This window comes from Ammodytes marinus (assembly GCF_949987685.1).
Source record: "Ammodytes marinus genome assembly, chromosome: 19".
Taxonomy (NCBI): Eukaryota; Metazoa; Chordata; class Actinopteri; order Uranoscopiformes; family Ammodytidae; genus Ammodytes; species Ammodytes marinus.
Window position 1 is genome coordinate 5,531,668 of NC_137223.1, and position 61,831 is coordinate 5,593,498.

The 61,831-nt window shown below is 40.6% G+C and overlaps 1 protein-coding gene across 1 annotated transcript; it reads right to left on the bottom strand.

Annotated features, from left to right (window-relative positions):
• Window positions 1-32,154: 32,154 nt before the first annotated feature.
• Window positions 32,155-59,814, bottom strand: LOC307265900 (gamma-aminobutyric acid receptor subunit rho-2-like; the record flags this gene model as incomplete). The annotated part of the gene is made up of 9 exons (XM_080047734.1): window positions 32,155-32,508; window positions 33,133-33,341; window positions 35,701-35,853; window positions 39,643-39,783; window positions 41,205-41,287; window positions 41,915-42,138; window positions 45,446-45,513; window positions 55,696-55,802; window positions 59,690-59,814. 9 exons carry the CDS (start codon window positions 59,812-59,814, stop codon window positions 32,155-32,157), a joined length of 1,464 nt encoding a protein of 487 aa, XP_079903860.1.
• Window positions 59,815-61,831: the final 2,017 nt, after the last annotated feature.

The following is a 61,831-nucleotide window of genomic DNA, read 5'->3' on the forward strand; positions in this document are numbered from 1 at the left end:
GTAGAAATCCTAATTACAATTCTGAACCTGAAAATGGCATAAAATGTGACCTTCTTTAACATGGCTCATTTCCAACAATTATTATGTTCCAACTCAGAATCAATAATGATAGCTACACCTACGTTTGACTAGTAAGAGTTTCATATTGTGCAAAAGGTTGATGTAAATGTCCACGTTCTCCAACTAGGTCTTGGCCGCTTTGCATCATTTAGATAGGTTTTTTTATTTAAATTGTTGTTGATGCTGCTGTTCAGAAGCACGAGATCATTATGTAACCGTGCAACGATGGCCCCCTTACCGAAGCTACACGCGTCCCCTTTAACCTAAAGAGAAAGCACCAGAGGAGAAGGGATCCCTCAACTAGGACCACACACAGGAAATAGACCAAACCTTAACCATAACAACACATAATCAAACTCATTGTCCAACTGCCCCTCTACTGTATTTAGCAGAGGCTGTAACAAAAACAATTAGTGAACTCTAAGATTAATGGACAGATGCTAGCACTATTTTTTTTTTGCATTTTCAAGCTTAATTAGATAGTACAGAGTTGAAATGGGGAGACAGAGAGAGGGGGATGACGGGTCAGATTTGAAACAGCGAGCACTGCAACGAAGGCCGGAGCCAATATGGTACACGCTCTATCCACTACGCCACCGAAGCGCCCCAGATGCTAGCACTATAAAAGCAGCAGGAGCCGTCAAAAGGCTTAGCCCTTGTAATCATTCCTTTCCACTGGGTTTTTACAAAGCCATACGTACATAGTGGTAACCTGAGATGAACACAGGACGCCAGAGAGACAGTGCAGGACAGTGTTTTCAGCTCAACACTCAACTGTGCAGAGGAAGAGACATGTCCCATCTGATCCCCAGGGTCTAAGCTGTGCTGACAGTCCCTCTAATAACTGTGTGCTCGCTTCATTACCGCAGACACAGCCCAGAATGAAATAACATGGTACACATGTGACATCAACAACAGTGAGTCACAGCACTGCAGGCATACGTAAATGGAGAAATCCAGAGAGAAAGGGATCATCTCCAAGTCATTAGCCCTTCATCTCACCTCAACAGTAAAAACATGGCTTTGCAAATACTGTTCTTCGGCCAAGCCATTCCCACTGGACACACTTTGAATATTGAAACAGGAGAGAATCACAGCTCTGTCACCAAATATAAATTAATTATTATAAGCTGGCTTGCGTTGTGCATAAGCCCCTCAAAACACAAGCAAAATGGAATACAGTAAAATGCAGAAATGAGAAGATATTTTTTTTAAGATAAGATAAGACATAGGCTATTGGCCTCCAGCACTGGTAGGTTGGTTAATTTGACAATAATGAAGATAAATACCATACAGGACAGCAATTCATTGTAGAGGAAGACTACATTGGTCTGTGTGTAATGAGTGAGGAGAACGTAGGCTATTTCTGAAAAACTCACAAATAAACAAATTCCGGTGCGTGTAAGAATTACACTTAAAAAGTCACATATCATGCTAATTGTCAGGTTAAAAATTGTAATTTGGGTATCTACTAGGGATGGGCATAATTAATCGTTGATCGATCATTGATCGTTAAGAACATTGTCGATCATGTGAAATTGTTATGATTATATAGCCGTTGTGTTATAGCCATAGACTGTGTGGGCAGCAATTAAACATCCTACCAGTAGGGGGAGATACTTAACTAGTAGTAGGAGACAACAGAACAGTCTCAGGCAGCAGCCTGGGAGCTGCCATAGATGTCAAAACATAAACATGAAGAAGTCAAGGCAAAGTTTGGCATCGGACAGCTGAAGAACCGAAAATAACTAAGTTCATTAAACATTATGAAGCCTTGTATTAGCGCAACAAACCGAATTATGTACCACTTCTACATTGAAGCCTACATCCGACCCTGTTTAACGTGTCACGTTAGCGCCGCTAGCATTAGCGGCTAACTTTAGCGTCTATGCTTTCCTACTTCGCCTTCATCAGGGAACTAATTAGCACATTTTGTTTATTAGATGAAGTAACGTTAGGTCCTTTACCACTCAGAGAAACGTGCCGTGCCCTTATGCAGTCTTTGGCAGCATCTTAGGAGGCGCATATGTGTTTAACCCATTGATGACTGGTTCAAATACACATGAGGTGGGTTTTGTTGATTTTTTAAGACCACGTGTCCACCCAAAAGTTGTGTGGTTTGCCGAAAATCACATCAATCAAAAAAATAAGAAATAAATTAAAAATAAATAATAATAAAAATACGCCAGCAGTGTCTACTATAGGCTACTGAAGAAAATCACACAACACATTTCATCTATTTATTAACAATATTTATGAATGTAGGCTATATTTTGCTGCTCCAACTCAAATTCAGCCCAGCCAGGCGATAGTTAAGTTTCAGTTTCGTTTTCATCTCCGTGGTATACAGCCATTTGGACCAGGTGATCGGCTCCCGACAGTGGGAGTCAGTCTGCGTTCCAGTTGTACTGGGAAGTCGGATTTATGGTGCCAGTGATAACTGAACTAAATGATAAAATAAAGCTATCTCCTCCTTCCTATATCTGTCTATATTTATCCCTCCACTGCACACTCAGTCACTACTATCCATGCTAAAAGGAAGCAAGGAAGCGCAAAGGGAGCATGTTTAAATAAAACCTGTGAACCTTAACTTTTAAATGTATTTTATTTCATGTTTCTATGTGCTACATGGCTTAGATATTAAGGTTTTGGTAGACTTGACAATTCGTACAATTTTTTCAGAAAACCCTCAGGCATTAAGGACATGCATCCTATATTGCCATAGTCATCAATGGGTTAAAGTAGGGCTGTCAAAATTAACACGTTAACACAGGGTGATTAATTTCTGGAATTAACGCGCTCATTTTTTTAACGCAATTAACGCATGTTCATTGTCTTTTCAATCACACATAAACAATATCACCCGCACTGCCTATTTCCACCTCCGCAATATCAACCGTCTCTGGCCCTCCCTCACCCCTCACTCCACTGCCATCCTGGTCCACAGTCTAGTCACCTCAAGACTAGACTACTGCAACTCCCTCCTCTTCGGTCTCCCCCAAAAAACCCTCCACAAACTATAACTGGTCCAAAACTCTGCAGCAAGAATAATCACCAGAACACCCTCCTCTCACCACATTTTTTTTTTAACCTTTATTTATACAGGTAAATCCCATTGAAGACTCTTTTACAAGGCCGACCTGTTTTCCTTACCCACGTTACCATTCACACACACATTCATACACCGATAGCAGGCTAACTATCGACACATCACCCCTGTCCTACAGCAGCTTCACTGGCTCCCGATCAAAATACGCATCCACTACAAGATTCTGCTCCTCACCTTTAAGGCCCTCCACAACCTCGATCGTTCTGTACATATCTGAACTCCTACACACCAACACACCCACCTGAACTCTCAGGTCTTCATCCTCCATTCATCTCACTGTGCCTCCCCCCGCCTGGTTACCATGGGGTCCAGAGCCTTCAGTAGATCTGCCCCTCACCTCTGGAATACCCTCCCACCTGACATCCGTAATTCTGACACCTTTTCCACTTTCAAGGCCCAACTTAAAACACATCTTTTTAAACTGTCATACTCCATTTAACTGTTGTCTTTCACCCATTTTCATCCCACCTGTGTAATTTGTGTAAATTGTTTTGTTCTTTTATTATTGCTGTTTCTGTTCTTTTTAACTCTGGCCTGTAAGGTGACCTTGGGTGCTATAAATAAAATGAATTATTATTATGTGTAGAATGATCCGCCCCGTGCATCCCACCCGCTCTGCAATACAATCACTCTACCGTTGTGGCTGACCCAGGATCAGTAGCTGCGCGCAGCCAAACATAGCAGCAAGTTAGCCCATGCCATGTTTTAAACTGCTAACGGCCACGTCTGTGTCACGGGCATAGATAGTATAAAATCAACTGCCGCGGGTGGCAGTTGATGTTGAAGCAACAGGAGGAGAAACATTGTCCGCTCTGTTCAGAGCCCGTGAGGACACAAACGTCTGCAGTTTTCAGAGGTGTGTGTGATTAGACATCAACATAACGTCGGCTTCCTGGCACAAATGAACCGTCCCCTAGGACGTGGTTGCGCGTAAACACACACATTGTAATCAAGTTGTATTCAAGAATGCACAACCTATAGATTCACCAATTAAATGCCATTATATAGCCTATATTTGCCCAAAGACATAGTAAAGAGACAGACCAATTGAATTATGGTGTGGTAGGTATATATTTTAGTTTGATTTAAATTTATTTTCAGTATTAAAACCATCATTTGGATTTTCAATTAATAAAAATACTCATTTTAAATGTACATATCCACCTTCTGTCATGTATCTTTCCGTTCATACAACTATATACAGAGAAAATTCAAATTTTTCGGGCATATTTCGAATGGTAAAATTAATCGTGATTAATCTACAGAATCCTGTGATTAATATGATTAAAAATTGTAATTGTTTAACAGCCCTAGTTTAAAGGTATCGTAGCATTGGCTCATTGTTGGCTCATAGCCTCGGGCTTTGACCAGCGCCACATTTTATTATTATTTTATTTTTAAAAGTTGCCTTGTCTTAATAGATTGTTGTTTGCCTAGAAGATCTTGGAATAAAGATGTAATTGGGTAAAAACCTCTTGTATACAGTGTATGGTAAAAACGCTGTATTTTGAACGTTCTGTTGGCATTTTTTAATATGTAAAAAGATTAAATCGATAATTGATCGTTAATTTTCCAGATTAAAGCGACTCTTACCTTTGGTGCATTTTTACACTTTTTTTGGATTAGGTTAAAATGTTATTAATAAGGTAATTACACTCTAAAATATAAGACAGACCCACCAGGAGTAAAAACAAACAATGATTTCAATCTCATAATATTATGAAAAATATATATAAAATTCAACCAATCAAATCGTTTGGACCGAACGATTTGATTGGCCGACAGACCTGTCTGTTTGCGGTCTGCTTCTGTATTGCGCATTCTCAACTAGAGGGTTTGTTTTGATTCCACGGCAGACAGTAGCGAGTAGCGACCATTGTAGAAAAGGCCCCAACGTTCATAAGTTACAGTGTTGTTAGTTCTTACAGTGTGTTAAGATGTGTTTTGTTCAGTGTGGATAGCAGTCAGTTAGGGCCGTGACGTCAGTCGGACAGAGAGCCTGTTTAGTTTCCGTTCTCTTCTCCCTCGGTCAGATGTGTGAGCGTTGCCGCAGTAAGCGATCATTCCACATGGAAACGTGTTTATCTGAGTTTAAATGTGAATCACCCGTGTGTGAGTATGTACATGCAGTCCCGATCGCTGTTATAATATAGTTTGCATGCGATTCGCGGGTCGCAACAGCTGTTGTAACGTCTCCTCACGAGCGGAGTTTAAACCTTTGTTCTTTTCCCGCGATCTATATGCGACTGTGCCTGTGAAAGAAGGAAAATAAAGAGCGGATAAAACCCTACTCCTCCTCTCCTAGTCTCATGCTTATAGTCTGACGCCTTTGGCCATAAGTGGTATTCTGGCCGACACCTCTGAAGTGAAACCAGTGATACAAGCATGGAACGAGGGTGTGGGGGCATTGGAGGGAGGCGGGATGGTATGATAGTGCTGTAATTCTCAATTGCAGCATGGGTGTGAGTCCCTTTAATCGATCAATGAAATTTCTTGAAATATTCATCCCTAGTATCTACTATAAACTGTTTTCATGATTTAGAGGCCTAAAAAAACCTTTTTATATTTCTCACAGTGCCGTTGCTCAATCCTCTTTTGAGCCTCTGTCTGTTTTAAGCCCCGCCTTTATAAAGCCCAGTCTGCTCTGATTGGCCCTGAATCTAACTGACAGTTTGAACTGATAGTTCAATTCAGGGGGATCTAAGGTTTGGCTAGTCACAGATGGAGAGGTAGCGCTAAATTGGGTTAGTAATGAGGGGGTGTAGGAGAAATTTGACTAGGGTTTTTGATCACAGGTTTTCAGAAAGGTCTCAGACCAGGGACCCATTTTAATATTGAAAAAACAAGAAAAAGTGTCTTTTGGTGAGGTGACCTTTAAAATTGAAATGTTCCTGTGTGTTAGTCCAGCTATGCAATGGAGAAAACGTGTTGATGGACACTTTGCTGGTGTCCAGACTGGTTGGGCCAATAGTGGTTACTGATGGTACCATGAGGGAGCTTTCTATGGGGAACTTCATACTCAATGGCCGGATGGATTTTTACAGAACAAATGGTGTGTGGGGTGTATAGCGATTCAATGGAGAATGACAAGAAATTGAAGAGTTCCACACACAAGAGACTTTTGGTGAAAAGTTTGACAAATATCCTTCAAACATTCCTTAAATCAGACCACACAAAGTGGAATTTTAAAGAATGCATGGAACACCACACTCTCGGAGGTCAATTCTATTGGGCTGAAAAGGTTTCTAATTCACTATGGTAACATTTGAATGACTCCCTGCTGCCAGCTGAAAACTGAATAAGATTAAGCTAAGGGGGGAATTCTTTCCTGGGCTGCATTCCAGTTGATTCTCCAGAAGATCCTGATCGGCCACACACACACACACACACACACACACACACACACACACACACACACACACACACACACACACACACACACACACACACACACACACACACACACACACACACACACACACACACACACACACACACACACACACACACACACACACACACACACACACACACACACACACACACACACACACACACACACACACACACACACACACAGCAGGCCTGGCAGACGCAGCTAGGCAACAGGGCTTTTGTGCAAACTTTTGGAACTCAGGACCCAGTTCAAGAAATGCCAAGCCCTTGCTTTTCACATGGCCCAGGCCCTGGAGAATACTCGTTGCTCCTGAGAACTAGACACTTTGTCATGCACACACACCGTTCATATCTGTGCTGCATCCTACTACCTGGAAAAATGGGCCAATCAATTGTTCTGATAAATCTAACCACCAATAGTAATGTGAAATTATAAAGAGGAAAATATAGTAGCAGCATATGGCTATGCACTTTAGCCATATTATAAACTATCTGTACGTTCCATCTTATAACAGACTGAAAGGGACTGGGGCACTGCTCCAGAAGTCCTCAGGTGACTCAAATGTTGATTTAATTAAAGTAGAGCAGGGGCTTTGCTTTCGTCTTGTTCTAGCAGTCAGTACTGGACAGTATTCTAGAACACATGGGGCTGGAAATGATGTAAAGTCAGTACTTTGGCTGACTCACTTAACTACAAGTCTTAGGGCACTTTCACTAGGCCATCCATTCTGTGCCCAAGTATGTGGCACAAAGTCTGAGAATTTATTCACAAGCCATTTGGGAAGTCAATGGCTGTATCTTTCTCCAAATAAAAAGGGATCTTACTGAAAATATATTGTTTAAATGTGTTATTTTTAGTGTAATGGATGGAAACACAAATTCGCAATATGAATATCATTTTTCTGAATTTCTGAGAATTTGGTTAAAATTTAAATTGCAGGCGGAGGAAAACTTGGACTTTTGTAGTCATGTTTCCTCCCCTGTGTATAGTTGAATTCAAGCTTGAGTTGACACAGGAACCCTGACTGAAGGCCTGGAGGGAACCCATAGGTGTTAGAACAGAGGAAAGGATGGCCTATCCATACCCAGGTCCCTCATGTCTTTTTATCAGCCCTCCCTAGAGGCAGGACTTTGGGTCAGTTTAGGGTCAACAGCTGGGTTGCTCAAGGTCTGACCTGATTGGAATGCATCCAGCCGCTTGCGCCTGTGTGTCTTTTCCAATCACTCATTATTTACTATTTCTACTGCTCACATCTTACCAACACTGTGTTACCGTATACTAGGTAATCAAGTAAATGACAAATAAACGGCTTGAAACTTCAAACTTAACTGTAGCCGACAGAAGATAACATACCCTTTAAAAAGTGACAGCCCCACCCATCAATTTGAAATACAGAAAATATATCAGGGCCATATTAATGCCACATGTGTGCATACGTTAAAACAATGGTTAACATTGGATTGAGTGGAGCAGGGAAGCATGCAACAGAACCTTGTCATGTTTGGGTTGGAGCAGCTTTTCTGGTGGCGGACATGTTTGATCTTGCTGCTGGAGGTGTGAGTGGTGGGCTTCATTCAGAGAAACAGCTGGGATGGGATGGGAGGGGCCCACTTGATAACCAAACTGATAGAACTTTGCTGGCCCCACTGTCTTATGAACAGCATGCAGCTAGACATTTCTACCTAGAAAAATATGTTTCTTGCTTATTTGAAATAGACGAGTAGGTGGTTGATAAATTACAGGTGTCACATCGTCACATTCTGCCAAATTGCGGTTATGTAACAATGATTCAATATATCATTTAACTCAGTGGTTCCCAAACTTTTTCTGAAGAGACCCCCTTTTGTAGATAAGGAGGCCCCTCCTCCCCACCGAGATTAGACCAGTGTGTGTGTGTGTGTGTGTGTGTGTGTGTGTGTGTGTGTGTGTGTGTGTGTGTGTGTGTGTGTGTGTGTGTATTTGACCATGTTGCTAACTCCTGGAATACTACCTACTGCAACTTTAAAACCCCTGCTTGTTCCACAGTGTAACAGTTGCCTGTTAACATCTTTCCACATTGTGTAATATGAGGACTGACAGCAGCAAACAGACACTGTGGTTAGATGAAGTTTGCCAGATAAATCAAATTAACCACAGCACGATGACTATCCCAAATGACAGCGTTCAAAACACTGTTTAGCTGATGAGTAATGCTGAGTCAATCACACACTTTATTCAAGTGCTGTCTGCATCCACAGCAGTTTTTAAAAGTATGTCAGGAATGGAAGAGCTGGTGCGCCCTTGTCAACATATCCTAAAACAGCTAATTCACAACCCCATTAAGGCCAGCAAAGGTTTCATACAAGTTTAAGTGGGTTTGAGAATTATAGACCTGACAAACAAGGAAGTGGTGTGTGACCCATTCACTGACCCCAGGAAATACCTTGAAAAGAGTTCACCCACGTCATTTAACCTCCATGTCAGGGAAGGAATGTTGTCTTGGATTTTCCCTGGTTTTCATTTTGTTCGTCCATCCAGATCATTTGGCATATTGGCGTGTCAGTGTCATGGTTTTGGAGTACGGACTATAAATGATTAGCTGGAGGGAGGATGTCTACTCTACCACCCACTCTGACAGGTAACCAATAAGAAATGAACGGCCCTGTTGTGTATTGACAATAGTATGTGGTTTTTGGGGACAAATATTCTACTTTCCAGCGTGTGGTGGAGGAGCTGCTGAATGGAGCAATTAATCATGGAGCTGAAAAATGATGCTCAAATGATGACTTTTACACATGGTTAACCCCCTCCAGAAACAAGGCTGAACTTCTCACATTACTTCTTCTCCACTGATCATGACAGATGAGGAGCTGTTCACACTTCAAACAGTTCGTTAACACTTGCCTTTGAGGATGTGCTTAAATCAACCAGAAACAAACAGTCTACAAGGGGTCACAACATTGACTGCAGTGTATATCTGTGATACCTTTGTGAAATGAAGCAAGGCATGAGTGCACTGACATTAACTGCAGCGCTCTGAGCTACACTGCCTTGCCGTACATTCCCTATTATGTAGGTCATCTTTTTCTCTTTGTTTGTGTGAGCACTCACAGCCTGTAACGATGCAGTGCCACAGTGCTCTGCAGGAGCTTTTAACACACTATGTTTTCCTACAACAAACCCTTTCATTTCTACCAAAGGAAACAGGAATTGGTTAGATGTCACTCTAGCTCTAGGAGTATGTGCATACTCTAGCCCACTGAGGCACTGGAGTGTGCACCGTGTCAATGTGAGGACGTGTTTCTGGCAAGTAGGGTTGCAAGGGGGTGGAACATTTTCGGTAAATTTCAGGCAACTTTCCAGGGGAAGTTAAGCTCGGGAATGTTGGGAATATTCAAAATTGGGAGTTATGGGAATTAACTAGAAATGGGGGTTATCTAAATGATCTGTATCATATCCAAACATAAATCTAAACTTATAAACATTATGTTTTGTCATAGGCAGACATCCACGCACAATCATACAATTTAAACACAGAACATTTAAACTGATTTATTTGTAATTGGAACTTTATCAAGTTTTAATTCTTTTATAGAACAAGCAATCATTTCACTGAACAAAAAGATGAAGTTGAGTTAAATATTACTCATCCGTCTGACTTTATGTTAATATAAGTGTTAGATCACTCTTTTGATACAGTGATCACTTATATAGTGTGCGCGTTCCATAAAGCCGATCTCTCAGTCACCCGCTCTGCATGTAATAAAACTTTTCGGGGATCCCACTACTGATAACCAATCAGAAGAGAGAATGCTACAAACTGGCACCCGTCTCACTGACGGTGCACGTGCAGAGCGACAGATGGATGAATGTACATGCACCTACAATGGCGGAGCACGTAAAAATCCTTCCCAATGTCTGTTTTGATGGGTTTTTTCAAGTTTTATCACACTTATGGATCTGAGATGATGCTAGATAACTCGCTGCTTGAAAACCGCAGTGAATTAATGTTGTGACATTGGGACGAGGGAGGGGACTGCCTACTGCAGTCACTGACAGGAAGTTAGCTAAACTGACCATTCCGCTTTCTGAACCTTTAAATTCACCTGCAAACAGTTATCACACACAATCACAGAGCAGGGTTTTCACACCTTTATGAAATAAGATGATCATAAGACCAGAGGCTTGATGAAATGAAAGCTGCTCATGTGGAGCTCATCAACTAACTAAACTGTTGATGAGAGGAAATGTGTCCATGTGCGGGTGACAGATTACCTTCACTAAACAATATGTTTAACTGAAGAGTGTAAAGGTCTGATCTGGTCTGGCCATAGGAGTTCTGTTTGTCCTTCTCTCTTTCAGTATGATTCATGACTGATTCTAGGGGCACACTTTCACAAGGCAATCGTACCGTGCCCAAGCTGGATTGATGGCCAGTGTTGTGCCTGAATACCTTCAATGAACGATCGTTCATGAACTCGTTTGGGGCGAACGTGAACTGAACGGACTGTTTTCTGCCTGATGAAAGTTATTGCGAACGCGTTCATTCTGGCGTTTGTGAACGGCGCTCTTAAGGCCAGGACACACCAGTCCGACTACCCGAAAATGGTGACTGCCGATTCAGGGAGCTCCAGTCTTCCCGTCGCGGCCGAAAAAGTGCAAAGAACACACTTATCGGTTGACTGGTTTACCATGGACATCCCTTATATACTGTATAAATGTATATCATACATTGTATGTTTTTTTTTGTGTTATCCCAGTTAAGTTTATTTTAAATTTTTTATCATTTAATATTACTTTTAATAGTTCCGGGACGTTGGAGCAATAACCTGGTGTTTTGACACTTCAGTCTGCACTGTGAATTTGAAGTAATGTTCAGTTTTTGAATAAAGATGCGGCATTTACAAATGTTTCTTTTTTTTATCCGATTCATCGATTAATCGAAAAAATTATCGACCGATTATCGATTATTAAAATAATCGTTAGTTGCAGCCCTACTGTGGTTCTATATGGTATGTGGCAATTATTCAGAAAAATAATAGCCTGCAGCAACATATTGAAAAAAAAGAACTATGAACTAGTTCATTTTTGAACTGTGAACTTAGTTCAGAATGTTGAATTATGAACTATGAACTGAACTAGTTCATTTTAAAGGGTGTGAACTGAACTTTGAACTAGTTCACGTAGAAAAAGAACATTCCCAACACTGTTGATGGCTCAAGTGTAGCTCGTTTGACCAGTGTGAGTGCTCCTTAAGCACGGTACACTTCCTTGGACCCGGCACGGCTGGAATTGATATGAGACTGTTCCCCGCAACCCAATATGTCCATGAAGGGTTAGGGTGTGTGTCCTGCCTAGCCCAGATCTTTAGGAGCAGTGTGAGTGCAGGCCGGGCCTGGCCAGCTGGGGGGAGGGAGTGGGACAATAATGCTTAAACACAGCACGGATCAACAAGGCCAAGTGTGAGTGTGACCTTAAATGCTTCACATAGGGCCCTGTTTGAGAAAATCCACACCTTGGAAATAAGTCATATTCTGTGTTGTTGTGTTTCAAACAAAGCTACTGAATGAGACTGCATTAGGACCAACAGCACAGTAACACAGATAGAAGCTGCAGCTGTTCATAGACTGTATGCAGCTCTGCTCCCAGCATGGGGCTCCTACTCACACTGTAGTGAGGGATCAGTGACCACACTGTGTATCAAACAGCGCTCCGCCCCCAGATTCCACTCAAAACTCAGCCATCTGTCTTTCCTGCTCCGGTCAGGGACCCAGAGCTAAACCAGATTAAAACAATACTTTGACCCACTCCGTAATCCCAAAATCTGTGTCAGTGCTAGCTATCTCACTGTGCTGACCCAAGCATTTATGGACAGGTGGACAAAGGGTGTCATTAATACCCCAGATAATGCAGGACATGTACGGACTGCTATATGATATGACATTGTACATATATTATATTTATGAACAAACATGTGTGCATTTTGTGCAGAGACACTAGAGGCTGACACACAGTTGGCTAATCCTGAGGCCACTGTGAGAAATAAACCACTGTTCATCCATGTGACAGCTGAGCCAGATGTGCTAGCCATCCGAATAAGAAGCAGAGAGGACAGCCTAAACATCATCTAAAAACAACTTGTTATGGCTTTCAGTATATCTCTGCTATAAGTCAGCTAAGTAGTTCAGAAATGGCTATACAAGTAAGAGACTGTGTGTTCCCTTCTCTTATCAATCATGTGAGGTGTAAATGGCCTTGTAAAACATCTGGTGTTTAGGCTCTCCTCATACACTATGACAACTTCTTATCAAAGGAACAATAGCAGCAAGAAGACAGACACAGCCCAGGTCAACAAGTCACTACAGCGAACATGACCCTGTCACTCATGGCTGTAGTTTGGTGTGATCAGAAGCTAGCTCTGCATCCACAGTGCTTGTCCCCCATAACCCAGACTGGATCAGTGGCACTGTAAGCAAGTTACTGACACACCATAAAGATCACTTCTACAAGACTTTTCAAATGGTAACAGAGGCCCTTGGTTAAAAAAGCATGCTTTGCAGTAGTGACGTGAATGTTTAGAAAAATTGCTTAACGGTTACACGAAAAACTAAAAATCATTGCTTTATACATGTCCACATTGCAGGTTGAAAAGGTGTTTTGATTAAGTTTTGACTTTTGAAGGTTTTATTATACTTGCTCATGAGCGTAGTTCCTGTCAAATCGGGTAGCATAAACCTTCAGGTTATCTTTCACTACATTGCTGCCGTGGCGCCCTGTGTGTGTGTGTGTGCCTGCATATTTGTCTGTGGTTTTCCGGTGTGTCTGCAGTTCTGATACACACACACTGATAGGGACAGACTAGCAGACTAGCTTACCGTATTTTCCGCACTATAAAGCGCACCGGATTATAAGGCGCACCTTCAATGAATGGCCTATTCTAGAACTGTTTTCATATATAGGGCGCACCGAATTATAAGGCGCATAGAATAGAAGATACTGCAGTCAAACGTTTGACTGGGGTTGCATAGGGAGCTGTGCTAAAGGGCATTTCAACAAAACAGCCCGAGGGGATAGCAGCCGATCTGCCCCGCTAGCTCGGATGCTAACCCCCGTGAGCCTGTCAAGCGCTGCCTGCCTGGGTAATGCCGGCTCGACTGCTCTGTCAGCGGGGATATATGATCCTCTGCCCATGGTGCAAACACCGACAGGTCACCTACAGGTCTGTTACCGATGGGTTTCAGTGTGAACTGCGAAATGAACTTTAATTATCACACAAGCGAGAAATAGTGTGATGGAAGCGCAGCGGGGCCAGGAACTAGGAAGCGCTTAGTGTTTCTGCTTCAAAATAAAAGTCTACTGACTACGGTAGCCGTGATGCTGCAAGCGCTGCGGCTTTGTAGTTTACCAGTCGTACTGAAACATTTTATTATTATTAAATAGTTTTTATTGGTTTTTCATACTGAAACATTTTGACAGAACGCCTTGAGCGCTGTGCACAACCAGTGTGGATCAACCAATTAACCAATTGATCCATATATAAGGCGCTCCGGATTAAAAAGTGCTGGTTTTTAAGTGCGCCTTATAGTGCGGAAAATACGGTAATAGTTTGAAGAGAAATTAATGAATGTGTGTCGCCAAAACTTGTAATTTTAATTATTATTTTTTAAAACTTTTTAAATAATAAAAATTACAGTTTTAGTTAATTTATTTTTCCTAAACAGTTGTGATTTACTAACCAGTTACACGTGTACATGTGCACAGCCCTACTTTGCAGTGCAACATGAGTAAAGGAGGCAGCTGAACAACAAACAAGAAGACCCTCCCAAATAACTTGAAATATCTTGGCCTGTGTCTGGGAGCCATAATCACCTCCTGGGCCTGCTTCTTTGTCCAGGAGCACTGGGCAGAAACGGCCCCTTGTGCTCTACACAGAGACATCTCCGCCTCTTTACTGATGCCTTACAATGGCTTCACCACCCGCGAGCTAGCATACGCATCAGCACAACACCACCACAACATCGTGCTCAATGACTGTTTATCTGACATGGTGAAAGTATCATTTTGGATTTATTACAATTTTAGAACTGGATTCGGAAATCTTATAGACAGACAGGAATGATTTCCGAAATGATAACAGTTGTTGTATTTGAAAAGACTTTGAATGAAGCCTGTTGTCTCTGGCCAATCAGTGGCCGGCAGTCTGCCGATGTCACCTTTTAGCATCAGCTCAGCTCGCATGAAACCTAGAGCGAGGCGATACCAAAAAAACAGCCGCTACCAGGTACCATTATTTTGCGGTGGAAACGCCAAAAATATGAGTTAAGTTGAGTCGAGTTGAGTTGATACCACGCAGTATATGCATTCCAGTTTAAAAGGTACCACATTTTCTTCTGGGGGGCCATACCCTCGGACCCCCCTAGAAAGTCCGGGGTCCCCACACAGTTTCACAAAATTCTGTGGGAAACACTGATTGTCCCATGTGGCTTTTGGTTGGAGATGTTGCTTTGTTCCCACATCCAAACAATGAACTTGATGACTTCAGCAAAGCAAGTAATAATTCCCACCCATCAAAGGAAAATTACACTCTTTATGGCATTATTGTTGTCTTGCATTGTTTTATCAGCCAAACGGGACTAAGGAGATGTGTTGCATGTTAACACACTTTAGATTAACACCAGTTAAAGGTACAATATGTAAAGATTTTGCATGTGAAAATACACACAGACACGGCTGAGCTAGAGCCTCCTGTGGTGCACACAGCTGGCTGACTTTCACTAATGCTACAGTGCTAACTCGGCTAACTGGTACTGTATCTTGCAGCGTTAATCCCTTTATAGTAAGTCTATGCGTTAACCGTGAGCATCGCGTATAGTCACAGAAGGCAACTTGATAGTTTTTCATTTGCATTTTGCAATGGATGAAGAAGACACAATCTCCCATGATCCGGTGCAACATTATGAGGTCATCAAACTCCGTCTTTTGTTATTGTTTTCATCATGAGCCCTTTAGCGGTGGGAAATTACATATTGTACGTTTAACCAGTGTGCTGCTGCAAATGCCAAAAAGTGAACTACACAACTAAATATTTTGCGTGATTAAGGTGTATGCCTCAATAATGCGATTAAGGCTGGACATACTCCATATGTCTTAATGTGATTATTATATGGCTATCTCTAAATATGAGCCTATTGCCATTAAGGTGAGTAGAAAAACAAGTTTGTTTACATGGTGGTGATGTCTTAGTGGAAATTTGATCTTAACCGGGTGAATATCAGTGTATTGATGTGCATGGTACAATGCTCACTGTTATCATACTGGAAATAGCCTTGGAAATAATAACAGACAATATGCTGTTTCCCATATGCAGAAAAAAAAAGCGTGTATGGCACGCACCTGCCAATGTAAACACACACATGGCTATATGGACAAGGAGGAGGAGGGGGCACTGCCCACATTGCCTCAACTCCAGCTGGAGAGAGCTGAGTGTCAGCTGTGGGGCCGAGCATCCATCAAGTAACCCCCGGCCCCACACACACACACACACACACACAGCCCACTACTCCTCTCTGAACACATACACACACACACACACACACACACCCCCCACCACTCCCCTCTGAACACACACACACACACACACACATTCAAAGTACAGAGCTCTATCCCGCTGCACCAGCCTTTTGTGTCTTTTCACATTTGGTCCTGAAAGAAAAAGTGAAGCGACCGTACACCAATATTTTTCTCCCCCATCTTTAATCCTCTGCACTGACAGAATTTAATGGCGGCAGATGCAGCGTGTATAAGGAAGAAAGGGGCCTGTCTCCATGGCCCTAGACCTCATTGTTTCAGGCTCCCAATAAAGGGTTAAGTGGGACTCAGAGCCCCTGCTAGGCAAAGGGACTAAAGAAAGCTCCTTTTCTTCTGCCACATACAGAGCTGTTTAGGAGCAGTGCCTCACTAAGAAGTAGTGCTGTGACAAACAGTGTGCTAATCTCTATTCCACTGCCACCTGACCAACCAACGCTGCAGGGCTTTACACTTGTAATGTGTACATCTGATTCCAACCTGATATAATCTCTTTAAAACCCAGCTTATGGGTTAGTTATATTGTTATGCACACCTACACACTGGCCACTTTACTGGACTTTAAAATGCACTTTGAGTCACACTCTACCTATTGATGTTGGATGTAGATGCGTTTGTTTTTTTATGCATGTTTTTCTGTGAATTGGTTGTACGTGTTTGAGCTGCTGGAAACAGGAATAACCCTATGGAAATAAATAAAGTATCTATTCTATTCTATTCTAGTGGTCAAAAAGCGCTGTTAAATTTGAGAGATTTTTTTGTTGATGGGAAATAGCAGATCTCATGGGGGCGCCCTTAGCTCAGTTGGTAGGGCGTCCCTCCCATGGGCCTCGGCCAGCAGCGGACCCGGGTTCGATTCTGCATGTCACTCCCCTCTCTGCCCCATTTCAACTCTGTCTCTACACTGTCAATAAAGAATAAAAAAATACCAAAAAAAAAATATCTTAAAAAAAAATTGCAGATCTCAGCATCCGTACACGCACAACAAAGGTTCACAATAGGAAGAGGAGGCTTCATCTGACGGACAGATCTAATAATCACCTCTCATACAGTGTCTGGTTTCTGGAGCATGTACATGCCGCCCCCCCCTCCCTCCCCCACACACACACTCACACACCCAGGCCCATTAAGGCTCATTATGTGCCCATTATACACCTGGTGACCTGTGACCTCCTCAGCACTGTGCTAATCAGCTCCCCTGGGACAGGGCAGAAGGCCAGGCGGGTGAGGCTCCACACAAGAGCACATGTCACAAAACCTCCAGAAAAAATGTCAATGTTGAAGAACTATGAGATAAGCACATAATGGATATTAGCCAGGTTTTGAATGGTTTTAATAAAGCTTGGTAACATGGTCTCAGTCCATGGTGGGTCATTTATTTATCAAGCCTTTTTGCTTACATGAAAATCACACTTTTGTAAATTGAGAAGCCTAGGGTATATGAACCTCACGCTAAGTGGAACGACTAGGAATCAGGAGAGAGGATGAATCATTAGTGTAACTTGATCCAATGCTGTCAATTCAATAGCTCTTTGACACTACGACCATATAGTTGTGATGTTGCTGTTGTACATTTTCGTTCTTTCTCTCTTTTTTTTTTTAATATTCAGTACAAAACTAGGCATAAAAAAGCCCCGTAGAAGAAGCACTGCTATTTGCAGCAAAGTTATGGCGTGCCTGTATTTCATTGTGCTTTTAGATTTTAGAAGAACTGGACATTTTTAATGTTATTTAAGTGAAGATTATGCAAAGAACCACAATGAGGTTGTATGAGAACTTCTAAAAACAGGCAAAGATCGAATGACAGTTTGCACAATAAACAAGTGGACTTAACGTTAATTGGCCAGTGATGTACTATTAGGCCTACTCTAGGGGACAAATTAGTGTAACTATATTATAATTCAACTAAACCAGTATGCCTACACCATGCACTGAGTTACTGGCTACAGTTTGATTCGTGCAATTAGTTCATGCCATACCCTTCTTTTAAGTGGAGCTCTCTTCCTTTGAGGGGAAGAACAGCTGGTAACTGTCTTCTGTGTCTGGGGGTGAGACTACATTCTATCGTAGAATTACATTTGTTTATGATTTTGTTTTAGAGATGTGATGTAGAGCTTTGAATCATATCTAGTTGTTGTTTTATCAATAAATGGATTCAACATACAAAGAGCCAAACACAGAGCTTTATATGATGTAACTGGGTCAATCTCCACCAGTGAAGGGAGTCGCCCCGAAATGAAAAGTCCTCCAGGCTCCCTGTAATGTGCTAAGGTATTCTCATTATAACACATTACCCATTGAGCCATTCCCTTCCTAATAAGCTCATATCTAGAACTGTTTAATACCCTCCATTTCAACCCTGTAGGTTTACATATTTAGGTTAAGCCTTAAGCAGTAGAGAATAATTCACTTTAAGCCTGCTAATGGCTATTTAAGCAAAGGCCCGGCCATGTGTCCTCATTAATATTTGAATTGCTTAAATTATTCTTATTTCAGAAGTTTTTTTTTTTCTACATTTAGGCTACATCGTCTGAGTCCAGACCTTAAACTTTTAAATAGTGATGTGATTCAGTATGCTGCAGCATCAGCAGAATAACTGCCCACAGGGAGGAAACTGTGGGGAGACTGATATTAAAGGAATATGTTGGTGAGGTCATACTGAGTAGCACAGACGCATGGATACACAGGCTCCAGGGGCTAAAGTCTGAGGGACATTTATAAAAAAATATATATATAAAGTGTGTCACAAAAGCACTGGGTATACAGGGGTTTCTAACTATTGGGAAATCACTGGGACATAGACTAAGTTAAAAAAAAACATATTATAGGTAGACGCACTTCCATAATGTGCGGTTTCGGAAAGAAAATGAACAAATACATTGATGATAAGGTTGCAATGAATGAACCAAAACAGGCTAACACGGAGCTAAAAGTTACATAAAAGTCAGTGTGGGAGGCTAACTTGCGTTAGGCTATTTGAATAGTGCAGTGATTTCTCTGTAATTCAAGGTAGCAGAATCCCAACGAAGAGCCCGTCACGAGCGACCCAGTGTGCGCAGTAAACAAACGTGCCCCTGATATTTCACAGAAAGAAATACACGAAAAAAGCAAACACATAACACGTAAAATGACTTACCTCGAAGAGAAAGTGTCCCACACAACGTCGCCTCGTTTGGGGACGGTGTGTTAAAGCAGCTAGTCCGACAGACAGTCCCACAGAGTGAATGCCCGCTGAGAGGGGAACTTCAAAAGTGAAAACACTCAGTGATCACTCCGCGCTACCGCTGCCGCCGCCGCCGCCTCCCTCTCTCTCTCTCTCTGTCCTATTAGCATGTCAACACAGCCACTGCTGGCACACGCTGTCAGGGCGAGGCAGAAGACACAGGCCAGCTCCACACTACACCATTCTCCTCACGTGAAATGAGTTCCGGTCAAGAGTGACTTCCACCTTTTGACCCTTGGCAAGCAGAGCCAGGCCAGGTAACTTTTTTTTTTTTTTTTTTTATAGTTCAGTGTTTTATAGCTTCAATTAACAAAGTAACAAACAAGCACATTGTGTTATATTACAGCAGATACAAATAAACAAATATCAATAAAATAATAATACAAGTTATTAGGCTAAGAAAAATAAAGAAGGACAAGAAGAAAAAAAGAGAGCTACAGCTATAGGTTAGCCTACTCCATTAGGTTCAGGTCCATTACTAAAAGTTACAACGTGTCATTGCATTCTTATTCTCCATATAGTTCATCAGAGCATGAAAAGTAATGATGAAAAACATTGAAATTTGATCTTTATTTCATGAATTAATTTTTACGTATGAAAAACTTTCCAAGAATAATGATGAGTTAATTGCCAGGTCATGACTTTCTCCACTGGCCTAGGAGCACTGTAATCTAGCAGTCATTAGCCACAAAGCAAGCTTCATTTATAGCCCAATAAAACCATAATAAAGCGTTGTGTTGGCAAGTTAACTGCTATACCACTAATGGCATTTTTCCATACAAATGTGCTGGCTCGGCTTGGTTTGGCTCAGCCCATCAGCCCAGCGCAGAAGGGGTTTGATTTTCAATAACAGCATGGCTACTCTTTTTACTACTACTAAAGAAATGATATTAATAAGTTCACACACTTCCCAAAATGCAACATCACAAAGTGTTTACCCACACATCCATAATAATTGTATAACCTACTAGTCTACTATACTATAGCCTACTTATTATCACATTTTATTTGCAATTATTATCTAAAAGGGATGACACTTGACATCTCTTTACTTAAAAAAAATTATTAAATTCTTATGCCAACAAGTGTAAATTAAAATGCAACTTTGGAAGAACCCTTTAAATTTAACAAGGGGAGTTAAAAATATTTTCCCCCGATATATTTCTGTATGAATACTGCTTCTTAACATCAATTCATTTGAATACCAATTTTTCTTACAGTATACTTACAAAGGTCACTTTTCAGTGTGCACTACAGACTTCTTAAACCTTAAATCCAGTGTTGTGTAAAATTGGACTCAAATCTTTAAAACTCCACGTCTTATGGTCATAAAACCTCAGAAATGTCTACTCTGTTGAAAGACCAAGAAGAAGTACGATAGAATAAATAACTTAAAACATCTTCACCTCATCACTTGATATTGTGGAAAGACTTGAGGCAGTGGTGGATCATGTCATATATAGTAACTAGCTTCTTGTCCTTGAAGGCCACCATAGGTTCTCTAAATTCTCCCAAAGGGAGGGGTTAGCAACAGAGCATTGCAATCTAGAACTTTTACCACAAGATGATGCCAAAATAAAAGTTATTACACACTGCACCACCAGGTAATTCATGTGTGATGGGACACTAACATGCAAGCTAATGAAGAAGACCCATGAGATTCATCTGTCCCCTCCCTCGTCCCCACGTCACCACATTAATGCACTGCGGTCTTCAAGCAGCGAGCATCATCTCAGATCCATAAGTGCGATAAAACATGATAAAAACCATCAAAACAGACATTGGGAAGGATTTTTACCTGCTCCGCCATTGTAGGCGCTTACACATTCACCTATCTGTCGCTCTGCACGTGCACCAGCAGTGAGACGGGTGCCGGTTTGTAGCGTTCTCTCTTCTGATTGGTTATTAGTAGTGGGAACCCCGAAAAGTTTATTTGCCGATTACATGCAGAGCGAGTGACTGAGAGATCGGCTTTATGAAACGTGCACACTATGTGATCACTGTACGAATAAAGAGCGATTTAACACTTATATTAACCTAAATAAATCGCTTACTTCACCTTTAAGGGAAGCTCTTAAATGTATGGAGATCAGAAACACATTGACTCTGCCAATAACACTCCTCAGTTCAAGATGGTAGTGCATTTAAACTGGGGGAGGATGTGAGGAAAATATCTTGAGAAAGCAGCAGATTATTTTAAGGTGACCTGGTGCGTCAACCCTAGAGCCATGTACAGGTAACAGGCCCCATCCTGGGAGAGAGAAGGGTGTGTCTGACTCCCCAACTCTTTGTGCTCCTCATCATCTGCTGTCAGCCTAATAAGACAAGATTCACAAAGAATAGAAGTGGATATCTGAGAAGTCAAACCGACACACTTTCTCCACGTCTACAGGAACGGTCTCATATGGTGAGTCATAGGAATCCAAACCTAAGGGCTTCTTCTGATCCATGCACAATGCAAAGAGCTACAGCCTCACACACATAGGCCTATACACTGCTTAACCAGTGTTGATTTCACAGTGAGGGGATCAAGCAGAGGCTGCAGGATAAAATACATGGGGAGATTCGGTGACAGATACTTACTTAAATGTTGTTTTTTTTTGTCATCTTGACACTATACTGTAGGCTTTCTTGAGTTTTCATCAACATTGTGTGATGTTGGACAAGCTATGGAGTGTGGAATGTGCCATAGTTGCAGACTTTTACACAGTGTAAAGTGTAATCAGTGCATAGATGGACTGGACACATCTTTAAAGCCATTATGAAGGAAATACCAGAGATGCTTTAAGAAAAATAATATAAGTACAACATCACTACATAATATAGATTTCAGATGGTATATCTTAGCATCTAAGTTGGGTTTAGTTTAGTTTATTTTGATCACAACATTACATGCATGAGAAACTATACAGTAAGGGCACGCTGGTGTTGAGTCCTTGGCAGACATTAAACACACTAATAAATCATTTTAAGACAAGACACTGCAAGCCAAAGCATTGTTTTCATTCATAATTCGGTAGTATAAATAAAAGGTCTGTCGGTACATTACGTATTTATTTTATTAACTTACTAAAAAACTAAACCTGGACTAAACTATCTTTGATGGCCATCATCAAAGAGAGTAAACATTACTTTTTTTCAGTACTCTGAATCAAAAATCTCAACTTCTAAAGCACTTATATCAACTAAACTTTCCATAATCATTCTAAGCACTATTCTGAAGGTTATTACAGTCGGATTTGTTCATATGTTGTTTATTGTCTGATATATGAGAATGTTGTTCTCAAAAACATCAGCTGAAAATGCATTTTTAAGACCTGTAATGTACGTACATAGTATTTTTTGATTTATAAAATGAAAAGAGGCTGTTACCAAAATCTGTTCTGTTAAAACTTTGGACACTAATATGTTATATAAAAAATGAAATAAAGAATTCAAAAACTCTTTATTTATCCAACATGTATTTGTTTAGTTTTGAAAGAGATTACATTTACTCATAATTAGTTAGATGTTACCATTTATTAATTTAACATTTCAGGGAGAAAAAGTTGTCATACAAAAAATAATAGTTTTAATGTAAGTACTGTAATCTTGTGTTAAAGTTTCATGATGTTACCTATTAGTTCAAATGTTACCCGATTCACCTGCAGTGTCTGGCCTCAACACGACGGCCCTTTAATGCAACGTGAGGAGTAGGAGGAGGAGGTGTCTGTGTGCCTCACTCCTTCAGATGATGCAAAGACTGCTGACACCCGATCAGTGTAAAAGTTTGACCCCAAGGTGATTTGTCAGCTGATGTCACACTAACCTGAATGCATTTGACTTGCCCACTTCACTGGCTCTAACCCATGTTAAGTAGAGCTTCTCAACCACAGCACCTGACCCAACAGCACATTTTCGTTCTTCTCATCTCAAATTGCAGAGCAGGAATATGATCCCACATTACCAGCTTTGCAGGGTTTTTTTTTATCGTTTGTTCTTGCCATTGAGCATATGGACAAACCCCTCAAGCAGAACTTGGGCTTTCTTTGTATGGTGATATATGGTGCTATCTATACTGTTGGTCAACAACATTCTCTCACAAGTTTACATGAAGCTTGAAACAGGAGGAAGACAAACAGCCACATGTCAGCGTTGTATATTGACAGACTGAAAAGGTCTTAACTCCAGAGAGAAAGTTTACTTTTAGGTCCATCTGAACACACTTTATAGACATAGTGGTAAAAGGGAATTTGCTCCAACAGACTTGGTGGCAATTGAGTATTTTATATTCATGTGTAGGTTTTAATTAGTGTTTAATCACTTGAAAATAAAAGTTGTTTTTACCTTAAAATGTGCATTTTATATCGACATACTGTAGGAGTGGGGCACTGAGGTCGACATGTTTCTACAGTAGCACACAACGGAGAAAAGTTAACAGCCTTACACATTTTTATAGTGGGCGTCCTGGGGAAATGCACCTGTTGGAAGCGAAGAAGAAGTGCAATAGAATAAATAACTACACACATCTTCACCTCATCACTTGATATTGTGGAAAGACTTGAGTCAGTGGTGGATGATGCCATCTTTAGTAGCTATAGCTTCTTATCATTGAAGGCCACCGTAGCTTCTGTAAATTCTTCCAACGGGAGGGGTAGAGACAGAGTATAGCAATCAACTGTAGTTCTCAATTGATTGCTAATATTAAAAAACATTGATTTGTGAAACTTAAAAAAAAAAAAGGTTTAACATCTGAAGCATTTGCCGTTTTTACAACATGAAAGTGTAGAACAGGACATTTTAAAAGATTTAAATACACAGCAAAAAGCAGATCCAGAATGACTTGGTTGGTTGTTGTCTACAGAGCAACATTAGCCCCTTTGCCTGTGGCTAGCTATGCCTGCATGACAGGGCCCATAAATCTGACAAAGCTGTACTTTCTCTTCGAGCAGAAGCCTTTTCCAGGGGAAACCACGACAGCAGATTATCTGAACAAGCCTGTTTTGTCATTCCCCACCTGTATGTTTTATTGTTGTCTACTGTGTAGACAATGAAGTAGTTTAGTTTAAGATCCCCATGAGCTTCTGTCATAAACAGTAACTACTCTTCCTGGGCTCTCAATTATTTCATAACAATATTGCATTAGCTGGATTGCATCCATCAATAGCATTCATACACAAAAAAGTCAACACAATACATCACATAACAATTATCACGGACTCTAACCCTAATAGACTGTATACAGTAGCACACATAGGCCTAATCATTTATCTCTTCTATAGTTAAGAAAAGTAAGTACCTTATAAAAAAAACATTTTACCTTTGTAAAGTTATATACAGTAACTAAATCTAAAAAAAATGGAGCGATAGACCAAAGTCAATTTCAAAGGTTCAAGATAATTTAAAATATATGCAATGTACTTCTACACTGTTTCTTGTGCAAATAAATACAATCTTAACCTTTTGCGAAAACACATTGTATCACTTTCTAAAATAAAATAAAACCCTTGCTAATAACACTTTATGATCAATAGTTTGAATATTTCTGTAATCTGTAATCATAAGAAACAAGTGCATTTAAGAAACCCCTTACCCGACTTCACCTAAGCCTGTACCGGGGTCTGAATACGTTTGCTGACCACATAGTGTCACCGTGTGGTGAGATGAGTGAATAACACCATTATGTTAGTTTTTTATGACACTTCACATATGTCCCATTAAGTGGAATGTTGTGGCTCACAGTCATTAGAGGCAGTAGAAAAAACACAAGGAATAACCAGAGCATTTCTACTCTACTCTACTCTACTCTACTCTACTCTACTCTATTCTATTCTACTCTTGGGGCGACTGTGGCTCAGGTGGTTAAAGGCCTACTTCACCGGTGGGAATATGAAGGTGTATTGAATTCTGAGATCCAATGTAGTATAAATGTGCAAAACAAAATTGAAATTGGTTCATCCTAGCCTGAGAAAAGGCAGTAAGAGTGTTTTATGGTCTCACTGTCTAACCCTACATTTCTCTTACTGTGATGTCACAGTAATTTCATTTTTTTTTGCACATTTATACTACATAGGATCTCAGAATTCAATACACCTTCATATTCCCACCGGTGAAGTAGGCCTTTAGGCGGGTTGGCCAACGATCCAAGGGTTGTTGTGTCCTTGGGCAAGACACTTCACCCACCTTCACCGTGCCTTGTGTGAATGTGTATGATTGCTGTGTGTTTGAGGTGGTGGTCGGAGGGGCCGATGGCGCGGAATGGCAGCCTCGCTTCCGTCAGTCTGCCCCAGGGCAGCTGTGGCTACTATCGTAGTTTACCACCACCGGTATGACTGTGTGTGAACAAATGGAACCTGGAACCCTGTAAAGCGCTTTGAGTGCCTTGAAAAGCGCTATATAAATCCAATCCATTACTCTATTCTATTCTATTCTCAGTTGTTAAACCATTATGTATTCAGCAAATATTGTCTGGTTTGCTGGAGGGCGGTATGGTATCCATGTTATGATATATTCCCTTTTAAGATTGACTTTTTCTGCCCGTCTTTAGGATCCAAACTGGCAACTTGTTTGTCACAAAATATAAATTCCAGCGGCCTGCTCTCATTGTGGTATTTTCGTACAAAATATATATATTATTCATATGTATATATATTCTGAAGTTGTGGATCATTGTGAGGTGCCTATGCAAACCATTCCAAAGGTGCACTGAGGTTTGTTTATATTGCATCAGACTGCTGGGTCTTTTCCAGTGTTTGCAGCCCACACACACAGCAACAGTACTTGACAGAGAGTGACAGTTTTGCCCCATTAGGCTGAAAGTGTCTCACATTGACACATGCTGGAGCACAGGCTGTCTGCATAATGTTACAGGAATTGTGTCCCTGCAGTCAACCATGGCACACCACTTTAAGATACCCCGTGTTTCCCCCTTGGGCACCCGAGCTCTCAAAGCTGTCAAGTAAAAAGTAAATGCTGTTTGGTTAAATATTTAAAGGCATTAATAAAGCAATACATGTTGTATCTGGTTATGTAAGATATTGATTATACTTTAATGCATTTATTACATCAAGACTCTTGACATTTTCCATTACAATCATTGAATCTGTGTGTAGAACTCCCAGCTGTCAATCTGCAAATGTGTGTAGGTTCTTGACCGTACAACATCACAGACTAATGTGAACTACTGTCTGGGGGGATTCAGATCAGACAGAGCCTTCCAAACAGGATGCAAGATGCTCAGCAAAACCAGCAGATGTCAGTATTTTGCAATTAAATAAGCCACTCCTCTGTCATTTCTTTAGCTTGAGCCAATGGTTGTATGCTTAGGCAGACAGTGGCTTCACATACAATCATACCAGTTTTCTCAAGGATTAAACTTCACTCATGTGATAACAGTTAGTTGTATGTGGGTATATGTATGCAGAGGTGTCATGCAAGCCAACATTCTGGGGGGGATGAGGTGGGGGGGGGGGGGGGGGGCACAACAAGAGAAGGGACCATGGGGTAATTCACCGGAAAAAGTAAGCAATAAAAATAAATAAAAAATTGTGCAATTTTAGACATATATTAAATGGACCATTTCTAAACTTCAGTATGCCTAAGTTTTTTTTACTTTGAGTATACAGACATGCAAACCTATAAGCCCTGAAGAAGGTAACCTGTCAGAAAACTAAACCCCTTTAGGGGATCTGGGGGAATTCTTGCCTTTTTCACATGTAAACTAAGCATTGTGGTGCATTACGGTGAAGAGAATAAAGGAAAACCTTACCATCAGTGTTGAGGAAGCTACTTTGGAAGCATAAGCTTTGAAAACTACAGACACAAAAAAGTTTCAATTTGTGACAATTTACAGGTCAAACATAAATCAAAAAATAAAATGTGTTAATGATAACAAATGAAAACTAAAAACATTACAAAACAAATACTACTAGCAGTGGCTGCCTGAAAAATGCATTGCCTGGCCATGCCTTTATGGTGTTAGGGAGCTTTTCAGAGCCTTTCAGCTCATTGTTTCAGCTTCATTTTGGTTTATTTCTTACTTTGGGGTTTTGCTTCTGTCTCACTGCTCTCATCCGCAATCCTAACAGCAAGTTCTAGATTGCAATGCTCCAACTCTACCCCTCCCGTTCGGCGAATTTACTCAAGCTACGGTGGCCTTCAAGGACAAGAAGCTAGATGGTAGTTTTTGCAAGTTTTTCCATGACTGAGCCTCCGGAGGGGGTGGGGGGGGGGGGGGGCACTTAATATTCATATATTCTTATTAAACTCTCCAAAATGAAAAAGTAATAAGTGACATGAGTGACATCTTTTAGCAGAATGATGAAGGCTGGAAGTATTAAAAGTTCATTAAAAAATGAATGTGTGCAGGGTTGGGTTTCTCACATGATGTGAGGACAGAATCATGAACATAATCAAAGCTCTGAGGCCACATGAGGAAATGTCTCAGTTGATGCGAGCAGCAGTAGGGCATGATTGTTTCATCGTCTTCAAAGCTGCTCCCTCTCAGTTTGTAAATTGGTCAAATAAAAACTCTAGCTGAGCAGAGAAAACTCACTAAGTAACTTAGTAACTTCCGCCTTTTTCATTAGTCTAAAAGAGTGTGAAATAACCGGACCATATCAGTTCAGCCCTAATGAAATTGTCTGAAATATGGTTACTCCGAGAGGGGCGATAAAACAATACATATAATTGTCTCGATATAATTTTCCTTTACAGAAATTTGACAAATGTTTAATGTGAGTTTGATATAATTAAACCATTTATACGCCTCCCATTAAACAGAAGAAGAAGAAGCTTGTAGCTGGAGCAGAGTAAAATATATATATATGGATAAAATTAGTGACAGGGACACACCTGTATAGTAGAGTATGCCATGTTTGTTGTTTATTTTATTTTATTTTATCCTTTATTTTTGTATTCCTTGTGTATAAAAACTGTGTACACTAATATGTTGTAAAAATAAAATAAATATTGAGGTTCAGGTGAAATATCCACATATTAGATATTTGTTTTTTGAGAAGATGCAAATGTATGCATGATAAGTAAGATATTGCCAAATGTTCACATTTATTCAAGCATTTCTTGAAAAAATGGTAATACACAAAAAAAAAGAAATGTTTAAATGTAAGTATAGTAATCAACTAAAACGACCCTATTCAGTCTTTCCTTAAAAGCCTTACCAAAACCTGCTTTCAGAACCCTGCTGTTCTAATCAGGTCCCTTTCCATCCTGTTCAACTAGCCTGAGCCATCAGCTCTACACACACACGTGGATTTGTAATTGTAATGTATTTATACAACGTTTACTATTTCTGGCTTTCCAAAGAAATGTTGTAGAAAGATTTCATTATTAATCGAGACACAGCATATTGCATGCACGTCACGGAAGTCCTTATATAGCAATTTTAGGTGCTTAAGGGAGTGCCAATGGGTATATAAACCACGACCAGACATATAAGGGCATGAGTCAGAGTATTACCATAAAGCAGCAGATGCATTTATTAACAACACAGTTGAGAGTCTGGTACTGCTTCACTGCACTTCTGTGTTTTAAGTAGTGGTAGCATAATCTGACCTCATTTGTTTATTTGGGGATTAGAAATGCCCAGAGTGCTCTTTAAAAATCTGGATTAACGGCAGACATGCGTCACAAGATTGTGTTTGATACATTAATCTTGGAAGTTATAGGACTGTTTTCAGTAAAGCGGTTTCTTACCCGTAGCTGTCATTAGCAAAGCAGAGGATGAGCCTCAAAGCTGTAAATAAGGACTCGTTGAAATGTGTGAAAGAAATACTTTATTTATGAAATTTGCTACGAAAGCATTACATTCTGAACATTTTCTGAAGATGAGGGTGGAGGTGATGTTGGTTTGGAAGCTGACGGAACTGCAAGCGTGATTGTCTTTGTTGTTCTTAGCACTGAGAAACCATGTGACCTGCATCTATGAGAGTACCATTCTAAAATGATAATGCACCATAATAAATGAATAAACTAATAGAATTACATTTAGCTTTGGCAAATGATTGTTGCCATGAAGGTAAACGTGTATCATTGGTGACTGAACCTTGATTTGAAAGAAGAGATCAGTAGCACTCTCATATATCTGTGCAATTAGTATGAAGGTAGTGGTACAGCCAACAGGTGGTTAGCCTGGCTGGGCAAAAAGACTGCAGGAAGGCAGCTACAGCTAGCCTAGCCTGGTTCCATGTTGACTGTTAAAATACTGTAGGTCTGATGGTGTGTAAACTGGTGAGACAAGCCTGTGCATTAGTTTCTCTCTCACGGATCAGTCTGGACTTTCTCCAATCTCCATGGGGGAGGAGCCTGGTAAAAAAATTACCAGCCCAATAAGAGCCCGAGTTCTGACCTAAGGTTGTTCCCTTATGCCTCGTTTCCACTGAGTAGAGCGGGTCGGGTCGGAGTGGTTCAGAGCGGGACAGCTCACTTTTAAGAATCTTGTGGTGTTTCCACCGCCGACCCTACCCTTACTGGTAGGGCGGGGTTTAGGCTGGACTGTGATAGCCGCCGCCAGAATATGGGTCAAACTATCGGGCTGTGGAACAACTGTGGTCAAGCCAGCGGTCTCTCGTTTTTGCTTGGTCAAACCAGCCGCTTCTTTATTTATTCCCCCCGTGTTGTTGTGAGCGTAAACGCACAGAGACGGCTCTGATAGAGACAGTGAGCGAACAGCGCTGGCTGCGGCAGCTACGTGACTAGCAGTGGGACACAGTGTAACCAACTGATTCATTTAATGACGAGGAAAAACACCACACAATAAACAGTGCTGTGCTCACATTTTCGCCAAATCACAAGACTCTCTTCACTCTTGCCGAGGTGACTACACACGGCGGAAATTATTCTTTCGACCAATCAACGGACGGCTTGTGTAGCTCCGCCTTTTCAGCACCCTGTCAGGCGGCTGGTACCCCAACGGAGGAGTACCGAAATTAGGAGCGGCTCAGAGCGGTTAGATGCGCTTAAACCGTACCCTACCCAACTTTTGGCAAATGAAGAGCCAAACTACCCGGACCGAACCGCTCCGATCCGACCCGCTCTACTCGGTGGAAACGAGGCATTATAGTGGAAGGCAGATTCTGATTGGTTCATGTACTGGTCAATCTAGCCCTGTGAGACCAGCCATATCTCATAAGCTTATTCGTTGATCCATGTTGACGTCAACGACTACATGAACTGATCAGAGGCTTCCTTCCAATTAGTTCCACAACGTGAAGCTTGCACGATATCTGGCTGCTCTCACCAGGCTAAATAAAAGGCTGCTTAGAAACATTCAGTCATTCAAAGCTTGGTAGGAGGAATAAGGATGGAGATTAACCTTCTCCATAGCTAACCTTTGAAGTAACCACCCTTCCCACACAGAAATGGCTCATGAACACAACGCCAAGCAGAATGAATGAATGAATGAATGGAGTGAACAAAATGGACAGTTATACCTATTCTCTCCACAGGTGTCTTTCTTACATTGCTGTACTATTAAACCAGATAACACATGGCAATACGTGAGCTTTAGAGGTGCTGTTTCCCCCTGCTTGTGAATGTTGAAATATTCCTTTAAAAAGTGGATTTTTTTAAAGGTATGATCTGCTTTTGAAATATTGACTTATGTGGCAGTCTTTTGGAATAAAACTGAAGCACTTGTGAAGGGCGAAGTCGCACACATCACAGGGTGGCCAGGCTAGGAAAAGCTTCTAGCTCATTATCGACATGACTTAATGCTAATATGAATGCGATAAAAACCAAAATATAACTTTGCAGTCATTTGTACTACCAAAGAAAAAAGAATACAGCAATGAAACCATGTTGGTGTATAAAAAAAATTCACTTAAGGCGGTTCAAGTTAGTAACATAACTGGTAATGCATCGCTTGCAGTCCTTTCTTAATAGTACACCAAAAAGATACAATAATGCACATCTGCAGCATGCATTAAGCAGTTCTGTACAAGCCCGGTTTTGTGCACCTTTGCCAACTTAAGATATAATTGCACATGGATGTATTGCTGCACTTCAGATAAATAAATAAATATTAAATAAATTTAAAAAAACAGAGAATGAACAAGCCCGTTATTACATAAATAGATAAGACTTTTCTCAGCAGCTGGGTTGTATGCTGCTTTACAATTCTTTAAAATAGTAAGATCATGTTTAGTCCTGGCTTCATGGGCTGTTTCAGTCTGGTTAATGCCAACAGCTGTCCATGAGTAATAGATGGGTATGAGCGTTTAGCGTCACTTTAACAGAACTGTTGTCACCCCTATCACTGTAGTCAGAGTGCTGTGGAGGGAAGAAGAAAGCCTGGTATTAGGCTACCTTAATGCCTCATTAGCCATCTGCTCTGGACACATTCAGTTATGCAACTCAGCTAGTTCCAAAAGGTTACAGAGGCAATAGCAGTCAATTGATATGCTCTTTGTGTCATGACACTTTGTTGGTCTGAATATAGAGAGCTCCAGGGAGAAGAGAGGTGTTATTAGGGTGTGTCAGGGCAGGGGATGGTTGCACAAAGAATTGGACCAATGGCTCAGATTGAACAGTCCAACTTCAGATGAACATAGTTTTAAAAGTTCTTCGGTTTTTGAAAGAGGGTTAAACATGAGCTTCTGATATGCTAATGTCAAGGAGGAGAAGCTGTATATAGGATCCAGTCCAGTGGTGTCTTGTGAGTGCCAGAGTTGGAAATATTCAGTGCCAAGAGGTCTCTGATACTCTTTAGCAGAATTCAGAATTTAATCCAACTGCTATGGTCAACAATACGTTTTTCATTCTTGCACTGCTACAGTTTAGGCTAAAAACACAGCCGGCCTCCACTCAGCAGTACGCACACCAGTAGATCAGGTTGAAGAGGATGTAGGCGCCGGGGAAGATCATGCGAGAGTAGGTGTCGATGGCGTGGGTGTTCTGGATGATACGGAAGCCTCGGAGGCCCTTCTTCTTGGGGCCGACGGGCTCGTTGTCCAGGGAGAGGCGCACCACCATGCGCTCCTGCTTCTCTGAGGAGTCCTCTGGGGGCATGGAGGCCCTGGTGTACCCAGAGGAGTCCTCTGGGGGCATGGAGGCCCTGGTGTACCCAGCCAGGCTGTTGGCGTCCGCCTCGCTGTACGTCCCGTCCAGCATCATGGTCCTGGCGTGAGACATGCCACAGGTGCAGGGGAGTGTCTGGGACTGGGGGGGCCAAATGGAAGAAAAAAAAATAAAATCAAGATTGAATAGAACATTTGAAAGCATCATTTAAAAGGTGAGACACTGCAGGTGAATAAGTGTAAAGATTTTTAACTTATAGATATCATCGTGAAACTTTGCCAGTTTGATAATATGGCTCTATCTAATTAATGATGCGTTCATTTGCATATCTTTAAGAACCAAAAATCTAGATGTTGGATAATAAATAGTAATAAAAACTAGTATGTACAGGTCTCGCAAAATGCATTTTCAGCATGTTTTTAAGAAGAAAATGTCTCATAAATCAAGCAATTAACAACATATCATCAAAATCCTTCCATCATAACCTTCAGATTAGTGCTAAGAATGTTCATGGAAAGTTTGGGAAGTTCGACTAACTAAACTAATGTTGAGATAATGACCTTAGAGATGGTTGTATCTAAGAAATAAACAGACACAAACAGACAAGGTTTAGTCAAATAAACACCTTGATGTACATTGTGGGCCTTTGATTTATACTACCATGAAAGCAAAAATCTCAAAATTCACCCAGTGCTTGAAAAAACAATGTTTTTGCCTGCAGTGTCTCGCGTTAAGCAGATGCCATTTCTGAAAGGTTCTCCATACCTGTTCCCGGGCTTTTTCTCTAAGCTTGCGGTCTTTCCCATCCCTCACCGTGGTTAGGTAGTTGACGGCTGCGTATTCAAGCACAGACAGGAACACGAAGACAAAACTGACCCAGAGGTAAATGTCCACAGCTTTGATGTAGGAGACCCTGGGCATGGAGGCATTGACTCCAGTGATGATGGTGGACATGGTGAGCACTGTGGTTATACCTGAAGCACAAGGAACACACAACCCCTCGTGTAAGCTCAAAAAAGGAATTTTGAGAAACTTGAGGAAGATTCATATTAACTGTCCAGTATTGAGATGGAAACTGGGGTAATGTTCCACAAAGCTCCATTTAGCTTCTGTTTAGGACAAAACGTAATTTTCTTTACATCTATAACTTGGTTCCTGTACAGTCTGTGAAGCAAAGGCGCCATTTGAGATGTCAAAGATATGATACCAAAATCTCAAAATCAATGTAGTGATTTATTAAAGTGTCAGTGTTACACATACAGTAGCAACTACACACACCAGCGTGTCAAAGAGTCACTTTGTGGAAAACAGCTGAAATGGACCAACAACCCCTCAATGCTTGTAAAAAAAAGGCCCCACAAAGATTGATTTTTCTTGAGGAAACTTAAACATGCCAAACTTCCTCCAAAGCTGCTGGTGAATTTCTTCAGCACTTCTATGGAATCCATCCAGACAACTGTGTCACAGTGTGGTGTGCCAGCTGCACCGCCAGCAAGCTGAAAGATCTGCACAGCGCAGTAAAGCTCCCCCACAGTTGGACACTATCTATGTAAAGAGACTGGAGAGGTTTGCACAAGTTACTTTTATGTGACTGCCAGTACTGCCCTCTAATGCTGCGACTAATTTATTTATTCATCTTGATTCTGAATTTATTACCTTTTACCCTCTTTCGTCCATATTTTTCTATATGTTTAATACATCTATCTTTACCGAGGAGAAGCCAACAGCAGTGTTGTTGTACCTGTGTGTGTATAATTACTATAAAGCATTTGATTAGTTAAATCATTTAGAAAAACAAAACAATATAAATAGTTCCTCAGACAAATAACAGGGATCACCGATTGTTCGTTGGGTATGCACCTTCACACCTTTTTTGTCTGGCTGATGATTGGTGGACTAAAAGTGCTGCAGCTCTCCTCCACTTACAGTAACTGATCCAGGACAGCTGTTTTCCCCTGCTTCCGGTCTTTATGCTACGCTAGGCTAACCTCATCTAACCCCAGGTCTGTACTAAACACAGAAATGATAAATACAAAAACAAACAATTAATGATTGGGCTTAATGATGAACTGAACTCAAGATTTAAATCTAAATCACACTTATGCAAACAGCTTACTGATGTTTATACGCTATGCATCCTCAAGCTCAAATTGACCTACTATGGCCCATGACGGTAGCTGTGTCTGAAACATTACACAACTAAATCCCCTTTTCAGACCACCAAAGAATGGTCATCACCCTTGTTAATCCACCAGAACAGATAAAACACAAGGGTTTATTGGAAACTTACGGTACTTCAGTTAAATCTATTGAAAGTTAAAACCTTCTGTAAATTGCTGGTGATCTTTTTAATGGGAATGGACTGAGTAGTGTACACAAACGGAAGTAATAACAATAACAGCATTTATATGTTAGCCTTACAAATAGATTATATAACAATCAAAATTGTGATTTGTGCTTCTATTAGAAACTGTTTTAATGGTGTCGTGTCCAAAAAACCTTGATATTTCTCACAGTGCCATTGCTAAATCTCCTCAATCAACCTCTGTCTCCTTAAGCCCCGCCTTCCAAAAAAGCCCAGTCTGCTCTGATTGGCCCTTAATCTAAATGCTGGTTTTTATCTAACTGCCCTAGGGGGGTGTGGGGATGTGCTAAGGTGGAGGTAGTGCTAGGTTAGGTTGGTAATGGGGGTGTGTGGCTTCTCCCCCGTATGATGTCATAAGGGGAGGGAAATCTGACTGGGGTTCAGAATTGTGAAGGTGGAAAAAATGAGAGAGGGTTGTTTTTTCATATACTTTGGGAATTTCTAGTCACACCATATCAATGTTGAAATAAACATGTAAAAGTATTGTTTGCATAACAAGGGACCTTTAATGTTAAACATGATATTGTGAATCATACTTTTCAATTTTATTCTGAAATAAGTTTTTGCTTGAAATGAATTAATATGGTAAAATAATGTATTCCTCGAGTATCAAGTCATATAGACTGTAAAAGAGATCTTGCTGCACACACACACACACACACACACACACACACACACACACACACACACACACACACACACACACACACACACACACACACACACACACACACACACACGCCCACACAGTAATGGTGTTGGTCGGCACATTTTTATTTTTAAACGGTTATGTGTGTACCGGACTTGGACTATTTTGAAAGGACACATTGCTGCTACCTGGGCTTAGCGCCGCCCAAGTCGATTGTGATTGGTTTAAAGAAATGAAAACAGGCCAACGCATTTTTAGCGTGATGCCAGACCATCCTGCCAGCTGTAGTTGGGTCTGGTTGTGCGAGAATACCTCTTACCTAAAGAGACTCTGGCAGGGACGGCCCTGCGGTCGATCCAGAAGGAAACCCAGGACAGCATGACCATCAGAGTGGCAGGGAAGTAGGTCTGCAGCAGGAAGAAGAAGATGTGACGCCGCAGAGTGAAGTTGATGTACAGACGGTTGTACCAGCCTGTGGGCACAGGGCAAAGTATAATACAGCAGATGTTTGCCAATCAGTTTGTATGCATCAGAAGTAAAAACATAAGAATTATGCCAATGTAACCTTCTGGTGATGTGTTATCAATGCGAAAAGTCTATATCTAAGTTTGTATGAGGTTGTTTAAGATTCTAAGTTCAAATTCGATTGGTATGAGATTAATTGTACCTTAATTAACGAGACCTCCAACCCACACAAACACACGTGACCACGACTTGAGAGAATAAAAGAAATGTATTTATTAGGGCTGTCAAATTAACGCGTTCATTTCGATGAATTAATCACAGAAAAAATAACGTTAAAAAGATTAGCACAGATTAATCACGCTTCTATAGTGCCCTTTAACCCGATGATAGCGCAGCTGTAGCCTGTGGACACGGCCCACAGGGGATTAAAGAGTAAAGAGAGAAGCAGGGGAAAGGGCCGAGGGCTCTATGGATGTGTTATGGGATGCTTCAGGCAAATAAGCATGAAGGTAGGAATACATATTGTGTTATTCTCCGCTGTGTCTGTGCATTATTGATTTAGTGGGTGCCTAATTAACAATGTAGGTTCGAACTCTCAGTATCATGGATTCCGCCCCCTGTCACTCCTCCTAGCTTATTCCTGCCTTTTTTCCTCTTTTGTTTGTGTGTGTGTGTGTGTGTGTGTGTGTGTGTGTGTGTGTGTGTGTGTGTGTGTGTGTGTGTGTGTGTGTGTGTGTGTCAGTATTTTTGGCTATGAATAGGACGTTGCTGAATGAGTAATACCAGGCTTGGCCACTGAGCACTGCTGGATTGAGGAAGAAGGCACTGCTCCTGGGGGCCTGCTAGAAACGCCCCTGGTGCATCGTAGTTTCTATGTGCTGCTGTGTCATTGGCTGTCTGCCGTGCATGCACCCGCGATGCGTTTAGGTTGCATCGGTTAACTACAGAATCTAGCGATTATCTCTGCATATGATGCATTTAGGGAATTACTGTAACTTTGGAACAACAGAAAATAACCTGGGTTACACCAAGGTAAACACAAAACTAGGTGAAGTTAACAACAAATCTCTACAGGGATGATGGAAACCTGATGGGTTTCTGAAAGCAAACCAATGAACAAACAAAACAACGGCTGAATAAAAAAGAGGGAATTCTTATGGAGAACAACATCTCTTACAGAAGAGCACAGCAAGTGAGGTAATGGCAGAATAACAATGTGAGAGATGTATACTAAAATAGCCAAAAGATTTACACACACACACACACACACACACACACACACACACACACACACACACACACACACCATAATGTCTCAATACACACATATGCGCCACACACTGGCATCCCTACCAACACACCCACACCTTTTTGGTTGAAAAAAAAAAGAATGGCAATATGGCAGGACCGACAACCAGGAAAAATGCCTGTAATTCAACCCTATGCTAAATATAGGGAAATGGCTCAAAATGGTGATGGAGTTGAAAATTATAAATGTTGATGCTTTGTGTCGAGGATGAAAGCATAACATCATAAAAAATAATATTCTATGTCGTAATGACAGCAGGATCAAATTGTTAAAAAAAAGAGTCCGTTTTGAATGGAAGTCAATGGGGGGGAAAAACGTCCTTAGGGAGATGACACAAAAAAGTGTCCTGCCTTTATTATAGATGGTACAAAGTTGCTGAGTAGAAGTTCACAAAATATATAGATGTTTTAATCCCTGTCCAAAATGTATTCAGTTAACATCAGCACAACCAAAGTTACACACAAAACAAACAAAAAGTGCAAAAGGACAAAAACGTCCCCAGAAGCACCTAAGGGTTAACTTTATTATATTAGGTGTGGGGGCTAGGCTTGTCACTTAGAATGTTAAAAATAGCTATCCTGGAAGTAATAACCCAACATTCTCAGTGTGCAACTTGACTTGCTATCAGAACAGAAAAGGATGCTATTGTCAGCAGACAACTTGACTTTGACTTTTGACTCAGAGTAGGACATGTGTTACTAGTGAAAACAATAATAGTGTTATGTATTCAAGTGCCCCGTTTCATAAGACGTGACACTGACGGTTAATAGGATAAGAAAATGTAACTCATAGATATCATCATGAAACTTTGCCTGTTGATCATTTCATTCAAACAATTGTTTTTGTTATACGACTTTTTCAGAACAGTTTGAATGAATGTGGCGAATGGGGTCCGTCAAGGAGGAATCTTATCTCCTATTCTTTTTAATGTATATATGGATGACCTTTCAAGACAGCTAAATGAATGTAAAACAGGATGTATTGTGGGAGATCAAGTTGTGAATCATCTCATGTATGCTGATGACCTGGTTTTACTTTGTCCATATTCTGTTGGGTTACAAGAGCTGTTGAGGATATGTACACAATATGGAAGAGATTTTGGCATCAACTATAATGCCAAAAAGAGTAAGGTCGTTGTTGTGAGATCTAGAGAGGACAAAAAATCCTCTTTTCCTGTTTTCCACCTCTCAAATGGACTATTAGAAATATCCAGGGAATTAAAATATCTAGGACATGTCTTCTCAGATGATCTCATGGATGACAGTGACATTCGTCGTCAATGGTGTAAAATATATGCACAGGCCAACATGATGTTGAGGAAATTTTCCATGTGTTCCACAGATGTTAAGTGTGCTCTGTTTAGGGCTTATGTCACGCCGCTGTATACAGCTCATCTGTGGTCCTCTTACAGAGTGAGAAGTATGCAGAGGCTTAGAGTGGCATATAATGATGCCATGAGGTTGTTGCTGCGTGTTCCTAGGTGGCACAGTGCTAGCCAGTTATTTGTGTCCTCTAATGTACCTACATGTCAGGCACTGTTGCGAAAGTTGATGTTCAGTTTCATGTGTCGTTTGGATTTGTCAGAGAATGGCATCATTATGGGCTTAACCAACCCTATGATGGGCTATCGGTTCACATCCAGGCTTCCAAAGCATTGGCATGATAGCTTGCACCTATTTTAGTACAGTATTTTATTGAGTAATGTATTTTAATGTGTTCTATGTGTGTGTGTATGTTGGATGTGAGTGGACCATCTGAGTCCTTAATAAAGATTATTAATGTGCAAATGTCCCTATATCTAACTAATTATGCGTTCATATGCATCTCTTTAAAAAACCCAAATCTAGTTGTTGGATGAAACAACATTTTATTTAAATGAATTGTTTTTAAACATATTAGAGTCCCTATTTTACAGAACAGATTTTGGATACAGCCCTTTTTTTTCTTTCTTTTTTATAAATCAGAAAATACTTTAAGCAGGGTTTAAAAATGCATTATTGGCATTTTGTTAAAGAACAAAATATATAATAAATCAGACTATTAACATATGAACAAATCCCTTCTGTTACAACCTTCAGAATAGTGCTGAGAATGATTATGGAAAGTTTAGTTGATCAGTGCTTTAGAAGTTGAGATGTTTGGTTCAGAATATTGAAAAGAAACTCATCTTGAGAAAATGTCTGTTGAAGATGGTTGTACAGGAGAAATATAAAGACACAAACAGACAATGTCTAGTAAAAAAAACCATATACATGTACATTTAATACCTTTGATTTATAATGGTATGGAAGAGAAATAGACAAACATTTCAAAATTGACCAGTGTTCTAAAAAAAACATGTTTTTGCCTGCTGTGTCCCACTTTAATTGATCAATATTAATTGAAATTGAAAGGGGTCATTTCAGTTTATATTGATCATTTTTGTCTAGGGGCTTATGTGTCCTTATAGAGAATATAAATGGCAGCATTTTATTTTTGCCAGTCTACCTGTGCTGCTGTAGAAAGCCAGTCTGGAGGTAGTGTGAAACTTCTGGATGAGGAACTGTGATAGAGAGATCCTGTCATCGGTACTCAGGGACTCGTCTCCGCTCTTCCAATATAGCATCAGGTCTTCGTCTGTGTAAGCATCTAAAGGACAAGAAGCATGGCTGTCAGTATAGAGCTGCAGCAGCACCAGTTTCAACTCGGTTTTGGACTGAAAAACACATACTGCATACAAAATACAGCAAAGATTTAAATAGAAGCCGATATCAACTTAAAGCTGAATAAATAAAGGAAAGTTACCGGCTACCAAACCTAACATAGGTATGTATGCCTAAATATGTATGTGTATACAGCAAACTGTACAATAGGGTCTCCATTTCTGAGACCACATTCAATAATCTGTGAATACATGTGCATATTCAGAAAGTTTGAGTATGCAGAAACCTTTAAAAACACAAGTTATGACATTAAATTAAAATAAAATAATGTCAGATCCGGTATTGACTGTCATTACCTTTCCTCCACAGTCCCTTAATCCTTTACCCTCATTGTCAAATCATGCTGGGGTATATGGAACATCAGGTCATGCCTGCGTTAGTAGGCCTACTTTAGTGAATGCTATCATTAAATGTGGACATGCCAAATACTCACTCAGATATTCTTAAATTATTTTTCAAAGCCTCAACTTTTCAGATGGCATTGTCATTTTTATGATAACTGTGCTACATTTCTAGCAAATGCAAAATGGAAGTGTCTTGACTTCTGGTCTCAGACTTTTGGATTGCACTGAATGTGATGTGTGAGACTCACCACCACTCTCACTTGCTCTCCATTTTATGTTTAAAAACAGGTATTTCTTCCATAAATGTATTCATTCCAACCAATTCAACTTATTTGCTGTTTTGCTGTCGAGTTGTTTCCATCGCTTCAATTAAAAGTGTCCTAAAAATGGAAGGGATAATGCTCTCATAGACACTGGAAAGCAGATTCACTTTCCACTCATTGTGCAGGAAGTGTCAAACTGAGGATAAATGAACAGCGAACAAAAAAATAAACTGCAAGATTGATGCAACTGTTAATAATATTTCTGTGAAAAGACTCTATAGAATTTCTGGGTGGATCCTCGGGCCTGTGTATTTAAGATGTTCAAGTTTAAGGTGGGACATAACTCCCCCCACCCAGTGTCTGTGGGATGGGGGCGAGGCCTTTTTCAGGCGTCTAGCGAGCAAGGTGGTGATCTCAGCCTGGCCAGATGTTCTAGATGTCTCCTCAGAAACTACGCCAAACAAAGCGGTTAATAGGTTGGGATTGATGACTTTCTTGCAAATGGTCGAAAGTGTTTTGAAAAGCCAGAATGCGTGGCTGAGGTTAGATTGGTCTTGCACCTAATCTCTTACTGATAGATAACAGCAAACACTAAAACTGTAATAAATAACTATTCAGTGTTGTTACGTATAGGATACTGAATGCAAACACAATGCAAACATGCTTTGCTTTGGATAGTAAGTAGCACATTATTCCCACACTATCCTCATAATAGAGTGTCAGGGCACATGAACACTTACAGCTCTCCAGCTCCAGCGTGCATGTCTGTGAGTCCAAAGGGAAACGGCTGAAATCCATGTTGCATGCAGCAGTCACTGTAACCCTGGGGATTTAAAAACAGATTGTCAACATCCACAGCCCTATGCGTGCTGCACCAAAGCCTATGGGGCAAAACTAGAACTGCAAGCAGATATGAACAGGGTCCAAGTCCTCTTGGCGATATCACGTACGTGAGATCAGGGCTGTTTTGTTATGTCATTGATATGATTTTTGAATGAGAGATTTGGATCAAATAGAACTCTGGTAGAACATTGGTTATAACAGTGTATTCTCCTACAGCCTTTCCAAATGATCCTCATAAAACAAAACCAGTCTAACTTGCAAAGCAACACCACACAAAAAAAATCCAGCGGGAGCATCACTTTGTGGCACTTTGTGGACTGCTCTGCCATGTCTAAATAAATTGCTGAATATTGTATAGTGCATTTTTATTTTATTTTATTTACGTCGCTAGCAATACATTTGACATTTCCCGCCAGTTCATGAGTGAATAGGGGGCAGACAGACAGTAGCTACTCTTAATGGAGTTTAGAGAATAAGTCACAAAACAAATCAGGAAGGGGAATGGTAGTTGTGGAGCCAGCGAAATCTAATATAAAAAACGACTTTTTTTAAATTGAAAACCTTACATAGTACAGCTTTAAAGTCAGGTTGCAGAATTGATTCCCACCTGAGGCTGTATAGGACGTGGCCGTCGGGGAAGACCCTCAGCATGATGTTCTCTGTGGTGGTGTCGTGGATAAAGGACCTCTTAGAGTGGACAAAGAACACGTCAGGAACCCAGATCTTCTTCACCAGGCGCCCGTCAAAGGTCATACTCTTGTTGGTGGTGCTGGGGAAGGCCAGCCTCTCATCCTTCCAGTAATGCCTCAGATACAGGGTCATGGTAAAGTCCTGAGGGAGGGGGGGGGGACAGAAAGAGAAACATCCTCTGGATTAAGTGTCAACGCGAGGACTCTACTTGATGGCTGGTTTATTGAATTCCCTCTGGGATTACACGGCTGCCCTAACCCCGTGGTTCCTGGATTATATAGATTGTTTATGACTAAATGAACACGGCCAAGAGAAGTGCTGAACATATGTTAACCCAGCACAGGCCACTGTTTCCATTGGTTCCTAGATTACCCTCGTCTTTTTCCTCTATTTTTCCTGTCCCGTTGCTATGCAGGCAGGAGTGGTTCTACCACAGAAGATCATCCTCTATCCCAATCTCCTCATTGGAATTAAACGTGATCGGTCTGGAGTAATGGCAGCATCAACACTTTTCAAACCTTATATTCTAGAGGGGTTTAAGATGAGAAATGTCTCCAATGTTTAACAACTGTCATTTTTGGAAGTGTATTATTACAGTTTTTCACAATTGCTTAAACACATTTCCTGATAGACTACCTCACTTTTTCAAAACCCTTAACACAAATCTCAAAACTCAAACACAAAATCCTTCACTTCTCTTGCATAAGCACACTTTACCCTGAAAACAGTGTTAACTCTTCACTAAATGGTGTTTTCTTTTCAAATGACAAACACATACATCATGTGACTAGACATTTCTAGCACTCATTGAACACTGGTGTGCAGAATGAAAAACACTATGGTATGAATGCAAAACACTATATGAATGCTTTATCAGTAGAATTATGCCTTTGCATGTTCATACACTTTCACCTACAGTAACAACAAATACTTTACGGTTTTTGCCAAATGCTAACAACACACATGTTGCAGAATAGTTTATTTTGCCATTTCAAACAAACACAATGAATAGGTAGGACTGCAGTTCAAGCAATTCAGTGTGTCAGTATAAACTAAGAAAAAATAGTTTGTAAGGAATTGGGTGGTTGGATTATGAATCATTTTATAGATACCGCCCCCTGTTTGCGTCTGGCCACATCGCCTCATCAACATCACACTCAATGTCATCCTTTGAGAAGCAACAGGGAAATGATCACCGGATATCCAGTCTAAATCTCCTAATTATGGAGCGACTCAGGCTGGGCTGCACTCTCTGTCCAGGCTCCCTCATTGATAGGCCATGATCTATAACATGGTCCACTATAGTGTCCCTGTTGTATGTGTCTCCGTCTTTTTGCCTTCTTTGTCCTCGTCCTCCTGTCGCTCTCTCTCCTCCTCTTCCCCTGACTCTTACTGTCTCAGAAAGGAGCCGAGCTCACCTGGAGTCTATTTGTAGTGCTAAGGTTTAGACTTTTTTTTCATTGTTCCCTAATTTTACTGTAATTTTTTCTTAGTTTATGACACACTGAATTGCTTGTCGTGTTTTGGAATGAGAATCTAAGGCAGGAAATGTGTTTGGAGTTCAGCAGAATTGGTTAAGCAGTTGGTAAATTAGTTTCAGATTGTGCACATAGTGTCTGATGTTCCAAAAAATGTGTTTAAACAATTGTGAAAAACTGTTATGTGAGATGTCGGGTTGTAGCATTTTATCAGTTAAATCTTCAACAAATAAAGATATTTATTGTACTGAAATCTGTATCCCCGAGAGCGAGACTGCGTAAAGTTTAAAAATAGAATCTTGCATTAATTTCATTCTCACACATGTCAAAGTAATTGTATCAACAACCTAACACATACGGGGGGCGCCCTTAGCCCCCCCCCCCCGCCCCCCCTCCGGGCCAGGCCCAGCAGCAGACCCGGGTTCGATTCCCGCCCGTTCTCTGCATGTCAATCCCCTCTCTGCCCCATTTCACCTCTGTCTCTTCACACTGTCAATAAAGCATGAAAAATGCCAAGAAATATATTAAAAGAAAAAAATGTATACATGTATCTGTAATGGCATAAGGATTACCAATAAACTGCTAGTCAAACCGATGTGTGACAACGCATGAGCTTCAATCTCTCAGCCCCTGGTTTTACACTTGGGCGCTTGGACAGATAATGTTATGGAGCATTATTTCCTATATGGTTGTTTAGGTCTTTATTATGAGAAAACCATTTGCTTGCCAACATTAAAATCAAGAAAGCAATTTAAGTTGCAGATGAAAACATTTATCCAGGCTTATGGAAGGCCTTCCTCATGTCTCACTATCGGGGGGGGGGGAAACTACTATGGTCAGCTGTTTCAGGGAATCACTGAGCCTCTTTGAAAATGAAATATATTTATAAGCTTGTTTTATAAGCTTATTTGTGAGCTGTTTTTAAAAAGGCATTCAGTACAAACCAATGACCTCAGGGCGCAGAGAGCCGCACACAGCGTCGGGGAGTCGGAAAAGTATAGAGTGACACATTATTGGTTTGGATCTTTTCATTAGACTGTTGACAGTGAGAAAAATATACAATAACACACCCTCCATATCCTTTCACATCCTGATTGTGCTAGACCTGCCAGCTTCTAAATGAAATGGCACGATATCATTTTATGTGTAAGTGATATGACATAATGTCCTTAGGGACAGCCATGGTCTGGAATCCTTAATTCCTCCCCCCCTTTCCAAAAACAATTAAACGCACAAATTAAGGGATCCAAATTCATTGTAATCCTTGGTCGTCCTTGCGAACAGAGGCTTACACAACATGAGGACGACAGATCCTATTTATGGTTCCAAAACAGAGGGTCGTTTAATTACTCAACCCAGTCTGACTTTGAGCAAAATAAACAAGTCCCACTGCTTAGCTTTCATAATCTGATTTTGATTATCCAAATGAAAACAACAAATGACTAGAACTAGACGGATACATAGTACATTTGTCATTCAATAGTAGAGAACCTCTGTAATGCTGGTGGCAGAACGTGGATATCTGATAAAGACCAACAATCTACTTTGAACTAGGATCTGATCTGTGCAAGTGTTATTGCAGTCTTGTCTTGCTGTTCATGAATAATGTTACTGGCTCATTAGCTGACAGCTTCTTCCCCATGTGTGAAAGAAGTGTCAGCTCATTTGTTGAAGTCAGCAGCTGAACAATCTGTCACAGATTTATTGGTTACATTTGCCAACCCTAAAATAATCCACTGGAATAGTGGCATTCCTAATGACATAATAGTTTAACCTCTTCCATAATCTCATTACTTAACCTGATTGAATATTAAATTGAGGAGGCAGAGTTATCCCACTAATCCTCCATTTGTATGCCCCCATAAACTGCCATCAGGTTACATCTATTACTTTACTTGTAATCAACCTTTTCAATAACCTCTCTGTATATACCTGTACCATATGGCATTTAACACATTCAAGCCACTTACCATGTCTACCTCTGATATGCTATCCAAGCTCTCCACCTGAACGTCAACTCCAACAGGGACAGCTGGGCCTGCAAAATCAAACAGATTAGAGGTTACAATTAGAAAGTTACGGTTTAGATACTGAACATAGAGACTAGCTCTGCTCCATTGACAATCTCAACTGGTTTTTAAGGAACATTATAGTTTTAAACCCGGACTTAAAGGTCACTTTTCAGGTTCAAAATTGTGATTTAGGTCCAAAAAACAATGTATATTTCTCACAGTGCCATTGCTAAATCCTCATCTTTTCAGCCTCTGTCTAAAAGGCTCCGTTTTAGAGCACCGACATAGCATTACATTGTCATAGCGCCTGGGTAGATGGTTGGTTTGATGTCTGAGACACTGGAGAGATCAGTTTCCATCCTGTCTCCAACCTACAGGTGATTGCAATCACTAACCCTAAGCAAGGACTTTTAGTTTCCAAAACATTAATCATTGAGATTCAAGATTACATTATTTATGACTGAAACAAGACTAGGTGTACACCTAGTATATGGCTGGACTGTGTACTGTTAAAGTCAAATTTGCACAAGGATAATCAGTGGCAGTGTCTATAATGTGAATTCCTGGATATTAAAAATATTCACCTGCAATTTGTCTGTTGTGGTCTCAGTCAGAGCACGTAAGTGAGGACTGTTTGAATAGTTTTTATTTTTATAAGCCAAGGCTAATTGGGACATGCCTACACTAGTAAGTCAGGCACAAACTTTTTTAGGGCTGGCCTTGCTTTACTGAGGTCAAGCCAAAATAACAGGTTAAAACAGTTCTTATTTATTCAAGATTAGAAACGGGGGCGAGACACTGCAGACGAAAACAATTTTTCAAGCACTGGGCAATTCTTGGATTTTTGTCTATTTTGTCTATTATTTTGCATACTAGTATAAATTAAAGGTCCAAAATGTATATTTACATTTGTAGCACTATTCTGAAGGTTATTACAGAAGGATACATTGTTAAGACCTGTTCATGGAATTTATTTATGAAAAAAAGGCTTTATCCAAAATCTGTTCACGAGACATTTTCTGAATAAATGGTAATGCAAAGAATAATAGTCAGTAATCAACTGGCAAAGTTTCATGATGACATCTGCAAGTTAAAAGTGTTAACATTAAGTGGATGTGAACAGCCACTAGTTTACTCAAGGTGGCAGACATTGAGGGGCAGAGACATGGGTAATGGTTGCTAGTTAGAACGTTCATGTGTAGTTTGTACATGTGCTGTTGGGGGACAATAAATATCTGTCTCTTTAGCTGCTAAGTGTTGCTACTGTTCACCAGCCTTATCCCTCTGCCGTTCTTACTTACGCCGGTACGTAGAGTACAGTAGGTTTGTCAAAGCTTTTCCTCTACAAACAGCTGCGGATCAAACCCATACAATTAGAGCAGTGAGAGTGAACCCAAAACAGTGATGCTGCAGCTGGACAGCTAAAACCATGAGCTGAATGTCTATATAAAGCTCCCTAAAGCCGAGGGAGAGAGCTGCTGATTCAGCTCTTAATTCTAGGCAGGTCCATCACCACTAAGGCCAGCTCACAATTGTTCACATTACACATTACACACACCAACACATATTACATTTGCAAAGATGTTTCCGTCACTGCTTTGATGTTGACCAGATGGAGTGTCCGTCCTAAGCCATGACTTATAACCTTCATATGAGAACGTTATCATTAAAAAGAACACAATATACACCAAGCTGTTGATATACGTTGAGAAGACTCTATTAAGGTGAGACTTGCTCACTTGCAGGAGAATGGGTTCATATTTGTGTACCAGTTGATTACTGACATAAAAACAATTATTTTTGTATTACAACTTTTTCACAAATGTTTGATTGAATATGAACATTTTCTTATTTCATTTAATACCGGTACATAATTTGCATCCATTTATAACAAAAATCTACAGTATATGTTGGATAAATCCAGAGTTACTTTTTATAATTTTTACAAAATATGAGTGTCCAAAGTTTTTTACACATAACAGATTATGGATGCAGCCTTTTTTAATTTTATAGATTAAAAAATACTATACTCTTCAGGTCTTTGGCATGTTTACAAGGAGAGTTATCATTAATCAGACAATGAACAACATATGAACAAATCCTTCTGTAAACACTGCTAAGAATGATTATGGAAAGTTTAGTTGATGTAAGTGCTTTAGAAGTTCAGAATTTCTGTTCATAGTATTTAAAAAAACTAATGTTGAGATAATGTCCGTTAAAGACGGTTGTATAGGAGAAATACACAGACGCAAACAAACAAGGTTTAGTCAAATAAACACCTAAATGTACATTTTAGACCTTTTACTTAGTATGAAAGAACACACGCAAAATAGACAAAAATCTACAAAATTGACAGCTTTTTGAATAAAACCATCTTTTTTGTCTCGCCTTAAATACATAGTATTTCCAGGGATGTGGAAGATTATTGTAGCAGCCGTATTATCAATAGCAAAAAAGGAATTCACACAGCCTTTTAATATTTCTGTATTAAAGTGACATTGACTGCTGTGTAGTATTGTTAATCTGAGCAGCGGTAATGGTGCCAGCCTTACATAACCAGTGTGAGAGCCCACTGAGCTGCTATACCTGGAAGGGTGGGGGGGGGCGGGGGGGGGGGGATAATAACTGGCGCCCGGTTCCAGCTGTCAGCAGAGAATGTCCTCCCTACTCTCACTCACACCATATGCCACATCACGTGCCAGACACGGCAATGCAAGTGCTGCTGCTTCTGGAATGCTGACTCTATGGATGGGACTGATCCCATCCAATATCTCTCAATCGGATATCTGACTGAAAACTCTCCGTTTTGATTTTTTTTTAAACTTTTTTTAATGTTTTTAACTATGAAAGAAAATGTCCATAGCTAAGTTGGACACAACGTTTATAATAGGCTAATTCAGAAATTAAAAAGTTGAGTTCTTCTGTATTCAGACCGTTCAAAGCAGTTCAGATAAACCAGTATGAATTTCTGTATATTTGAGGTTCTTTATGTTGTTACATACAGTAGGTTGGTCTTAATATGGATTTCCTTTTTGTTAATTCCTTGCTCATTTTGTGTTGAGATGCATAAAGTTATGTAGGCCTATTTTTCAACTTGACAATGAAATTAAACTTTCAAATGTAGTTCTGCTTTCTTGCCTTCTTTTTAAGATTTTTCCCATAAAGATAACACATAGTGTGTGACAACCGACTCCTTGATGGGGTTGGTTGTCACAATGTGTTAGAGTGTATTTGATGGTACATTTCTTCTTTACTACAATAAGTTAGAAAAAGTGAGGGGTTCACATTTCAAGCCAACACCTTAAGCTTCAATTTAATGTAGGAATGACTACTGAAAGATGTTTAGGTGATGAGCAATTCTCACTAGAGTAAAAAGTGTGCCTACTTACCCCGGTCTCCCCTATATGTTCTATATCTATGGTCAGAACACAGGCTGATTGAACTGAGCTGTGAGGACACAGCAGTGGAAGAGAAAAAGGGTCTGCCCAGAGTAGGGATATTTACGAAATGTTTTAGGGCCACTGGAGAGAAATGAGAAGAGGACGGTTTTTTTCATGATGCACTTTAAAAAGACAAAATACAACGTCGATATTAAACTCAACAGTTCCAGACTGCGGTAAAGCTTGAGGGCAGCAGAGAGTATTCATATTTTTAAAGGAAGACTTAAGACCCATCTTTTTAGCTTGGCTTTTAACTAAATCTCATTTACTGGTTTTAATTGTATTGCCTTTTACTTGTTTTACAATCTTACTATGTCTACTAACATTTTAATTTAATTGTATTTATTTATTCACATGTATATATATATGTATATATTCATAGTATTTCATTTGTCTATCGTTAATTAATGTTGACTTACATGTTATAATTACATTTTTTTATTTTTCTAGTCTCCTTTTTATTTTTTGATTGCTGTTTTATTCTTCTTCTTATACATTTCTTTGATTCACTTTCTCTTACTCATATACATTTCTTTTAATACATCCATCTTGAGTTCATCCTCAAAGTGTGTGGGATAGCGTTTCCTCACTTCCTGTTTTGTTTCCTTTATAAATGTTTCTAATGATCAATGTATTTACTTGTTTTATTTACTCTGTGCCTATCAAGTGATGTTGTATAAATTGTCTTTCATTTCTGAATGTAATGTGTTGCTCTGTCTGTGATTTGTGGGGAGGGAAGGGGGAGGGGGTGGTATTGTTCTGTTTTCTTATTTTATTTTTATATAGGCCAACTGTAAAGCACTTTGTGTTCCCTTAACTGTGTATGAAAAGTGCTATACAAATAAAGTTTTGTTTGATTTGATATTGAGATGTCAGAGATCAATAACTAAGTAAAGCTTAAAGGAATACTTCACCCATACGGAACCGGCGTTCTATCATTATAAAATCACTATTATAATATCATTAATGAGGTTTTTCTTCCCTCAGTCTTCCCTTGGCCCAGCTGTCCTGTTAATCCTAACCCTACATTTTTCTTACTGTGATGTCACAGTAAGAAAAATGTAGGGTTAGACAGTGAGACCATAAAACACTCTTTCTGCCTTTTCTCAGGCTAGGATGAACCAATTTCAATTTTTTTTGCACGTTTATTCTAAATAGGATCTCAGAGTTCAATACACCTTCATATTCCCACCGGTGAAGTAGGTCTTCAAGTAAAACCTTATTTAAACACAAACTAAGCATCTTTGCTACAACCTTATTTTTTCTGAAACCAGACGTCATTTAAGCTCCACTTAAAACTGCACTGCACTGTATCAGAGTGAAGGTATTAAATATTTTTCATATGTTGCGCTTGCACATAGACAGCAATATACTATTAGGTTAGCTTAGAGGATGACACGTTTGTTCTAGGTTGTAGTCCATTCTTTACCTCATGCCAATAGCAAATCTGTCAACTTCTTTACAGCTTTAACCCATTCTGGAACTGTCAGGTTTATTCTAGACATTGTATTGCGTATTTTGTTTTGTGTTATATTGCTGTGCTTCAGTGTTCAAAATATTGGTAAAAATAGGGAGGTGTCTGTGTGTATTCAGGCAGAGCAATCAGACACAGATAAATTGTCTCTTGCATGTGGGTTATAACATCATTTCCTATTGCTATTTTGAGCCGCGGGCATCAGCAAATGATTCCACGTCACGGATTATCAAATGAGACCCATGAACGCATCATCATCATAGCCATGCTCCACTTGATAATTCCTGTTGATCCTTGTAAACCTTAGTATAGCATGGTTAGGAGTCTGCTTTTTAATAATGCATGAAGCCAGAGAGTCAGTCAACCAATCACTGTTAACCTTCTGATCTTACTGTCCCACAAACACTGACTTACATCACATTGGTGCAAACACAAAGACACATAGCTAAACTTCTAAAAAAAAAGAGCTGTTTACGGGCACACACACATATATTGATTGTTTCACGGTTCAGTTTTCCTGATAACTTCACTAAACCCTGAACCCATACCCGAGTAATGCCACGTCATGCTCTTTCAAGTGGAAGTATCTAATCAAAAACAAAAGCCCGCAATCCATCTGCATTCACAATGTGACTTAATAGAAAAAATGTCACCAGCCACGTGGGACTGTGTTCTATTTAACAGCATCATTATTTAAGGTGAGACACTGCCGGCAAAAATATTGTTTTTTTCAGGCACTCATCAATTTAGAGATTTTAGGTTTAATCTGTGAGATAGACTTTTCTACCCTATTCACCTGCAGTGTCTGGCCCTAAGTCACTGTGTGTATGGACTTTTATTTGTCCCTGTGAGAGAATTAACATAATGTCTCTGAATAATAAAGTTACACTTGTCCTCTGTGCCACACATAGCCTGGTCCTACCAGAACATCATACTTCATTTAATATGAACAGAAGATCTGAAATCGCTCAATTGACAAACGTTACCTCACTTTAAAACTATCGGATCTGCCCAGTCCCACTCTGGATCTGCCAACCAATCGCATAACGTTTGGTTGTGACCTATGGCATGCGCCTAGCCTGGAAATCCATACCCTGATATCTTGAACGATAGAGGGTCTGGCCACGATCAATAGTAATTTCCAACTCAAGGGGCGGCTCATACTCGTGCATTTCAAATGCCACTGCACGCAGTTGGATAACACTACAACCAATCAGAGCGATACACAAGGTGACGTAAGCCCCGTTCGTTTAGCGAACAGCTGTTAAACTGTTAAATTAAACGTTTGCCGTTGTTGGTCGGCAAAACAGAACATTCCACTTACTTGTTAATGAAAGATTTGAGTGCCGTCTTCCAAATCGTTAAGGGTCGAGGCCAAAGCAGTCTCAAACTCACACAACATATCCGCAGCCATCTTTGATGTTTACTTTCACGGCTTCGACGTCGCATGCACGTCACTGTCGTCATCCGGTTACGTCCGCCCCAGAGCACCATACAAAGGGCTCTGGCGCGCCCATATTAGATAGAACCAATTGAAACGTGAGACCCAGATTTCTGGTCTTCTTGATAAAGCTTCAACGGAGCGTGGCCAGACCAACAGGCGCAGCAAATTTAATTTGCCAGCGCCTAGTGGCAGGTCTGGGAATGCCAGGCTAGCATGCGCCTGCTTCTGACTACAACTGAAACTGGTGGAAGCATGGTGGAGGTTCCTTGCAGGACTTCAACTTCATTGTTCTCAGCCACTCCCTCTGTTCTCTGATTGGACAGCCAAAAATTTGGCTGAGAAAACACACAAATATACCGCAGATCCAGACGACTGAAGGGAAATGAAAATGGAGCAGAAGTATGCAGGCGGCCATACAATGATCAGTACTCTAAATACAGGAGGTCGGTGTTGGGGAGAGACTGTTATTGTGATGTGCACCAACAGATGTTAATGGAAATTAAAGCATAAGCCAATAGAAGAATATTTCATTTGTCTAGGTATACAGTACTGTGCACAAGTTTTAGTTTTTTCATCTTTTTTAATAAATGCTAAGTGAGGGAACAAGGCCGTTATTCTGGATAAGCAAGGTTTCTCCCAGACAAAGATTTCAAAGCACAAAGAAACGGGCAAAGTTGAGGGCCGTACAAGCAGTACAAGCAGTGGTCGGCCAAGGAAACTTAGTGCAGCAGATGAAAAACACATCAAGCTTATTTCCCTTCTGAAGATGTCCAACAGTGCTCTCCATCAGCTCAGAACTGGCAGAAACCAGTGGGGCCAAGGTACAGCCATCTACTGTCCAGACAAGTCTAACCAGAAGTGGTCTTCATGGAGGGTTGCAGCCAAAAAGCCAGACCTCTGACAGGGCAACAGCGTCAAGCGACTCAACTATGTAAGAAAACATAGGAGCTGGGGCTCAGAAAAATGGCAGCAGGTGCTCTGGACTGAGATATTTATGAAAATAAACTATTAAAACTTCAGTTTTTGAAAGCATTCTTAGTTTACAGCATTTTTCACACCTGCCTAAAACGTATGGACAGTGCTATAGTTTCCTGTTTATTTTTTTCAGGAACTATTTCAGATGTGTGAGCTCGCGGTCTCGTTTTGACTGCCTGAGGCTAATCTAACAGAACTGTAGTTTTCTGAACAGCCATCAAGTCCCCCAAAGTTGCCAGATGCTTGCTTTGCCCAGTTGTTAAAGCTGCCTTGCACTCATTAAGGTTTAAAACTCATAATAACCCCCAGTACAAAACGGATACTGTACTTTAGGTTTTGTGTGGCCAGGTTTAGATATATTTTCCTCCAACCCAATAAAATGGAGGTGAATGGAATTTCAGTCTTTGATGCCCACAGCAGTGAAAATGTATGTTTAAAATATTTAAAAGTGCAGATAACTCGTGTATAATTGCTGTGATTTAAGGTAAAGCATGTGAAACAACACCCATGCTGATGGAAAATGGTGGAATACAAATACTGCAACCCTTACATGAATACTTTATGAGTTAAAACTAGAATAATAATACTAATCTAAGCCTCTAGAGTTAAGCCAAAAGACTGGAAGAAAGGGAACAGCTGGCCTGGCTTGGCATTGTAGGTCTGAATAAAGACCAGATCAGTATGCACGTAACTTGTTTCTTTACATTTCTGCAAGCTAGGCAGTGGCAGCCAAATCCCTTGTGCCTCAATAAAATAACCTTTAAAAGTACAGTGTGTAAAGGGAATGGGCATTTTTTACACTGTCAATAAAGCATGAAAAATGCCCAAAAATATCTTAAAAAAAATAAAAAAAATAATGTAAGGACACTATTGCTGCCTCCTGAGCTTAGCGCTGCTAAAGACCATTGTGATTGGTTTAAAGAAATGAAAACAGGACAGATTCCTTAACTCCGAAATGTTAGAGCGTGCTGTAGCTGTAGTGTGGTCTGGCTGTGCGAGACTAACAGAGCATAGTCTGCATTCCAACGCTGGATTTTTTCTCAACGCACACAAAGTACAGGTATTGGATCATGAGGAGATTTTCACTGATTCTGACCAAAGGTGATTTTGACAACAAGCTTTCTTCAGAATCACTGACTACACCTTTAATATCACAAAAACCTCTTCCACTGCTCTGCAAGGCATAGGTGTAGAAGCAGAAGAATCTAGACCCAACAATGCACATGCTTCTATTCAATACCTTTCTTTCTTAGATACTGTAGATAAAGCCATTCATTGTCTACATTGGGTACAATGAACTGCTCCACAGTTTTGTCTGATTGTGAGTCTTGAATTTTTTCTCCATCCCTAAACACTGACTCACCCGGTGGTCTGTGACCAAGCCTTCCTCGCTATGGTTCCCCCAGCGCACAGGAAGTCTCCGTGTAAGAGGCTTTTCATTAGTAACACTGCACTCGCTCCTTTTGAAGCCAGTAAGGAACCAATGGCTTCTCTCTCTCTCTCTCTGTCTCTCTCTGTCTCTCTGTCTCTCTCTGTCTCTCTCTCTCTCTCTCTCTCTGTCTCTCTCTGTCTCTCTCTGTCTCTCTCTCTCTCTCTCTCTCTCTGTCTCTCTCTGTCTCTCTCTCCGCCTCCCAGACATCAGCAGGGCGCCCACACGAGGCAGGTTTTGAGGATGTCCAAAAAACACATTCTAAGGCAACGACAAAGCTGGCAGCGACAAAACAAGTGTTTCTGGTTGGGATGAATGCTGCTAATGTTAGTCCAAGAGGAGCATGAAATTCACTGTGGAACATTTTCTTTTTTGCCCACTGTGCTTAAAGACCTTCTTCACCGGTGGGAAAATGAAGGTGTGAGATCCTATGTAGTATAAATGTGCAAACATTTTAGAAATCGGTTCATCTTAGCCTGAGAAAAGGCAGAAAGAGTGTTTTATGGTCTCACTGTCTAACCCTACATTTTACTAGTGTGACATCACACTAGTAAACATGTAGGGTTAGGATTAACAGGACAGCTGGGCCAAGTGATGTCTCTTACTGTGACATCACAGTAATATTTACAAAGTAAGTTTTTTTTTAACCCTATATTTCTCTTTCTGTGATGTCACGAGAAAGAGAAATATGGGTTAAAAAAAACACTCTTTCTGCCTTTTCTCAGGCTAGGATGAACCGATTTAAAAAAAAATTTGCACATTTATACTACATAGGATCTCAGAATTCAATACACCTTCATATTCAAACAGGTGAAGTAGGTCTTTAAGTGGCTTTGCTTGAGACCCACACATTAGAGCGTTGCTGCGATGCTCAAATACCACTTGGAATGAAGACTCAACGATGCACTAGGCGTTGCTTAATGGTGGAGGAAGTATTCAGATCCTCTACTTAAGTAAATAAGTATAAATACTAAAGTGTAACAATACTCTGGAACAAGTAAAGGTCCCACATTTAAGTTACCTAAGTAGAAGTATGAAAGTATAATCAGGATAAATGTACTTCAAGTAGGATGACCTCTGCTCAGCATCACCACGTATCTACAGTGTGATGGAGCCGCATGGGGATGTCTTTGTTTCTGAGGCTCGGGCTGTGAGCTCTGAATCCTGCCTGGTTGTGCTCTTCAGGTTTGGCCGTGGAGAGGAAGAAGCTCTCCCAGGGCAGCGCTCATGTCAGTCTCTGCTTCTACAACCTGATCTAATCCTGTTACTGTGTGACCAGATGACAGACCTCTTTAGAGAGACACATACACCGTGGACAAGGTTTTAAGGCTCAGTCCTCTTCGCGTTCCAATTTGGTCCCCGGGTCATTCTCTTCATGTCATTCCCCTTTCTGCCCCATTAGCACATCTGTCTGTTCAAAAACCGTCTAATAAAGCAAAAACCTACCTGCGAAGTTTGGCCTCATGGTGAAGTCGTGCTCATCGATGCGCAGTAGACTGGTACTTTTCATCTTTGGTTTTTTGGTTCCATCTGGAGCCTTCTTGGTCAGGGGGCTGGTGGTGACAGGTGAGTAGACAGAGAGGGAGAGGGGTTTAAAATGCTTATAGCGTTACAGTCGGTCCTAAGGCTGGTGTTATTCCATAATCCAGAGATACTATTATAACAACTTTTAACAATGTGACTCTTTCTCTCAATCCCTTCTGACTATGTATTGATTACATCTCGAGCAAAGGATTTTAAAATGTGTGGTGACGGCAAAGTGAAGGCGGGGTAAGGGATCTCCGGCACCCGACTTTTTCAGTGCACACACACAACAGATATGGTTTCTTTATTGATTTATTTCCATTTTATTTTTTGAATATGGACACTGCAGTTTTACATACTAGGTCCATTACAAAGAAAGTAACTGATGTCCTGCACAGAGAGGTTATAGCCTTCGCTCATTTACAACCCATGTCCCTATTTGGGAAACTTAATGAATTTTGTTTGCTTTATATACTAGGAGTTACAATCCCCAAGGATTTTGCACAACACTTGTCTTGGGTCTTGAGTGGTGTTGACAGCGTCTTCTTTGCTGGAATAACTTTGGTGAAAACACTTGGTGATGTTTCAACCAGTACCACACATCTTCAGTTGTGCACCCCGGTCTCATTTGGTGTTTGGGCCATTACATACAATCATCATGCAACGGCTTCATTGATCAACATATTGAAACCATAGTACAACACAGAATACAATAGAATACACATCAATACACATACAGCAACACACATACTGTACTATATCATCACATTACAAAACACTGTAACCTGTGACCAACAGAAGTATGCTAAAAATGTGCACAGGCTTGTTTTGCTTATAGACAGTTTTTTACCTTTGTTGTTAACAACTTTATTTCAATCTGGAGAGACTTAATGAACCAGAGGTTTAAAGAGTGAACATTGATTTTATTGAATGTGCAAAAGTCAGAAAGGTCTTTGGCGATTAGACTCCATGGTGAAATCATCTGCAGGAGCTAGTGAAGCCCTGGGCTGAGATGAATTATGATCGCCGGTGGTGAACTTGGAACTTGTTTACTTATGATCCCTCACTGTCTGACTGAACTGCCTCATGGAAATGATATTTCACAATTGTTCATATTATAAACTTACAAAATGTGTTAAAGCAAGTCAATTGGTGCTTTTAAAGTCATGGTATTAAGATGAGACAGACTCCATGTTCTCTTCTCTTTCCAGACGGCTGGCATTATGAGCGCTGCGGTGTTAGTCAGCTTAATAAAGTCACTGAAGACTAGGCCTATATAAAGGTTAATACCCCAGTCATAGGCTATATATATATAAAAGTTAAAACCCCAGACTATAGGCTATATATAGAAAAAAATATCTTTACTTTCTCTGTCTCTCTATTCTTGCGGGTTGCTTCTAAAATAAAGTCAGTAGACGAATTGAGCCTGCCCCCTTCACAGTGGAGGAAGTCCGCCACCAGCTCAGCCGGTGTAACCCATCCAAGGCCCTAGGACCTGACGGCATCCCAGCAAAGGTGCTGAAGACCTGTGCCACTGAGCTGGCTCCAACTGCCCACTCCCTCTTCTGGGAATCCTTCCTGACTGCCACAATACCCCTCCTCTGGAAAAGCGCAACCATAATCCCGGTACCCAAAAAACCACGACCTACCAAACTAAACCCTCACTCCCATAATCATGAAATACCTAGAAAAACTGCTGCTCAAGACCATCCTTCCGTTTGTCAAACCTCACCTGGAACCCAATTTGCCTACAGGGGAAAAAGGGGCACAGAGGACTGCTGCATCTTCTCTAAAGTCTAAAGTCTAAAGTATGGTACCGTCTGTATAATAGCGGATGTCAGAGGGACCTGCAGTTCCCCTCAGTTGTTTGCGCTGCAGGTTTTTCTAAATATTTTTGCTGGTTGGTGCAGACGATTACGTTAACCAACTATGGATAGGCCTATTGTCATTTGATAGTCTTTTTATCACAGTCAGCGCCTCACCTCAGCTGGGTCTCACAGGCTTAAACAGGACCTGAATGGAAAGTGAAATCATAAACAGTGATCTGTCTGGTGGAGCAGTTATTATTAATAACTAAAGGCTATTGTTACTAAACACATGGTGTGATACGTCAGATATTAGCGCGTTGATACTGGACTTCTGTTCCCACCAAAAAGCAGAGCAGAGCTGAGTGAGGTGAGAAATACCTGTGTGTACCACAGGGTCAACTGGCCTGATCTAAAGGCACGGTGTAGACGCATGAACATGGGTGTAAGTGGATTTTTTGGCCAGTGGGAAAGTGGTATAAGAAAAGGTGAAAAAAATACAGGCTAACATCATTTGCAAGTTGGGACAAAACCTAATGATTGTCTCACACAGAACTGTCAGTTGCGCCACATTCTACTCTAATCTTCATAGGGATAAGCCCACCAAAAAAATGACCGGGCCAGTCAGGGTTCTGACCTAACGTTTCATCCATTATAGTGGAAGGCAGCTCCTGATGAGACCAGCTGGATCTCACTAGCGTATTCCTTCCATTCATGTTGACGTACACAAGTACAAGAACCACTCAATGGCTGCCTTCTACTAACGGAGACTGGGGAAAGGGCTAGACTGATTTGGTGTAGTCTAGTGAGTATGTTGGGCATCTGAATGGGGTGTGTGGGGTCGAGTTTCTGGACAATAATGGAGCTCAGAAGAAAAATATATACTGTAGTACGTTTTGGCAGGATACACTCATTTTTGGTTTGGCTCTGCACATTGAACTTGTTGATTAGAAGAAACACGTAACATATCACCAGATTTATTCTTCATACTTGTGTAGACTACAGGGGGGAAAAGCAGCAGTGAAGTAAGCAGTTCTCCATGGCCACGTATGAAATGAGAAGCCTTCTGATACTTTCATGTTCTAAAATTGTATTTAAAATCTCTATATTGAATAGTGGGTTTTTTCCGCTTTATAGTTCTTGTTGTTTGTAATTGTTGGCACTATTATCATTATCATGTTACTTTTGGCTCTGTTTCTGTTATTTTAGTTTTTTCAATTGTAGATGAAGCAATAGTTCATTTAAAACACTATTATTTTTTAAATTAAAAAGTTTGTGATAAACTTACAGTAGAGCCTGAATGCTCAATGGCACCATGCCGAAGGGAGTCATAACTTGTGCCGTATTGCTTATGAATACATGTTGAAAAAATTAAGAAAACTAGTTGATTCATCAGTGAAAAAATGATCATCCCTGACTCTTTTGAATAATTGGATGTTCTGGTTCTAGCTTCTCAAAAAAAAGGAATTGTGCTGGTTCTCTTCGTTTTTTGTATGATGGACAAACGATAACAGGAGAAAGTGTATGGGGAGAAATATATCATCCATCAATATGAAGAACATTTGTTGTTCTAATAAGAAGAGCAATTTTTTGTTAAATGGAATGAAGCCTTGTAAGCCTGCTGCTACACTCTGTTAGGCAAAGAAATACAGGATTAAATCCAAGTTCTTGCTCAATATAGAATTCTTGCATTTTATGAGAATGTTTTACGAGACAGTGAAGGAACAAAGATCAGACAAACCATGGTCCAGTCTCCCTGCCTGCAGTCTCTGTTATACCCTCAAATCATCTGTATTCAACACTGATACCGTATGGATTCTCTCTGCTGTTGTAAACACTCTCTTACATGTTCACACTCAGCCGATGTCTGCGCTCTGGATGCGTTTTATTCGCCGTTTGGTTGTGACATACACATGGCCTAAACGAGGTGTGAAGGCTCCACCACCTCTCCGACTGACACTGGTCATTGAAAGAAACACGTTTGCGCAGACAAAAGTGTTGACATTCCGACTGTTCGTGGCAATTATATTATGTGGAATTAAGTGCAGTTAAAACACTTCACTTTATAACCGATATGACACCCAATTGAAATAAAGGGCTCAGTTACTTACTTGCCCGGCTTGTGCGCCTCCGCCGGCGCGGACCAGCGCTTTCTCCTACTTCTGTGTTTCCTGCATTCCCCGATCAGGATCAAACACACAAGAACCAGCAGGAACCTGACGTAGTAGTACGGCATGATGAGCTTCAAAAGTCCCGCAGACAACCACCGAGGAGCGTCGCTTTGGGTCCGCCTGCAAAAGCGCGCTCTGTGACCGCTAACATCTTCCTGTCAACAGGCGAGGAGGAAGAGTGGGAGAGGTGACCGGAATGTGGTGAACAAGTGCGCCAGAGAGAGATAGAGAGAGAGAGACACGCACACACACACACACACACACACACACACACACACACAGAGAGAGAGAGAGAGAGAGAGAGAGAGACACAGAGAGAGAGACACACAGAGAGAGACAGACAGAGAGAGAGACAGAGAGAGACGGGATGGTGGCGCTCTGATTGGTCTACCGAGTCCACAGCGGCGCAGCATCAGCACCGCATGTCGCGCGCTGCCAAAAAAAAAGCAACATGTCGCTCATGATGAGTCGTGAAGTAATAGTAATAATAACCTATTGCTGCTGCAGAAATGCATGTTATGATTGTTTTCATTGTTGAAATGAGTAGCTTACCGTTCTATTAAAAACATGATGCTTCATTTAAAATGATTATGAAATACAAAAACTGCTCGGAACTGTGTTCAATAAAGTGGGAGACCCAACAAAATCCTCTGGTGTTTCGAAGATTTGAACGAGGCTCACTCCACAGTGGTGGCTACGCATGAAAGCCTATTTTATTTTGCTGTGTGTGTGTGTGTGTGTGTGTGTGTGTGTGTGTGTGTGTGTGTGTGTGTGTGTGTGTGTGTGTGTGTGTGTGTGTGTGTGTGTGTGTGTGTGTGTGTGTGTGTGTGTGTGTGTGCGTGCGTGTGTGTGCGTGAGTGCTATTCGCAGCGGGCATCCTCTGACACTGACGTAACAGATGTCCACATGTATCTAGCTCAGTGTTCACTCCAGCCTCCGGGGTCTGGTACCAAAGTTCCTGGAAGATGACTCTGACTCGGCATTAGTGAAGACAACATCTCACCCGGTGTGGCAGCATTTTAATATTAAATTCAATATTTAATATTATATTATTATATATTAAAATCAATTCAATTACCTTTATTTCAACTGGTGAGACACTGAGGTTGCCCTCATCAAGACGAGCAAGAGGAAACACAGTAATCAGAATATACACGTTTACCACATAAACAAGGACAACAAAGAGATAAAAGGATGAAAGGGATTCAAAAAAGATAAAATAAGGATCAAAATAGGATCAAATGGGGGAATAATACTAAGAGAGCAAGAAATTGGGCTCAAAACGGAAACAGTGAGAAGTGTAAAATTCAGAAATCATAGATTTAAATACAACAAAAGTAGGATTTCCATATAAATATGTAGGGGAGAACGGGGTAATTTGTCACACGGGTTGGTTGTCACAATCATTATATCTCGGAACCAGAAGGCGCTGTCTATGAAATTTTGGTATGTAAATATCCAGAATCGGGATCAGAGGTCACCTAAATAGTCTTCCTTGGAGTTAGACTGCTGAATTTGAGGTGAGACGACTGTTTGTGTTTTTCATGTCAAATTGAAAATATTTAGCTCCTCAGTATTTTTCTTCTAGGCTTTTACACAATGGATTGGATTTATTTAGCGCTTTTCAAGGCACTCAAAGACGCTTTACAGGGTCCCAGGTTCCATTCATTCACACACAGTCATACTGGTGGTGCCATAAACTACCATAGTAGCCACAGCTGCCCTGGGGCAGACTGACGGAAGCGTGGCTGCCATTCAGCGCATACGGCCCCTCCGACCACCACCTCAAACATACAGCAGTCATACACATTCACACGAGGCAAGGTGGGTGAAGTGTCTTGCCCAAGGACACAACAACCATGACACTGGTGGCAGAGCGGGGATCGAACCGCCAACCATTGGATCATTGGCCAACCCGCTTAACCATCTGAGCCACGGTTGCCCAAAATGGGTTTATAACAAAACACTTGTTACCCATACAAAGTGTGAAGGGTAAACTATATTTTAGATTGTGGTTAGCAAGCTAATTAGTTGTCAGATGGTTGTTGGCCTTGATGCTAGCAAGAAATTCAAGTTGGGGTT